Genomic DNA, 72,089 nt, shown 5'->3' with positions numbered 1-72,089 from the left:
ATAACGATAGACACCGAGAGATCATTCGACGCGTTGCTATGCAAATAGTACCGAGGAGTTACACATTTAATGGCGCAAGACAGACTGACTCTGCTTTTGTTTCGGATCGCGCAGATTCTTCCCTTCGTAGCCCATCGATATCCCTACTAGCGTGCATTCATTAGATGTGCCGCCAGTGCTGGCACGTGTATGCTCTTCCGAGAATTCGGCGCAAAGAGTGTGAAGATATCGATGGTACATTGGGCACGTCGGTGTTGCGCTTTGGCGGCGTCGCGCTTTGTATCCGGAGCCGTTGAAAAGTTCCGTGGCCCGTGCCGCCACACTATTATTACGTATCTTTTAAAGACCAGTCATTTTCACTGGTTTTCGTAGAAATAGCTTCGTGTTAACTATCGGTAGTTTTAGTATTAATCACAATAATCTCTTTATCAGTTCGTTCGAAAGCTTCTCTGTTCAGATTTCTTGGCCATTCTATCGCATTGTCAATGGATCAATTCGACCGCATACGTATCAGCTGTGACGTTAATTTCGTCATAAAAGAATCCATCGGTGCGACAAATCCCTGAATAATTTAGTCATAGATGTTCTGCTTACTCTTACAAAAAGAAAATTTGTCTTTTCTCACTATTCCATTCATAATACAGAATTTCCTGATTATCAGAGATTTTTTACTTTCCCTTCTGTAGACAGCCGAGTTATTTGATACACTTAAAACTTGAGAACAATACTCCGTAATCCGTTGATGTAGCAGCAAGTCAAGTAATTAAACATTTAATTTGGAAACTTCTTTCTCGTCGTCGTTAACACACAGGTAGAAAGTGCTCTTTCTAATTTTCTGCGGAATGGAGCATCGTGAATTCCAATTACAGCTGACATGCTCGTATCATTCAGTATCTCTATCCTTTTTTGGCGCTGGTCGTGAACACTCGTCTAACTGCGCATTACCGCGCTTTCCCTTTTTCCAGCAAGTTGAAAGCATTAGGCCATCTAATAATCAAATTCTATATTTCCCCTACAAAATTCAGCACAGCTAGTTCTTTTACTACTTTGACTTTTCTATAGATTTAAACAATGAAATTAGAAAACTCTGATTGACCGATCATTCCTGTCATGATTCACGTTTCTTATTACTAAATTATATCCGCATATTCGAGATACGTATTGAGATTTATCATATTCGCACAAATATGTGCTATAGTTTATACTGAATTTTGAGCTTTAATTATATTTGATATATTATTATACACATTATATTATTTTTTTTTTTTTTTGGAATGTAAGTATAGCAATTGATAATTTCTTGAGAATTTAACTATAATACTGTTACCATATCGTTTGTCAAATATTATTTAATGCGTTTGAAATTCAATAGCACGACTTTTGGACATTTCTAGCTACAAGAAGTTTCGTTAATTGTTTAACGCGTTCTCGTACGTATCTAACAGGTCAACCGTGAACATCAGGAAAACTAAATCCTTTCCATTTCACTTGAATTGTAAGCCATTCTTCTTTCATGTGTATACCGTGTAATCAAATACCGCGAAACATATTGTATTAATGCTCTGCATTACAAACAGTACATTACTATTCCGTATCTTCTCGTACAGTTTTCATTTTCTTTTCACCGGAAGGAAATTTACTTTTCTTTATTTAGTTCTCTGAAGGCAGGTTCGTTAATACCTGACTACGTAGTACAGAAGAATAATGGCTTGTGAGATGATATCGAACAGTGAAATCATTTTAACTCGACTCAAAATGTCTGCAATTATTTATTTAGGCCTTGAACACACGTTAACTTTAATCCCAAACCAACTTTACATTTCACAATTTCTTCTACTGATGCTTCTACTGAATGCTTCTACTGATCATAGCTAATTAGAACCGTTTCATAGAAGCCTTAAAATTTTATACCATTTCCATAATATCTAATCGCCATACTGATATTATCATTAGCACGATTTCTTTAGTTAATAAATTGACTAAAGATCGTTGCTACGTAATATTAAACTTCTTCTCTTATTATATTAACATTATTCGTTGCTAATATTAAATTTCTTGTTGCATAAACTTGAGTTCCGCATTATATTAATCATACGTAAATTCCATAAATCAATATATTTCTACACATACACGTACGTTTCTTCTGTATGACAAATAAGAATGATCCTTGAATCTCTCTCTCTCTCTCCATTCGTCTTTGTGCAGTCAATTATTCGCTGCATGGTGGAAAAATTCCTCGCAAGCTGAAAAGATCGAATGAGACGAAGCACTGGCCGGATAACAATCTACCTATGTTCATCATAAATTCAATTTGTTCGCTCGACGATGTTTGTATTCCCAGGGAATGGAGCCTACTGTGTTTAAAAATACATAGTACGCTGAATATTATTCCCATTTGTAATACCCAGCTGGCATCCGGCAACTTCCTCTTTTGTGCAGAGAATGTTTCCGACTCCTCCCAATGAAAGGTCTGACCATAAAGTATACCGCATAGTTTGGATTCCAATGTAGCAATAATGATCAAGCAGAATGGTCTCTGTGCGAACGTTGTACACACATTTAACGTCGCGATCCTCTCTTTTCCATTCTCCTTAATCTCGATTCGTCATTCGGTTTCTGTCTGGCTTTCGTTCGATCGTGACTCTCTTTTCCTTTCACCGTATTTATGCTCCGATGAACTGTGTCGCTCGTAAACAAGACTTCCTAGTCTCGAACCACATTAATTCGCTACTCATCGCAGCGAGTACCGTAGCCCGTTTTCCGTTAGCGCTTTAATAATTCGCGGATAACCGTGTACCGCCATTCTTCTATTCATTCGTACTGCTGCAAGTGGTTAATTGCTTGTCGTCCCGATAATAATGCTTCCCCCTTTGCCCGTTTAATCATTCAACCTCTGTTCCGTCCACCAAACAATACCGATCGATCGCATTTACCATTTTTCCACAGTAATCTGCCGTTAACGTACCATTGAGAAAATCATTAGCCGAAAGGAAAGCATTTGTTGGATTATTTACCGCGACGGAATTTCAATACGGAATATTGTTACTTGCACAGGATAAGAAGCTGCGATTAGACCGCGGATTTCTCCTCATTTATGGAGGATTTGAACGTGCAAAAATGCATCGAATGCATATAATGTTCAAAAGTATATATATAAATATCGAAAATATTTATTATAATACTTTGTAGATGAAAGAATCCCAATACTTTGTAGATGAAAGAATCATTTAGCATCTGCTTTGTCAGTTATGTGGATGAAAATATAAAACCACACACAAATGCACGATCTAGTTTTGATCAACGTGCTGTGTTTGCTCGTGCATGAAAGTACTCGTTTCCTTGCAAAACGTGCAGTTTTCCTCAGTTTTCTGTCTAACAGCCAATAAGCAATGCATTATTGATTCGAATGAAAGTTGTTGCTTCGGTTATAGCGATTATTCGGAATTATGGTCGTCGATAGATGTTGCAATTGGAAATTACGGTACATTGTTTGTAGGAGATATATAGTTTGGAATGTATGTGGGCAAAATTCTGTGCTTCGAATCTTCAACATATACCTGGCTGGTTGAAACATGTAAAAACGAGTGTTTAAACGTAATTTTCCTAAAACAATGTGTTTATTACCCAAATTTGTAAGCATCCATAGCGTTTTTGTTGTTACAGTCCGTGGTAGAATTAATGAAAAATTTGTTCTTTCCCAAGTTCTCAAAAAAAAAAAGCGCAGAAGATAGAAAGTCGGTGGTTAGACGTCAAAATTCTGCCACTTTTTAAATATAGCAAAGTCCAATTTAATACAGAATCTTTTTCATCCTTTCACTTCGGACGAAGAAAATGGCTGGAATCACAGAAGCGGGAATGTGTCTGAGAATATACGTTACTGTCAGTAATCGTCATTTCTCTTCAAAAAAATTCGATCAATTTTTATATCTATATTCATATTGTGATATTTGAATTCACGAATACTACACAATGATTCGCACGAGTACTTACAATGTAAGTGAACATTTACAATAGAAAACTTTCGTGAACACGTTATACAAAATTTCCTGAAACTCCATTAGCATTGTAATAAGACACGACTATCGTGATTAAAGTTGCTAAAGTTTGAAACAAATTCAAATATGTACATAAAAGTTACGAGACATTTGTTGCAAACATTCATTTCAAAGGCCAAAGTTACAAAACTTTAATATAACACGACTAGCCGTCTTATACATAATAATGTGAGCCAAAGGTAGTCTCACTAATGTTCAAACGAATTGAAACACATCTCCCTAACTCATACGAAATATATGTTTCTAACAAATACCCCACAACTTTTATGAACACTTTTGAATTTACTCCAAGCTCCAGCAAAAAAACCAATATTATATAATCGTGCTACTAATGAAATCTTGTAATATTTTGCATAATGCACCTATCCATAAGACGTTCAACTATTTCTGTAATTATTCACACACATACTTTCGTCGATCGCTGTATGTTAATTAATAGAAACAGAAATGTCGAATAAGGATTTACAGTAGGTTTATAACTTCTTGTAATATTTTGCATAATGCACCTATCCATAAGACGTTCAACTATTTCTCTAATTATTCACACAGATACTTTCGTCGATCACTGTATGTTAATTAATAGAAACAGAAATGTCGAATAGGGATTTACAGTAGGTTTATAACTTCTTGTAATATTTTGCATAATGCACCTATCCATAAGACGTTCAACTATTTCTGTAATTATTCACACACATACTTTCGTCGATCGCTGTATGTTAATTAATAGAAACAGAAATGTCGAATAAGGATTTACAGTAACTTATGAGAGCTGAATTCGCTAGAGATGGCCAAGAAGAAGCCGCTCATCGGACATTATTACACCTAAGTGATATCACCTGAACTCTGTACGTTCAGTATGTCGATTCGTTTGAAACGACATTTCTTCTTTGGAACTTTTAAACCGGACTACCAGTAACGTACGTATACAGTTTTTCCTACAAATAAACAGCATGTTCGGATCTGGCCAATTGCTCATTACGAGGCAGAAATACTATTCGACTCGACTTTATTCTCCAACGGGATAGAAGAGAATACGAAAAACGAGCAAGAGACTCGACATAGCGGCAAATCATAAAGTAATCGACCAAGCGGCGTATAACACATCAGGATCGCTAATGCTAGTCTGCTAAAGCATTATACATATTCTATTCGTCTTCCACTAAACGACGCCACTGTTCATTTGGCCATAAACGTTTATGGTTTCTCGTTTTCACGGACCTCTTACTCGTTCCCGGATCTCTCATCTCGCTTTGTCGGTGACTTCAGATAAAAATGAGGGAACAGCGAGTTGTTTATTTCAAGGAAAAACTGTACTTCGTATTACATAGTATAGTAGACTAACCTCGCATGGTATCAAAATTCTCGACCATCTCGTGTATTCATGTATTCGGCTGTCTCATGGGTACACTGGCAGCCGGGTAATTTTTGTATACTCAGTTGTCTCGCGGGTACTCGGGGATCTCAGATGTTCGGTTGAAATCGCTAGTAGCCTAATCTTGGACGATATCAAAAAACTCTCTCAACTATGTTTCATGTATTTGGATGTCCCGTGAGATACCCCGGTAACCGAGTAATTTTTGTATATCCGGTCGTCTCACGGGTATCTGAATATCTCCGAGGTTTAGTTGAAATCGCTAGCCCTAGTCTACAGCACATTTAGCACATTTCTGAAAAAAGAAAAAAAAAACAGTCTTTAAATTACAGCGTTCTGTAAATTTCAAAAGCCCAATGTGCTTTCTGCGTGCAACATTACATCGCCTTATGACTGACGAAATATCTGCAACGTGTGTGTACTTTGTACCAAGACAGAGATCGACAGAGATTTTACTGTCGATCCAACCTTCGTCAGATTATGCTACAGACTCTCGTCGGAAGCTTCCATACAGTCGCATAGATTCACTAAAAAAGCGTGCTCAGGATACTCAATCAAGAGTTACTTTCGCTCAAATGGAAACGATTGTCCAGTGGATAGGTCAGTTAACCGTAATACTAGTCAAAAACTAACGCTATCTAAGATGGATTGGATCGCGTGAGCGTGCAACGAGTTTTTCGCGTTGAATGAAGACTGTAGACGCGTATAAAAGCTGTGTCTTCCTGGATGGATTATTCCCCCTTACGCTGTGTATTTGTAACATTCAAGGTATCATTTGAGCGTACCTTGCGCAAGGCGGAAACGCACAAAGGAGAGTACTCGATAATTTATCTAAAAGCCGGAGGCGCGCAAGAAAAATTTGTCGATAAAGATTGAATTAGAAGCGGGAAAGTTTTTTCTCTGAATTCTCTCGCCTCGAAAGAGAAGATAATGGCACGGGATAATAACCTGGTTAGCAGCGTAGACCCTCGTGAATTAAACGTTCCACGCTTGTTTCTTTAGGCGTGGCAAATATTTTAAATGGACTTCTTTTCCACCGCAGATTGCATAAGTGCAATTATCTGGCCTAATTCGGATGGAAAAATATATTCCAGTAGCTCTGTCATTTTAAACGTTAAGATTTCGTTTCGCATTTTTCTTCGTTGATTTTATATAGTGTCATTATTGTCTATTACAATTACAATTCACTCATTTCCAATTATTTTTTCTTCGGTACTAAGCAACACACATAAGCAATGATTCATGCGAGACCTGCAAAATCTAAAGACTGCCAGCTGAACTGTAAAAGGAAGCAAATTTTTCCACTGCTAAATGATCGACCGATTAATTTCGAATTAATTTCTTGCGAAATTTATTTTCCTTAATTACCTCGCTTTTCTATCAAACCAACGATGTAATAATGTATCATAGCGAGAATGTTTGTAACATGAAGATCAGTCGCTGTCAATCAATCACCATGATTTATTGTGCGTTCTAACAGTTGATCAATATGTAACGAAATGGTTAATAAAAAAATGATAAGTAATCGTGAAAGCTTTATTGTTATGAAAGTCTAGATGAATTTCTAATTTCAAAATGCATAGTATCATGAATGATATATTGCATTAATCAGGCGTAGAATCATAAAATGACGTTAAATCTGGGAGAATTAATTCTCTGCCAAGGTACATACATTAAAGTAGAAAATCAAAGCACCAGATGATCTATGGTCATGTTAGCACTGCATATGCATGTTTCACATCTACGTAATCATATTGCAACTAATATTGATTTTACTTAACATTACACGTATTTGAAATAATTCAACATCAACGAACATAACTGATTATACAAGATAAAGCTGTTGCATACGCGTAACGTTCCTACATCAATCCTATTATTCGATAATTCTGTTTGATCTAATCTATCGCTCGCAACTGTTGAGAGATTGAAGTGGAAGCGTAGCAATGAAAATTGTAGATAATTCTGAATAGATAGATCGAGTATTTTTATGCATTTTTATATGCTTTGCCAACATAACGTAACAAAAGTGGAATGGAAATTTGTTTTATTTATTAAATATGGGAAAAATTCGAGAAATTTGACGATACAAACATAACTGAAATATAAAAGATACAGTAGCTTCTCGTTAGAATATTCAGTAGGTGAAATAAATCTTTGTTTAGCTTCCACTTTTTTCTATTTCTGTTCACGAAATATGAATTTGCATGAAAGTCCGCAGTCTAATTATAATAACTACTGTACTTTGAATATTTTACATGTTTTTGCATATTACGTGCACTGCGTGCATCTTTTCACATTCTAGTTTCCCATAAATGCATAAAAATTCGCATTCTAATAATGGTAAGCCTGGGGTTTTGCGTCATCCAAATTTAAAGGGACGACAATTTCCTACAAAACGTATCAGTTGTCTAAATGCACTTACGCTTTAGCTTAAAAAATACCTGTACACTTACCTATTCCCGATAGAATATAAATTAGTTGCAAGATTACAAGTAGAAAAACCGAGGTCGATTTTATGCTTTATTAGAGCTGTCGCGTAATATCATGGCACGATAAAATTTGTTTTTCAAAGCTAATATGCAATAAAGAGATTGGCATCTATAAACATCAAGCATTATGGAACGGTAAAATTTGTTTTCAAAAGTTAATATATGCAGTAAAAAGATTGGCGTCTATAAGCGTCAAGCATTATGAAGCAGCTTTTATATTTATGGAGATCAATATACTCAGCTCGTCTGCTTGTCAAGCTACAGATAAGATAGCGAAGGATTGACAGACTATCAGTAATACTCAAAACTGTTTGATACTTGGACAAATCGCGTTCATTTTAATGTACCGTAGATAAGGTCTTAAATAAACAATTTCAATTTTGTATAATATATAGCTCTTGATTCCACAATGACAAGATGCTGACAGTAATTACTGCTTTTGATTATTAACCTTTTCATTCGTTGATTCATTCCTTCGTCTATTCTCAATGACAGTCAGCTGTCGTTAATAATAATTATTAAAATATCTTTTTGGTTAATCTCAATTTTGTATAATATACAGCTCTTGATTCCACAATGAGAAGATGCTGACAGTAAATACTGCTTTTGATTCTTAACCTTTTCATTCGTTGATTCATTCCTTCGTCTATTCTCATTGACAATCAGCTGTCGTTAATAATAATTATTAAAATATCTTTTTGGTTAATCTCAATTTTGTATAATATACAGCTCTTGATTCCACAATGACAAGATGCTGACAGTAATTACTGCTTTTGATTATTAATCTTTTCATTCGTTCATCTATTCTCAATGACAATCAGCTGTCGTTAATAATAATTATTATAATTTTGGTTAACCGTTGTGAACGACAATGTACTGTCTACCTGTGTAATAGTCTATAATATAGTCTATAGTCTATATAGTCTGTGTAATAGCGTAATAGTCTGACAGTGTAATAGTCTACGTTTTGATGCCGCTACGAGCCCCGAATTTTAATAACTCAACGCTCTAACGAGAAAGAAACAAGAAAGATTCGTAGCGTTTTAAGGGAACGTCGAACATAAAATCGGGAGGAAAATTTACTCGAACATGAACTATCTTTTAACATTAGATACGAGAGTCAGGCTTAACGTTAATTGAGAATTGAATTCGACAAACAGCATGATTCGAAAATAGCAAGCTACAGCGGTGAATAGATGGCACAGGGTAGAAAAAAAGTAGGCTACCCTGAGAGCATTAGATCTGTTGGAGATTATCGATCGACGGTCTCGTGTTGCAGAAGATTGAAGGAAGGAAATTCCCAGTTGAAAGCGGAAACTGAACCGAGGAGTCTCGACCTAAGAGTTTTTCCGCGTCAAACACGACCCACGAGGATCGATCGAAACGAAGCGGACGATTCGAAAGCCTCGGCAATTGTCTTTCGAAGTCGTTTAACAAACTCGTCCTTACTTGTCGCCGAGTCCATCGGTACTCCACTTCTTTCTTCAATCGACTCGTCGACGGCGCGAGAAAAACTCGAACCTTCGTGGATTAGCTGAGTTGGTCCATAAAGGCGAGCAAGCTTCGAGTCAGCAGTTGCTGCCGGCGCTACGGTGACTCGGAACATCTTCAACTCGCAGCTGGATGACGTCGTTTTTTTTCCCCGGCCGTGAGAAAGAACCGCGATAGCTTGAATCTCGTTTCGCCACCTAACGACATTTCGAACGGATTAATTAATTTTCTAAATATGACTGCGATTTCCGCGTTTTAATTGGCCCAGTCGGTTATCAAAGCGAGGATCGAGAAATTGGTCTGCAGAAGAATGAAGTTACGCTAGACGATGGTTTGGCAATTCTTTAGGACTCGAAGGAGAACGCATTTGAAATTCATATGAAACGAGAGAATATTTACTGTGAAATTATTGCTCAAAATGGGAGTTTTTAATGGAATAAGTTGGGAAGAACAATGGAGATCTTTTTCTTTTTTGAAGATAAAACTGTAACATAAATTCGTCCTGTTCTTACCTTTATTTAGAAATAAAGAAAACGGCACAAATATATGTCACAATCTAACATTAGATTTAAAATAATTAAGTATTACGATAGTATATACACATATATGTATGTCAATGTACTCGGCTGACCTCATAAAATGTAACGATTAATCCAATTTATCAAAAGAGACGATTAATCGATTGTGTTTCTATAAAATCCTTAAATTCTATCTGCATCAAAATTGTAATTATAATTGTATAGCCACATTGTATATGAACAAAAATTTAATAATAACACGAATAATGATATGAATCAAAATCGATTAAAATTTGTCGATGCGAATATAAACAAAAGATATTGATCTTGTCTTATCAAATTGATAAGGTAATTAATATAATATCGGATGTATTCTTGCAATCTATTATTTGGAACTAAATAATTCTTCAAGAAGAAGATACTTTACTAACAGAAGAGTGTTAGAATATCTCCCAATTAGATATATCGTTTCAGTTTGATATAATCTTTCCAATCTTATATAATCTTTTGTTTCGATAAACGTATCAAGATTTATGAATTGCTATCGCTTAATAATAATTGTACTTGGTGTACAACGGACATTACAAGCGATTAAGTTCGATTGTTACAGAGAGCTGGTTGTCGAAGAACTGGGATTATTTGTAGCCCGTCTAGCAGTATATGTCGCAACTGTTAAAGAAGAAAAGAAACGGGTAACCGTAGCGGTGTTCGTGCAAAGAGAAAAATAGCCCTCTCGTGCAATTACTAATTAACCGTTTAGCGAGTGGCGAGCGTTGTGAGCGGAAGTGCACGAGATAGCAAACGGTGCAAGAGACTGAGGAAAGTAGAGGCAATAGCAACCCTGTAACGACCTTTTGTCTTAATGTTTCTCTACGATGTCAGCCGCTGCTTTCAACCAACTCGCTTCCTCCTCTTTCTTTCCTTTTCCATCGCTTCTCGCTTTCTTCGACTCTCAGCGACCGCATCCCTCCGCTCTTCGTCTTTCGTTCTACCCCGGTTACGCGGCCGATCTTCAGCTATCTCCGAGGAAACACCTCGCGGCCGAGAGATTTATGGCGGCCGCGGAAGAAATTCTATAGCGTTTACTTGTTCCTCGAATCTTATCGAGATTCGAGATTTCCGCGAGGCTCGTGCATCGCAGCAATAAACGTGTTGCCGATGGGAGTACGTATTAATTGCCGTCACTTTGCCCCGTTGGCAGAATCAACGGGCGACTCGTGAAACCAGAAATGTTGCGTTAGGTAATCTCGTATCGTAATTCATCGTGGAAAGTTCGATTCAGTTGGCAACTCGTGGCTTGCAACATGATTTTCCATCGCTGGTAAGATTGATTTCGCAAACCGCCGCAGACGCGTAACCACGTTTTTGAATACTTACGGTCATTTGATCTAACAAAATTTGATCCTCGTCGGGTGGAACTCGCTCTGAAATTGGATAATTTATCGCTAATTGGGCTGCAATTTAATATCTATGCAATTCGAGATCTTTTCTTTTCGTATAGTAGTGGAAGTTGGCAATTTCTAGCCGACGCCTCCTCGTTTCTGACATTTTCAGTTTCTTATCGCGCTTTTATTCTACCTCACGTATATCGTTTCATTAAATAGGAATAAACCTTACGTAACAATTATGAAATACAGAGTGTTCCAGATCTTTGCAAACCTTATCAGGGTATTCCGTGGATATAAACGAGGAACGAACGTTATAACTTGCTTGAAGCTTTACCAAACAGTTATGACGATGTTTTGCATTTCGATATCGCCTCTGATTTTACGCCATTCTCGCCTTTATGTACGAATAACTTGAAGTTTAGAGAAATGATATTCGATTCAAATTCAATTTCGTATCGCAATTAGTTTTATGTCGAGAAAAACGATGAACATTTTAAAACGGCTAATGACTTGATTTTTATCGTGAACCTGCTCTTGTCTTATAGCAGAGTAGCCGCACGTTTGTCATCATCGCCTTCGTATTTCGTGCGTTTGCTATAATTTTTTCATAGAACTTTAAACGATCTATATTTGTATAACATTTTTCTTTCATTTAAAATCGTAGAGTATTTTAACAAAGTTTGGCCAAAGGAACCTAGAACACCGTACGTGATATTCGATATCATACAAATAATCATAATGTAAACGTTAATCGTAATTGTAATAATTTAATGCAGGCAAATGTAATATTGGTCAACGGGAAACTACAATATAATCGTTACGTTCTAATTAATGTACGCAAATCGTGTTATATTTACACGATAAAATTATAATATTGTTATAGTAATTTTACTCATCGAACGTAGTTGTATTTTATATATCCTTTCCTAAAGCATTGTTTCTTTGTTAAGTGAGTGACTTGCTATGTCTCTTGTGAATTATTGTCTCATATTATTACGTCAGTGGAAGGATGAGGTCTAGAGACGTCGAAGAACTATAAATTTTGCCAAATGGAACAAGTTTTCATTGCGTAAGGATCTGGAATATTATTATTGCTCAAATAAATGCATCTCAATTGGCTGTTGAATGTCATAAAATATTCGGCTATTGAAATTTAAAATACACGATATTCCAACTTTTACCCTGCTGCGTTCTTTCGGCCATTTTTGACCCAATTACGTTTTCGTAATGTTAAGAAGTACCTTGAAGTAAGAAGTACAAATTGAAGGAAATATAAAAAAAATATTATATCTTAGATGATCAAAGATGTTAAAAAATGAGAAAAATCCTTCTTGTTTGCTAAAATTGGAGCGAGATTGGAACATAAAAATTCGAGAATCGTAGCTGAATCAAGAGGATTTTTTTACTGATCTACTTACTGGTAAAATATTACTCGAGATTCTTGGAATGTACGTATTATAATTTCCATTTATTCGTTCAGAGCAGGCGGATGCGAAGCGAAAAAGTCGATTTGCGGTTGTATCAACGACCGTTAACATTTTGTTTAGCGAGTTATTCCATTTTTCACATGAAGTTCTTGCGATAGAGATTCCGCTAATATCAATGCTTATTCGCTTTCGAGAACATCGCAATTTGTTCCACCGTAATCCTGGTATTAAGCAAATGGAGATTAAACGAGAGACGAGGTATATCTGTAGACTTTCCTTTGCGTTTGTTCCGTGTCAAAAGTCAATCATAAAAGATTTATGACAGCATAAGATTAAGATGTTAATGTCTATCTACATATTTTCTCATCTTATTAAAATATCGTTGCGCCTTTCTATTATAAGACAATTTATTTACATGTTAAATATAGCTACGTGTTTATTATATTATATGAGTTTGCACATCGCTTTTATGGAGATTTTAAGTATCAAACTAATGGCGACGTATCTTTCAAATATAAATTGTAGTTTTACTTTCTGCGTTACGATATTACTTACACAACAAATTGCAAATTACTCACAGACATTATACTATATTACATAGACATAAGTAGTAAGTGGAATAATCGTACGATGGATATGTAAAATATTTTTTTCATAAGTCACATATTGCCTCGATTTTTCACAATTTTCTTGGAACACTGTTCTTTTTTTTTTGCTACAAAATTATCGCATTTTGAAATGAATTTTACAAACTTTTTCGTGTGGTAGGCAAGATTTCTTTGAGGGAAGCCAGATAGAATTTAAAATTATAATCTGAATTCTTGAATACGTAGGTCTCAACCTTTCTCAGAAATGAACATTTAAACGAAAAATTGTAATCTGGATCCGCGTATTATTTATAACGACGAATGAAAGAAACTGATATATTAAGAATTTTAGTAACTTTTGTACTAAAAATTGTTTACCATATTGCCTATGTCATTTATTCTATGGTATATATTTATTTATTTATTATACGTATATATTTAGTTAATTCTTATCTTTTGGCTTTGAACGACTTCCAACCATCAGACTAGCGACCATAGTATAAAATCTTTACAATACAACAGGATTTTTCTTTAACGTTTTAACATTTATTTCTCTAGTTCTTATTATAATTAACTTAATCTACCTTACTCAAGCATATTCATTTCTTATGAAATGTAAATCCATTAAACGAGATTACGATGCCTTGGCATATTTCTTATTTAATAAACTTTCTTTTGTCCATCACTGTATCTCGCCTGTTCGTATTTCTGTAATTAACCAATCTTGCCGTATCCTCCGTGAGCCGAAGGTTAATTGGAACATTAGTTAATCGAGCAGCGTTTAGCAGTGTTATTTTTCGCTCCATCGCAACGCAACGATCAACTGCTGCAGTTAAAGGCGGCTTAGTACATCGTAAAGACTAACATGTTAATCAAGTTACATTTTTTGTTCGCGCCATAATGTAGCTTTGAGTATACGCTAGGTTATAAGTTCGTACTATGGAATTACGGTGGAAGACATGCACGGTAATAGTTTCAGGAAGCGGTGCTTGCGTGTCGGTTTGCTTCGATGCTGATGCCTCATCGTCTGTTGTATCATACGGTGCGTTTAATCCCGTGTATGATGCGCCTCTATTCCTAAGCATTCTACATAAGTACATTCTACATCGATTTCACATAGGATCTTAAACTTCTCGCATTGGTGTCGAAAAGTCGCGTTAGAAACTTCACAACATAAAATACACTCTGAAGATAAGTATTTTTTTTTTATTTAAATTCCTCGCTGGAATATTATTATCGAGTATAAACAGTATGTAGATTAATTACATCCGTAGACCGAGATCTTTTGCAACTGATATTGTTTAGATTAAGTTTCGAACGAATGAATTTTATTATACATAGTCTATAAATAATTTCCGCGTTATTATACAGGGTGGTTGGTAACTGGTGGTACAAGCGGAAAGGGGGTGATTCTAGGCGAAAAAATAAGTCGAAAATATAGAATAAAAATTGTTCGTTTGAGGCTTTGTTCTCGAGAAAATCGACTTTGAATTTTCGCTCGGTACGCGTGCACTTTATCACGTCTCGTTATAACGGATCTCACTGTAGATCGTTGTCTCTATTGACGTTATTTTTTTAATTTTTAAAATTTTTAAATTTTTAAATTTTTATTCTATATTTTCGACTTCTTTTTTCGCGTATAATCACCCCCTTTCCTCTTGTACCACCAGTTATCACCCACCCTGTATATAAATGTATTAAATATATTTATTATAATTACCAGATATAAAGATATTATCATAGCGCTACAAGTATTTCCACTTCTTTTAATTTTGTAACATCGTAGTATTTACGTGGAAGAAGAAACATTGACACAAAAGTTATTATGTCATACGTACGTTAACATATTATATTAATGTACATTTGCATTTTATGTTTTCAAGTGTGATTTCTTCTGAAGCAATTGCCCGCATGATTACTCGGCAGAGTATTTTTCGAATCTCATTGTACACTGTAATTAAAAGATTAATAAGTTTTTCTAGAACGAAATGTTTCATAAATTTCTTATCCGATGAATTAAAATAATCGCTGATTCTTCGAGTCCTTGTCGCTAACGTAGAACACAAATATTTTTGAGTGCAAAATTCATGTCTAATGACTTTCTAAACTCGATAAATTTATTTATAAGGTTCATCCAATACAAAAACCATACCAGTGACTATGGTTTTAAAAGCAGGAATTAGATTAAAGGACTAGAAGAATTAAATTAAGAACGTGAAAAAATTTCATCTGCATATAGAGGACGTTCCACCTAACTCTGTCAAATTTTAATATCACCTTTGGAGGGCTTTTTAATGCCATCGCAAGGCGAGTTTGGAGTTTGAAACATTTTTTCTATCACCACAAATAAGAGAGTAAACCACTATGATAGAGTTAGGTAGGACACCCTGTACATTTCTTCTATTATTTTCAAACAAATGATGAAAATCTGTACACATAAAATATCAAGACGACGTCATTCGATATATCTCGGAATTGTAAAAATACAATTTTCCTCCCACAGATTAATTGTAAAGTAAATTAAGCAAATCGACTGACAAGAAGTTGCAAACGAAGCGTTGTACTAATTCAACGGCGGTGCATAATCAAGAAGAAAGTGTGAAAATTGTAATGTCAAATTCTCGAATATTCTTAAAAATATTTCGCCATGTACCCGAGTAATCGATATTTGACTAACACCGAGTTCAGCTGAAGCTGATCCTCGGAATACCGAGTATATCCGTATCTGTTCTGTATGCGGAATTCCTCGCTGATCTTTCATGCGACATATCCGCTCCACGTCGTAAGACGATTTACGTTCGTACGGATAAACTCAAAGACTTTGTTCCAAAAGAGATGGTTGTGTTGGGCCATCCCGCTGCGGGCGCATCGCTTCGTACTTTTTCCTTTTTTAAACGAGAGATCGAGAAAGGATCCGGTTATATAATACTTCTTTTCCTTCCTTTGTGCGAGTTATGCTCCAGTTCAATCGATAGTACGTGTTTTGCAACTTTGATAGTGTCTCGTGCACGCTCGTCCAAGAATCTGATCTTCCAACGCAAACACCTGATCATAGACAGATTTTCTAAATATCTTGCGTTTGTTAGCTCCAATCTTTCATTATGCAAGCTATTTTAACGAGTTTTAATGCAGCAGATTTCTTTCTTGAGAATCTCATTTTCCATTCTTTACAGGGGAACTATTTTTAAATTCAATTAATCCCGTGTAAACCAAAATTGTCGTTTCATTTGATTTTCATCGAACATATTTGTAATTCTAAAAACATTGCTTGGCATAGTATCAAAAAGATTAGAGGATATCAAAATATTGCTTGCTTAACAGTTGTATCTTAGGCTTCACAAAATTTGTCAACTATGTTTTTGAACCTGACAGATTATTTCTACTTTTGGCTGTGTGCTTTATGTTGAAATATTTTTTTTTTTTTTTTTTTTAGTAGTAAAATGATATTGAAATAAAAAGATGAAGAAAAATATGCTTATTATGTTTCTTTCTGTAATCTTCGTATATCTGTAGAAACATGTATACAATATTATAGAAATATTATCAAATAGAATAAATTTACGATATCTATAATATCTATAGATATACACTAATATATGCAAATAAATTATTTCACGTGCTAGAACGAAATAATGAATTAAAAATGAAGCAACTATGAATAGCAATGGAAGAAAGTAATAAAGATAACGATAAGTACATATTATATGAATATGTATATTAGCCCTAATATTGTAGATTATAATGATAGCATTTCCTGTACAAGTACGGACATTTAAAGTACCTACTTTACCTTATCTCGAAAACTAACTTTTCTTAATAAGTCTATTTTTACATCTTCTTTAAACACTAACTCTACATGCTACGTAATATATTTTAATAATCAAGAGTAATTGATCAATGTTTGCTACATATTTGTAGTACATATACAGATATACGTAGATGTGATCGATTTATATAATGTATCTATCATACAATGTTATATAAAACATGTGAGATCGCGAACTCTGATTTTAGTAACGAAAAAGATTATTTACTTCCTTTAACAAAATGCTCAATACGAAAATGAGCGCATGCCAATAATGATCTTGTCATACTTTGCTCGAACTTGAGATACATTTTGATGTTAAGAAAATACAATAAAATTACGTCGAAGATGAAAACCTCAACCCTGCTATGATTCTCGAATTTCCATACTTTAATTCATTTCAGAAACAACAAATTTGCAATATCTTAAGAAAGCGTTTAATATGTAGAAAATTGAGCGAGGAATCGCGCATGCCAATAATGATCTTGTCATACTTTGCTCGAACTTGAGATACATTTTGACGTTAAGAAAATACAATAAAATTACGTCGAAGATGAAAAACTCAACCCTGCTATGATTCTCGAATTTCCATACTTTAATTCATTTCAGAAACAACAAATTTGCAATATCTTAAGAAAGCGTTTAATATCTAGAAAATTGAGCGAGGAATTATACATACGAATAACGACTTGCTCATATTTTGCTCAAACTCCAGATATCTTCTTACCATTAGAAATACACAATTGTATCGAAAACCACAAGAATAAGTCAGCTAACGGGTAGAATCAAATTTTCAAAGCACGAGTTTCAGATCGTCTCGATCATCGAAAACATTCGAGGAAAATGACGTGATTTCGCACTTGTCGGTTACATAACATCTATTAATTGACGTACTCGGAATTGTGAAAGAACGTTCAAGGGTACCTGTCGGCCAACTTACTGCACTGCACTGGGTTTACGGTAGTCGCATTCCGCCGCGTGTCTAATAATGTTCAGTGAAAGTTGCCAGTATGCATGGTCGCCCATGTTTACAAGAGTGCGCATGCAGACATGCTTGCAGTTGCGCTGCCGTTCTCTCGCTTGACGCTGCCTATACGCCGATATACTATTTTACGATTGGCACGAGGAACGCGGTGAATATTTGCTTTCGCGTTTTTGCTCGCGTTTCGTAAGTCTTTAATTTGCTGGCAGCCTGGTTCTCGCTGCTACACCGCTGAACGAAATTTATTTCCATTGCTAGAGGTGAATCGTGGGTTCTCTTTTAGTTGAGTTATTTACGAAGGAACAACCTCTGTTACGGTGTAATAGTGACATGTATCGTTTAAGGCGTTTTATTCGTTGTAGGGGCGAAATTGTTCAGGCGAAATGAAATTCCTCGCCCTTAAAATGAAATATCGGTGTTTTCGATAGTAAAGTGCTGTTTTTATATCGAACATCGAAGCCCATTCTCAAGGATAATTTGGCGGATGAAAAAAGCATTTGTTAAGATTTACCAAGAACACCGAGTTATTCAACAGGATAGCGTAGTACAAATTGTAAAGTATCACGCCGCACCTCCGTGGTATCATTAATAACCTCGTAGATGACGCGATATTGGAGCTTAACTTAAAAGAAATTGATCTACCAATAGGTTTGAGAATTTTATATTAACCTACCAGGCACCGAGCAATAATAATTTATCATGCCATTACAAACATATCAATTTCTTTAAATATTATAAAATCGTAGAATCTAAGTGGACGAAATAGTGACGAAAAAGAATCCTTGGAACCTTTCCATAGACACAGTAATAAGAGAACAGAATTCGATAATACAAATCGATTGAAAAATATTGCAAATTAAATGTTGCGTTATCTCAACGCCTTTGGCGGGTAAAAAACAATGAAATGTTATAAAGAATAATAGTAAATTATAAATATTTTATACTCGTGTTCCAACGTACTCGCGTATCCAATTAATTATTATATTATATAATATAATTAACTTATTTTATATAATAATTATATTTTAATTTATATATTAAAAATAATATTGGAAAATAATATGTTATGCAATAAATATTAATAAATATTATATTATATTACTATACTAATCGATTATCATATAATTTAATTCAACTTATGTATCTAAGTCACATAAATTTCAATCGATTTTGACACTGCCTACTATGAAGTCCAATATTCATAGCATCGCTTTACTCGCATTTAAGATACTATTATAAGTTGTTCAATGCAGTACGTTATTTAAAGCTAGTTATTAAACAATGAATCAATTATTATGTCTAGACCATGATCGTTTATGCGGATCCATATTTTTACGCAGACGAACAAAGGAACAGAACCTACGCGAAAATGTCCATCAGTTGCTAAACACCGTGTGACGGATGCTAATTACGTGCATACTGTATATTTTTGCTCTTTTAAATTTCCCACAAATACACAATAGTCCACAGTCCAATTATAACGATTATCACGACCAGTTACAAAAAAAAAGAAGAAAAAAAAACAGAAAAGAAACAAAAGAACGAGGGAATTTCAATGCCTCGAATAAACGTAACGATTTCATTAAATTCATCGGTGCTTATATCGTCGCTGGCGATTAAAGACTTAACAAACTGATCGGTCGCAAACGCGCAAATCGAATCGATTTAATTACGTAGGTACCGAACGAAGCAATTAACGCGCGAGTAATTTCAATAGCCAGGGTAATCAGCTTCTCTGAGCGCCGGCCACGTGCAAATGTTAGCGCCCACGTGACGCACGTTTATTATGCAATCATCCCCCTTGATATCTTGCACCTGTATTGCAGGACACGCGGAAACGAAAGTACGATATCGCATTCAGCTTTATCCGAGCCTGTTATCGATGGATTTTGCCTGAACGCTGTGCTTGAAAGATGAAAGTGTAACGATAATGTAACGCAAAGGCTGCTATCTGCCGTCGTTCCTGGTAACGTGAATTTTTGCGGTTGAACACAAGGTGCACCGCATAGCAGCGTATTGTTTCGAATGGTCATTGGTTAGTGGTTTCATCGATAGCTAACGTGACATATATCATCAGACTAAATCGAATAATATGATCTTCTGCGTGGATGGCTTGCGGTGAATGTGGCGAGTAACTTCGCTGAAAATCATGGGAACCGAGCATCGCGTCGTTTGCCTCTTCGATCGCTCCGTAAAACTGTACCGATGCGGTATAAATTATATCCTGTACATAAATTTACAAATTTTTCTTTCAACTCTTTACCATCTAACCATTTATCTTGCAAAGTTTCTTCCCGAGATGTCAATCGTCTTTTATCTTCTTTCGCCATTCACGAAGTATGTCTGAAACGTAATGAGACTGGTTACATGTCATTTAATGAAAAAATATACATGCTCTTCGTCAAAATATTGACTGTGCAAACGAATAATCGAAATTTCACGGTGAAACTCAAAGCTTGTTTAATCGCGTGATTATTATCGTGTGAGAAATTATTACCTCGTCGATTATTGTACCGCGATATCTCTGGGATCAAGATACATACGCAAAGATCGGAATCAGTGCTAGTTAACTCGTGATAAAACCTTTTTGTGGGTTTCCTTCTCCCGAGATAACTCGTTTGATTACTTCATTACCGCAGGGGATTAATGTCGATATTGTTTTCTATATTTTCTATGCGAATTATAATTCCCTGCAACTGCGTGAAATGTTCAACATGGAATATATTATCTACGAAAGTATTTGCAAAACGATATTGAACTACGTGTACAGATAGAAAAATAGTTACATTCGATATAAAATGACATAAATTATTATGGCTATATGCATGATTTTTTCACAAAGTATAGAACGTAAATACTAGAAACGAAATAATAATTAGAACATGTTATAGAATACATGTTCAAGCTTTTATATTCATTCTGTGGGATGAATTATGCGCGTAATTTAAAGCAATAAAAGTTCATTGTTTCATAAATTTCATGTTCCTAAAAGTCTTCAATGTACCATAAATTTCATGCAGTGTACATTTTAAATATATATGTGATATTTGTACCGTACCATTCTTCTACCGACTTTTCCTGGGTTCAACATTTATACAGATTTGAAACACATGTTTTCCTGCAATGTTTATTGTTGTAACATTTTTCATACTGTAGACAATCCCGTAAATACACATTTTTCTTCGTTTCATTTATATTAGTAGATTGGGTACAAAATATACGAGGAAGATTACATTTGACAAGTTTAATATCATTGTCATTTATCACATGACTATTGCAAATGGAGAACATTATGCTAAACAAAGTTTGATAGTTTTAGAAGTTTGACTCAAAGGGGTTCTTTAACATGGCTGAATGTTAAGTACTCACGAAGACATAAAAAATGTATGTAAATGTAAAAAATGAAATCGTCAAAAATCGTTTTCAACGTTTCTTATTCAATTATTCAATTTGTTTTGCTCTTTTGCCGTTTCATTGTACAATAGAAGTACAGTTCTCGTTTTTCTTTGATATAATAGATGAAAGTTTATAAGGAAGCTTTGGCACGTTATAAAATAATAAAAACCTTGCCGATATAAATCCGTTATTATTACTTATAAATATAAATTCGTACATACATATGCGATATTCGACAAAGATATTAACGATATTACGTAAAATAAGCATAAAGATCGTTGAAGGATAATACCGTGAAATTAATCTTACACAGTTTGTCTAATTTCCGTCTAACTTTGGAAAACATGTTAAATCAAGTCAAATAAGGAACATCGATTTACTTTGCCCGTCTTCAAAATAAACGAAAATTAAAAACGTCGACTCACGTGTTCCATCATCAAACGTCGATAATGGACTATTACAACTTTTTCCGTTTTTTTTTTTTTTATTTTTTTATTTGAAAGCAGTTTACGATCAATTCTGATTGAGAATTATAAATAAATTATTCTGGCGTGGTACTATAACGCGAGTAATAAATGACTATCTTATGTTTGATTCTAGCTGAATCTAATATTTAAATCTAGAGGGTAATGTCTTTTTAGCAAGTAATTGAGTAATTAGTGGGTTTTGGTGGTTGTTAATTCTTATGTTATATCTACTACTGAATTTGGATATTTCTTCTTTAACTGTGGGTATCTTAAGGTCGCGAATCTTGGATTTAAAGAAAGTTTGGAAATCTGTGCGGAAGAGTGACAACTCTACTATATTTCTTAAAAATATTTGAACGCTAGGACATGGACAGTAGTTGTATCAAAATGAGTTGACGAAATTATGACATCTTTAGGTTTTAACCATTGCTTATCAGTTTCCCCTGTAATATGTTGTGCTAGTGGAACGTGTATAAATGTTGTTCAAAATGTTGATTTCTACGTCGTATTTAAAAATAATCGAAATCGAGAACGCGTCAGCTTTCTAAATAATCAGCATATTTTCTTACAATCAATGATAAGATTACGTTTACAGCACTGTAGATACACACTGACTAAGATTTATCAGTAGTCACTTGAATTGAAGCGTAAAATTAATTTGGCGGAACAGAGGTGTACATTGTACGTGCACAGAGGCAATCGAACGTATCGATGTCATGTTTCAGCGTATCGCTGTTTGAACACTTCTAAACGCAACCGGAACGTGAATCATTTGTTTCTGAAAAGCGATAAGAATCATTTGCTTTGGATGGGCGTGCGATTAATCAAACGCCCGACATTGTCAGTAGTCGAAATGTCCGAAATGTTACACAGTTACACACATATATAGACACGTTCTATCAATTTAAGGCTTAGATTTTACAGCTCGTCGATCCAGCGAATTTCTCAGACTGTAATTTCAAGTGCACTTTGGCATTTCACAAGTCCATACAAGATACATACATAAAGACATCGTTATCAGCGTATAAAGCTGCGTCGTCAATACCATTGGCAGCGTGTATCAATCGCCGACTATTCTCGAATAGATTGCCAGACAGACCGATAACGACGATGGCCGCGTGAGCAGACCGATCGATAGCTTTGCTAACGAAGATGTATCTTTAATCGTTTCTCACGACCGTCTGCGTCCAGTTATTTTTTTTTTTTTTTTTTGATTAATTATGATCGGCGGAGAAGCGTGTCAAACCGATTTTTGCGCCGTGTCTTGCGAAAGTACGTTGCAATCGATACATTGAGCATTTAACACGGAAGTTATGCTTCCATAATCGATGAGTAAAATAAGGTAATCGAATAACGGGACTGTGTTTAATCGGCGGTAAATTAAATAGTTTTACGTCATTTTCATCTTTTATTCCTATTCGCGCGGCATGAAACATACATTTGTATGTGTATGCAGGGCCGGCGCAAGGTATAATAGGTTCAGCGCGTTCGCCGGAACCCGGCCCCGCGTTTCGAGAGGCCCCATGGTCTACGAAAATTATCTGCGATCATCGATAAGCCAATAGAAAGTGAAGTAACAAATTCAATCGATTTTGGTAATGTTATCAAATATTTGACGACGAAAAAAGCGAGAAAAATTATCTAATATTATTATTGGATTGTATTATTTAATATTCACCTTATAAAAAATATATAATATGTAACAGCATTTGTACATAAATAATTCCTCGTTGTAAAATTTAAGTGTAGAATTTGAATGTGTATCAGGCCCCGCAAAAAGTAACGGCGGCCCTGTGTATATGTATATAGGTATATATAAGTATATATTTTAGATATTAAGTTGTATAATGAAGAATTTAATTTCCGAAGTAAATCTTGTTACAATATAGCACAGGGAAGGGATCATGCTCGGTTTTAGTATATTTTAGTGCAGAAACACGAATATTGATTACGACATGGTATAGCCTTATTTTTATATTCTTTTGCACCTATTCACTGTTTAGTAACATCGTAATAGTAAAAATAAGATTAGGTATTTTTAACAAAAGAAGAAGAAGCGTGAGACACAGGGTATCTACGGTATTATTAGTACAGCAAGTTTTACAAAATAGATACAAAGTACGATGGATACGACAGAGAAATAACTGTATTTTAAAGTGATAAATTTCAATTTTATTTATTTAAACTATGCTATAAATTTATTATATTGTATACTATTACAAACTGTATATAATGAACGAATGCTGACGTACAGAAGATCGATTAAGTGCGAGAAATTATTTCAAACACTTGCGTTGGTTCTAGAAATTTATACAAATTCGCACAAGATTATAATATTACTTTTAACAAAAAGCTATATCTATTATACGTCGAATACGCTGTAGGAAACAGGAGCACGATGTTTCTTGTATAAAATGTATAAAAATGTCTTTCTTTCGCAAACGTGTCTTTTACAACAATGCACAATTCATACAAACGTGAAATCAAGTCTGTGAAATGTCGCGATGTTTATCTCAACAGAACAAAATGGATCGTACGTAATTCGACAAAATAATATAAAACAAAAAACGTTGTGCGTTTATTATTTCCTCATAAAACGAAAGAAACTTTTCGGAACTTAATATTAGGTTGTCCGGAAAGTGTCTTTCTTTTACAGACACGTGTTTTCGAGGACGCATCTTGATACAAACATGAAACCTAATCTGTCGTGACGTTGTAATCTTTATCTTGATAGAAGAAAATGGATCAGACATGATTCGATAAAATAATATAAAACGGAAAATGTGCATCCATTATTTCCTTATAAAATGAAAGAAACTTTTCAGACGACCTAATAGATTATAGATCATTATAGATTTTTTTTTTTGATTTAGTTGTTTATATTCACAATTTGTCCAATTTGGACATTTGGTAGAATTAATCACTATAGATGAGCTAATTGTCCCAAAATATATTCTTTCTATGCATTCGTTAGAATGTTTTTAAGTTCCTCTCAATAAATGGAACATCAATTTTTAACAATTAATAAACACGAACAAAATATAGATGAAATATATAGCTGTTTCAACTCAAATATTTTTCAATTTGTTTTGCTCTTTTGATGTTTCGCTGTATGATAGAAGTACAGTTCTCGTTTTTCTTTGATATAATAGATGAAAGTTCATAAGGAAGCTTTGGCACGTTATAAAATAATAAAATCCTTGCCGATGTAAATCCGTTATTATTACTTATAAATATAAATTCGTACATACATATGCGATATTCGACAAGGATATTAACGATATTACGTAAAATAAGCATAAAGATCGTTGAAGGGTAATGCCGTGAAATTAATCTTACACAGTTTGTCTAATTTCCGTCTAACTTTGGAAAACATGTTAAATCAAGTCAAATAAGGAACGCCGATTTACATTGCCCGTTTTCAAAATAAACGAAAATGAAAAACGTCGACTCACGTGTTCCATCAACAAACGTCGATAATGGACTATTACAACTTTTTCCGTTTTTCTTTCTTTTTTTATTTGGATGAATTTTATAATCAATTCTCATTGAGAATTACAAGTAAATTTTTCTAACGTGGTACTATGTCGTGTCTAATAAATAATAATGTTTAATATAAATATAAATAATAATGTGTAATATAAATAAATAATAAATGTTTATCGCGGTATTACAACTTGATGAGGTTGCCGCAAGTAGTAAATTTCGCATAGAAGTTGATTCGGTTTGAGAAAAATACGGCTGTCAATCCTTGTCAACCGAAGTATTGATTCATCAGGAAGAGATTTGATGAATTCACCTGCCGCGAGATCTCGTTCCAAATTTAGACGAAGAAGAACGAAATGTTCGCAGGTTCATTCTTAGCCGACATATTTTGAGTTAGATACTAATTACATAATTCATGGAATCGGAGGAACGCGGGGTATTTACGGAGTAACAACCGATGGAATTGCATAGCGATGCAAAGCAAGCCGGGCTATAGGAGAAACAGGAGATTCCAGAGAAGATCGTTTAAATAGCTCAAGGATCTGTCGTGAGAAATTATTATCATCACATTCGTTTTTAATTCTTTCGAACAAAGTAGTTACAAATGTATCCAGTGAATAATTGACAGGTATTTATAACGTGTGTAAGTAGCGTGAATAATACATTCGGTGTAAATAGCATAAATATTTCACATTTTCTCCAGTCATTACTTTACAATCCTTCCTGTTATTTGTCTATCTCTATTTGCTGGATTTTGATTGCTATATAATACATGGCAAACACCTTTTCGTTCCATTTTTAATATATTCTCCAAATGTTTAAAAAATATATGAAAAATCTTGTGTATATATTATTATTATTATTCATATTTTTCAGAGAAATTATTTGTAGTTTCCTACGTCGGTCTTATAATATATAATTATATATAACTTAAATATATAATAAGGAATGTAATAAAACAGGTGTAGAAGTAGCTTTTTATTTACCAAAGTTAGAAGGAAGTACCGAAGCACTTCCTTTTTTATACATTTTTTTATTTTATTTATTGTAAATATCCTGCATTCTTGTTTGTCGTAGCAGAAAACCTTTACATCTTTACATTTTAAAGACCTTTCTTTGTTATTTATTGATATTGATAATAGTTAATAATCCATACAAAAGCTTGCATTAATAATAAATACGCTTGCAATATGCACGCTATACGTGAATCGAATTCAACTGAATAAAAGGATCGGCCGAATGCCTAAAATGAAATATGATGCTATATCTTATTTTTTCTTCTCTGAAAGCACATGTAATTTGACTTTGCATTCTTACGCATTCGTGAGAAATTAAAGAATGCACGTACACTACAAAAATATAAAAGATGTTCAAAATGAAGCAATTGCTTCATTTGACGGGTGAAATAAATTTTCGTATTAAGACAAATAAATTCCCGGTCTACGTATATGGCTAATTTGTTACTCGCTCGCCTCAAATTATCGCCAGAAGAAGCGGACATAATATTTAAGACGCAGTTCGATCGACTGTATCGAGACCGGCGCGTATTATGTTACTTAATTGCATTAGTCAAGTCGAAATACTTGGAATTGCGATTGTACGGGGTGCTTACGGAAGGGAAACGTGCAACAAGTGTGACTGCTTCATCACTCTCAGCGTGCGTGGGTAGGCGTGAGAAACTGCGCGCAGCTCGATCGAGAAAGAGAGAAAACGCGAAGGAGAGAGAAGCTGAGAGCCGGAGCAAATGTTGGAAAGGTCGCATTTCTCAGATTTCCCCGAGTTCCCGGTGACCTGCAACCGAGAAGTTAGGCTCGCGCAAACAAAGGAAAGGGGAGAGTTACGCTCACGCAGCGCGCGACCGCGATTCTCCCTTGCCTCTACTTCGTATTAACTTTCCACCGGTTTAGAAACTTAGGCTCCACGAAAATATTCCAACACTCGCAGATATCTTTTATGAATTTATTATATGTGTTATTTCAACGCAAACATCGGCAACGTCGGTTCGACACTTAGCACCGCAGCTGGAAGAGATACACGTAAGCAAAAGGAAGTCAGATTGATCGGAGATTCGAAGACACAAACTGGCTGATAGATGGAACATCAAAATTATCGCTAGGAAACTAAATTCTTATGTACAGAATGATATTAATATGGACGTACAAATGGAACTTTGGGGATGTGCTAGTAAAGCCAGCATTGCAGTTTTATAGAGAGTCTGGTGAAAAATCCTCCGTTCAATGGCACAATGGTACGTATCGAATAAAACTCTCCTCCATGATGATCTGCACATGCTCTTCATAGCAAACGCTATACAAAAAGGAAGCATAAAGCGTAACAGCGAACTAGAAACGCGATTCAACCCTCTAGCGCAACCACAATAGCAAGACTTTCGAAGATTAAAGGACTCTGGCTACTTGACCTCAGACGAAGAAACACGAGTCTTTTCATTGGCAGAATCCTCATCACGTCATGTTAACTATACTTCGGCATATCTGTCAAAAGGCTTCTCTTCCTCATAGCTTATATTCTCGTTGCTGGATGCAAGAAGTAGCAATGTCATTTATCGTACTTATAAAGCTAAAGTATTGGTATTTCCTTTCCAAATAACATTGACACGAAAGTTCCAGCTGTTTGACATTTCTTTTCTGATGCAAAAAGAGAGAATTAATGCTCGTGCTATTTGTTCTTTTTAGCTTGACTTTGGTATCTTTCGCAGAAGGTTTATTTTATCAAAAATGTTGACATTGGCATGTACAAATGTCGTCATAGTCATTTCTAGATAGAATTGGAAATTGTCGTTTTTTATATGGAATATACAACTGTTTACAAAATCAATATCACCGGGTTTAACTTATTTTTGCAAAAATATAACATTGGTATCTTCTGCCTCAGCCATAGATATTTCTATATATAACAAAAATTGTACGTGTTATTCGAAACGTTTTGAAATTTCATTTGCATTGGTAGAAGTCTCTACCACTGTTATTATTCTGGCAAAATTCGAAACAAATCCGAATATATCTAAATCTGAGTCTCTCGTTGCTTTAAAGACGTCCATTTTCTCTTGCGCTTGATAATACAAGCGGAACATGATTTGCATAATTGTTCTAGTTTCTTATTTAATCATTGCTATTATTCTGATCTCGTGAACTATTTTATTAGAATCTGAATCATACGCGCTTGTCGATGTTGCGCAACGTATAAGAATATTATGCCTTCGCACTGAGTCATCATCAATTATTATTACGCAAAAGCTATTTCAGTACAATTTGTTCCGTGTCTATACAGCGGTTAAGTTTTAAAAATTAATTAGTATCATGTCCCAATATATTTGTTTCTTGGAAAACCGTATTATTAGCTGTCATTTGCATTTATTTTATAGGTCTCGATACATAGATGTTATTTGACCCGATTGCAATGCTATCGATTATCGTGTAACAATTCTGTGAAACGAGGGAGCTTCTATAAATACATTTATCGTAACGAATGAAAAAATAAATTAAAGAATCGATTCAGAAATGGATGTTATCCAATTAATATCGTTGAACACCATTGACTAGAAGAGATTGCGTTCACTCTATGTGTATACGTTCTTATTTTTCAATATGCTTTCATATTCCTTAATCACTTTGGTCGGAAATAAAATAGACAAACAAAAATGATTAAACTAAATAAAAGATCAAATAAAATCTTATTGTTCCAGGAAGATTTTCGAAGATGATAAAATTACTGAATTATAGAGTTATAATTATAGAAATAAAGCGAACAAAACTATTAGAGCACACAAGATAAATAAATAAAATAAAATTGTATTATTCCGGAAAGATTTTTGAATACGATAAGATCACTGAATTATAGAAGCTACGTTCGTCGATGATTTTAGCCAGAAATAAAATAAAAAAATGAACACTGTTAGGTTAAAGAAACGATAAAATAAAATTATATCGTTCTAGGAAGATTTTTGTACGTGATCAAATTATTGTATAAAATTAACCTTCTATCTGTAATTAGAGTAACGAGATGCTAGCTTCAAGTACTTCGGCACGACTGGTATAAATTAAGCTGTTCCACGATAGATGGTATTCGTGTTTACGAAGTGGTAGAAAATTTCATAGTTGATTTTTTTCACAGGCGTTAAGAAACTCCGGTTACTTTTATGTCCAAGATTACATCGACTCGCAAACTAAGGTGCGCCGGAACGAAATGATTATATCTTCTGTGACGTTTATGAGGATCACGAAACGGCTTTAAACGAACACGTAGCATGATGCATTGTCGTGTTAGCAATGCAGCTCTAACAGTAAGTCTCGACCTGGCAGATGTTTCTTCGGGTCATTGCATTATAATCTGATGTATCCAGTACAAAAGCGAATGGCGGGCCTTTTGACTTACGCGATCAACGCTCGACATTTTATTGCTTTGCGTCTGCACGATGTTTACGACGTTGTTTCTGTTAGCCGCGTCGTATAGTATTTCACACTTATTCCGCATAGTACGTACCATGCGAGTAGACTTTCGAGAAACTAAATGGAAATTAATTTCCATGCAAATGGATTGTTATCTTTGAATCATTCTCGTCGAGAATTCTGTCAAGAATTTCTCATGTTTATAATATGCTATACGAATATTCGATATATTTAGACAGATCGATCTTGGCCATGAAAATCAGGAACAAACGTTCCTCCGTCGTATCGTTCTGCTCATCATGAGAATCAGTTTCTGTTGGAAGCGACGAGCTGCGTCAATTAATTTAAAAAGACGTAGTCGACCTTCAATCTACAAAAAGAAAACTACTTCGCGTGTCTCGCTACGAAGAATCTAGTTTACGTCTGTTTTCAAGAACGATTTGTTTTCCTTTTTCTTAAGCGACGAGAATAAAAAGAAGAAGAAGAAGAAGAAAGGTCGTGATAAATGACTTTCAGATTAGCAAATTTTATTCGACAGCTCATTTTTCGTGTGTCTATGGCTACACATATTGAAACATAAATACTCTTCTTCATCAGTATATTCCAGCATCGTGGCTGTATTTGTGAAAATCACAAACAATAAGTATAAATACATAGCATATTTAACAAATTCGATATTTCTCTGTTTGATATGCGCTGAAACAAATGCACGGAAAATTCGATGCTGCGCAGGTAATTATAGAAATTAAGAATATAATGGATAAATTCAAAATAAAATGTTTTTAAATTAGGAATGAAATTAATTCTGTTCAATTCGTTATAAAATTTGTTACAAATTGGTCAAAAGAATAAATTAACTTGATCATAATTTAAAGAATAAATTTCTTACTGTTATATTGTTATCAAACTGTTCTAAATTGGATGACTGATAAAATTTCTGTAGCGGCATATGAGTTAGAGGACAATTCAACTCATATTGTTATTTTGTCTCGGGACATTGACATCGCCTTGACGCACGAAACATAACGATAAATAAACTCCGAGCAAAATAATGTCGCCGCTACGTGCGACCGTCGAACGAAGACGAATTTGAATTTTCCGACTGCTCCCCGACCAGTACAAACAAGCAGACGCGATCACAAGGAAAGAAGTTACAGTCAGTTGTCGATCAGTTATCAACGAATTATCAGCGATCTAATTAACGAGTCACTAGCGATCCTATTTTACGACTTATATTATTGAACGAACATCCCAGCGAATATTGTCCGTGCATTAATTTGTTTAATCATTTTAAATATATTCGACGGTTTCAATAACGAACAAGTTCTCGTTACCGTTTACACAATCCTTTACACAAGTCCTCAATAAATTGGACGTGAGTTGAACACGACTAAACAACCTCTACATTTCCAAGATGATATCTCTCCAGGGTTTCAACGAAGGATAATACTCTATAACTACAATTTTGTTTGAAAAAGAAGTAATTCCTGTTCTAAACAAGACATATAATAAAAAAACATCGTAGTTACTCCTCATTGTAGATGAAATAAGCCTCGTAGGAGGCTTCAGACGTTTAACAAGAATAAAGTTAAATTTCTATTGAATTCTTAGTCTTCTGCGTAAAGCAATTGTTTTTATCTGCAATGTAAAGGCAAATTCAAAGTGAATCAAGCCTATCTTTCGCAATTTTCAAGTTCCATTAAGCTTTAAAAAATTCAAACGTCCGCGATACGAGCCCTGCTAGCGTACGAAGCACACTGTCACTAGTGGCACTCCCGTGTAATCCGCTTCTGTCATATAGCCGCTATAACGATCGATGGAACCGCCTTGATTGACGTTCAAAATCTAATATCTGAAATGTGTCAGAGGGAAGAGGCCTAGAAGTGTATCAGCGATTGCCCTTGAGAGTTAGGAACTTTATATATGGCATGCTGGAACAGCGACAGACGCCCACGAGGTCAGTAATAATTGACTTTCGCGTCATTTTCTTCGTACGAAGCGATGATACGTGCTGCGGCCTTTGTCTTCGGCGAATTTCATCGAATACCACGTTAATTTGGTTTCCAGCGAAGTAGCTGATTTCTGATACTGTGTCAGATGTGATGTAACAGGTACGCTACTACGGTGTATAAGTATAGGGACACATCCAAAGGAGCATGTTAGAAAATGTCCATTCTTCAGATATTCTTGCAGCACGTTTAGGAGCATTCCTCAAGGAAGAGAAAGTATCACAGTGGCATTTACGCAAAATGGGATGGGAAAGTTGATAAAAATGGGCGCGAAGATGAGAAAGTCTTCGTCTTCTTCGGATACTGATCCGTCCACAAAATAATTCTCTGGAAGTTCTGCTGGTAACTCGATCGAAGAACGGTATTCTTGCGTTTATACTGTCTTCATCTTTCGTACGTAAATTTCATAAATTGAAGTTAAAATGTCTGATAAATTAATAGTTTCTCGACATAAATTGGTTAATACTTGATGCTTTTTTTTGGATTGACTAATGTATTCAAAAATACAGGATCTCGTTTCAAAAAGCATCGGTGACCACCGTATTAATAAAAATATCAAGTTATGTCCGTCTCGAAACCATTCAACTTCTGCTGAAACATTGTTCAATGTTATCAAAAAACAAGAGAGATAATCCAGGTGATAAAGTTAGGCGAAACATTCTGACGATACTTTTACTTTTACAACCTACATATTTTTCTGAGTTTCATAATTTCCATGATCTTCGTAAATAAGCGTAAATTGAAGACGGCTGAGCAACGTGTAACGATTTTGTTCCTCTATATTTCTACGCGTCAAGTGTTCCTTACTTCGTAATTATTTCGCGATTTATAATTATTCAAGCGCAGCAATTTCTATCGTACGCATAAAAAGATGCGACAGAAATTTATTTTATACGATCCCCAGCTGGCAATGTAAAAACTTACAAAACCTTTTCATTCTTCCTCCTGTACAATGCCGAAGTCGTTTTTAACTAATAAATCGAATGTCAAAGAGTATAGGGAGTACAATGGGAAATTTTTTGCTGTGTCCGAATCATCCTTAGCGATTAAAGCGAAACGATAGCAACTAGAGAGAAGGAGAGAGAGAAAGAGAGAGAGAGGGAGAGAGAGAGAGAAGTGTAAAGACGACGATTCACGATGAGTAGCATTAAAAGGAATCCCAGGGCAAAAGAGACCTCCTCTGTAAGGTCGTATCCCACGTAATCGACACGTTACCCTTCCGGCGATGTGCTTTTTCTCTTTTTTATAGCCAGCTTTCGCTCTTTTATACCTTAGCATGGCGGACCAGTCTTTCCATATGTGCCGCGGATCTACTTTAAATTCATCCGTTCGCCAACACATTCGAGATTCCTGGACATATGGTATGGACATATTGTACGCGTCTTTTCTTTTCCACCTGCCTTTCGGTGTACACGCTAAAAGCTATACGCTGGAAATCATATAGACATTTACTTCTTTTTAGCAAATGTAATTTAGTTACAAGAACACAGGCAAAAAGATTGAAGGCGATTTTATATTTTATTAGAGCTGGAACCACAGGGTGTTATGACACTATAAAACTTGTTTTTAGAAGTTAATATGCAGTAAAAAAAAAAAAAAGAAAAAATTGTGGTATCTGAGAATACCAGGCATTATGATATAGTTTTGTCATTTATGGACTTCGTTACCTTCAGCTTATCTACGTACTTGTTAACGTGCAGATAAGATAGAGAAGGTTCCTTGAAATGGAAAGATTATTCTGAGCAATAAACTCTAGCGATAAATATTTTAAACATCCTAACACAAGTCGTGTATTTAATTTTAATACATTGATAGTATTTAAAATAGATCATTCATATTTCATATGTTATGTATCTACTAATTTCAAAATAAGATCGTAAACATTACTTTCTATCCTTGGCTGGCTGTTCATTCATTTATTTTACTGATACTCATGCATCGTTTATACAAATTGAGCAAGGTGTATAGCTATGAGCAATAGATGAAAAACTATGTAGTAATCTTCAAGCGACCACTGTATTCCTTAATTTTTCTAGTTCTAGTAGTTTTCAAGTCTATATACCTTACGTTTCTTTAAACGAACGTTTACCTTTCTGCTGTTAGTTATTTTTCTTCTTTTCTCCAAGGATATTTCAGATTGTTTGCTTTGAAAATAACTATAGCGACGCTTCTGAAAATCGAAAATCCACATGATACATATAGTTGATTCAGTAGTAATTTAAATGTGTGTATAGTAAAAATTACATTAAATTAATGTACATGAAATATCCCTTGGAGTAACAAAATTTTTATACATTTGTATTTTTTAAAACGCTATGTATTGAGTTAAAACAACTTCTACATAATATTACGCATTCTTTACTTCAACAAATTTTTCTTATTACACATTTGTCAATTCTATACATACCGAGATCTACACAAATGTGTTGTTATTTCTATACTCAGAGGTAAGATCAGGATAGTTATTATTTTATTGAATGAATAAATCTATCACACCGTTCTGAGCCAAAAAAAATCTTTATTGCACGCGCTTACAAAATCTAGGTATAAAAACAAAAAGGCATCTTCAGCCTATCGATTAAATCTACCGATTGTAGCTAGGATCATCCTCTAGTTACTATTTCTTATAACTAACGCATCTGTATATGCGATGGCGAGCACGAACTCACGTTGTCATTTGCAACAAAATGTTAATTTTATAGCTTTTCTAATTTCCTATTCCATCTACGTGCGTTGGAAAAAGTGATCGACAAGTCTAAAAGCGAAGAAATGCAAGGATGATAAAATTTAATATTCTAATCGATTTTGTCTATTTAGTTGAAGTAACGGGTGGTTATTTTTATTCTTCGAAACTGCATATTTCTTAATTTATATAAAATCAAATAGCTGCCCATTTACCTCTATTTATATTAAATAACGAATACTGATAGGTCGATGTAGCTTCAATTCGAATGTGATCGTATTTCCTTTACTGTTTGGCAAAGACTATTTTCGATCACAATTTTGATATGGCATTTCCCTGACTTGATTTATTCGCATCCCATGTGCACGTACATTTTCCGAAATGCTAAGTGCTTTATGCTCGCAACAGCTTCGAATTTTCGAAATTTAATCCCGTAAAAACGTGGCACAAATATCTCGATTATTCAGGATCGTTAAATAATAAATTTTTGACAGTTTTATTCCAACGCTTCTTTTTTACATTCAACGCGTATTATCGCGAGTTTTCCAAAATGTGTTGAAGCAAAATTGGATAGCATTCGTTTACTAATTTCAAATTTTGGAACGACAACGTTCGTACGGATACGATATTGTAGCGATATATAAAATATAATATTAGAAAGTTGCAAAATATGGAAAATTGCATCACGGGACTTTTCATTTCGCATAAATTATGCAACAGGTTGTCCATTCTATTCCGGTATTTGAGAAATGTACAAATGTACGATGAAATATAAGCTTTGGACAAGTATAAGCTTGCTCAAATATAGGCTTTGAAATATGTTTCCTATTATTTCATGTAGCGCAAAATGCCAAACACGTAAACATTCCATTTTCGAGAATTATTGCGCAGTTATTTTATCCGATTTATTTCTTGTTCTTTCGCCGAAGTATTTTTCATTATTCAATACTCTCCACAACTAGGAATGACTGTTACATCAATATCACTTCATCTTTTCCTTTTCATGTCGCAAATTTGTAATACGCGATTCGATCAATATATTGCACGTTTAGCCAATATATTTTGTTTGATCGATTTATCGCGCGATTCAAACATTTGTTCTATAAAATGTACATGTTCTCTGCAAACTTTCACGTGGAATAATACTTTTAGCAGTATTTTATCCTTCGTTATGTTCCTACAGATTCTATCTCACCTTCTACCTTTTTAATTCTCCATTAGTTAATCAGTTTCCATTTTTCTTTTTATCAAAGTATCGAATTAGTAATATCGCAGTTTGTAATAGTCACCTTTTCTCGAAATTGGAAGTTGTTTACCTGTTCGTCTAGTCTTTAGTTTCATTTGTAAAAAGCAAGACACATTTACAAATTAAATTATTACATTCGACCATAGGGAAATTTATCGAGTACTATGAAACTTGATCGTCCTTTAATTCTTTGAATTAATATTTTACAAGTGACGTGTACGGTTTAATAATCCTACGTTATGCGCGGTAATTGTGCAAAAGTGAATACATTAAACGAACTCATCAATAATGCAGAACTCAGTTCAGATGTATAATCAGATGAGATAGATAGCGGTAATAAGCTCTGTAGGCATAAAGAACAACTCCAATAGTATTGAATATTACCTTGAGTCTTTGAGTAGCTTTTATTCACATATAATTGACAGTTATCATATATTTGCTTAAACTCGGACAGATTGCAGAAACGCGTTAATTAGAAAAATTTACATCACATTTATATTAATTTTCGTTCGAAGTATTTCTTTGTTTAAACTATTACAACCAGGCGAAATATCGTGGCGAACGATTTGTACCGCACACATATCCCGCATAATATCGCAGGGATTTCCAACATAAGTGGGATTGCATTATATTATCCAAACACACACGTACACGCGCAAAAATGTTAGATTTAAATGAGAAGATTTCTAAATAAACTAAGAAACTTTTTAACACCGAAATAATTTGTCGAGCAAAGCTTCTATCGTTGTTCATTCCACGCGGGTAAAATACTTCGTATAATAAATCCTGAAAAAAGAATAAAAAGATATTAGTAAGAATTCGTAGAATTTGATCAAATTCTTTTGAATCGAAGCAAAGGAAGATAAGCAGTGTCAGTGTTTTCCTTTCGCTTCTTACGGCTGAGAAATTCGATCGAAGGAAAAGAAATGTAATTTCGCTTTTGTTTGTACTAGATTTTCAAAAATTTCTACTTCCAACACCGTAGTCGAGCGGAATACAAATCGAGGTAAAAGGGATTTCGAACGAGTCGAATAAATTTTCGGGCCGCCTACTGTCCTGGGAGAAGGGTGGAACTTGATTGGAAGCCGATTAGGATTTATAAGGTTGCTCGAAGAAGTACGTTAGCTTTGCTCCTCTAAAACGATGTAGGTAGATCGAAAGGGGAAGGAAAATGGGATCAGCCGGAAGTAAGCACGAGAAGCTGGAATAAACGATGAAAGGACAAGTGAACAGCCGAAAGAAGAGATGTACAGTGGTGGATGAAAGAACATTTATAAAATAAATGTGAAGATAAGGAATACGAAAAGACAGTATAATTTTACAAAATCCATTTATGTTCAATAGGAGCAATGGGTAAATGTATGTAATATACAGGGTGGTTGGTAACTGGTAGTACAAGCGCAAAGGGGGTGATTCTACGCGAAAAAAGAAGTCGAAAATATAGAATAAAAATTGTTCGTTTGAGGCTTTGTTTTCGAGAAAATCGACTTTGAATTTTCGCTCGGTACGCGTGCACTTTATCACATCTCGTTATAACGGACCTCACTGTAGATCGTTGTCTCGATGGAAAAATTTAAAAAAGAATTAAACAAAAATTTTATACCACAGAATAGACGACTGTTATCAACATGGTATTCTTTGTACAAAATCAAAATTCTTATTTCAATAAAATGCATCAATTTTAAACTGATTTTTATTCGCCACTGTAAATTGTATTGAGAAAGTGAAAAGTACGTTCAAAGTGCGAAAGTTTAACGCTCGAGTATTAATTAGCTGTGAATTTATAGCACGTTTAAAAAATCGATTCGACGCTGATTCGTCTTCAGTCGGTTTTCTTTACTTTGCTCAAATTATCGGAAAGGACAGATGTTTTATTATTCGAGCAACCTCATCGATTCTCTTGCAGTGAGATTCTTTTAAATACGTTATTTTATCTTGCATCGATTCAGGAGAAAGCCAGGAAGGTCGTGAAGAAAGTTACAGAAACAACAAATTTGCGTGTGTCTCGCGGCACTCGTTTAGGTATCGCGTCTTGCAAAATGCTATGCATCAGCACGCGAGATCGTCGAGATAACGTTGATGTTGACGAAATCAAGGATGTCGAGCCGTGTTTCCCGATGTTCGAACGAATGGATTACACCACGAAACAGATTCTGGTTGTAAATGTCAGACGTTTCACGCTCGATAATCCTCAAATATTTTATTTATCATTTATTTAAGTTATACTAAACTTAGTTGCTTCTATCTTTGCAATAAAAATATTAATTTTCTATGAAAAGATTCACTGTATTGTCTATGTAGATTATTTTTATTTAAACCTATGGTTCCCAGCATGATAGCTTTATTGTATAATATGTAGTTCAAGGTAGGACGATGATTTTATAATATAAATATCAACTGCGTACATCGAATCGCGAGAGACCATTAAAAAACACGTTCTTAACGTCCATTGGAATGTTAGATGTTGCATAAACTATCCTCGGCTGCTTTCTCAAAATAAACTTGTTAGTGGCAGGGGTGGGTGTTTCTGTCCTGTGTTCCAATGTTGGCGGGTGACATATTTAGTGCCTATACCACCGTGATTTATTCGAAGGATAAAGGAACGACGCCACGCTTTCTACAATAGAATGGAACCGAAAAGGAAAACGAGCGAGTAAAATTAATAAAAGAACAGAAAATTCTATTTCGAATTTCAGAAAGAGACTACCTTGGTTAAGTGCTTCGCTTAAATTTTATGAATTTTTAAGGTGAATTATTAACAGTTCTATTTATAAAGCTTCCACAAGATCACAGGTTAGCTTGACAAATAGAGATCGCTGATGCGAATAAAAATATGTTCAACGAAACGGTTCAAAAGGAAGTTAATTTAGCTTTCATTAGATGCGTATAAAATATAAATTCACGGTGGCTATAAAAATGTATAAATTATAGAACATGCTGGCATTTTTTAATATTTGTGTGTAACACTGTTAAAATCAAGTTGGAACTCGAGTTGGAAAATTCAGTTGCAGCAAAATCTGAACGTCTAAATATTTTCTTTGCTTTTGTGATACTAGCGAATGTTTCATTTAGAATGACATCGAGAAAAGTTTTTCATTGTTATTTGTATAGTTTTTAATAGTCATAGCGTAAGATAATTTAATGTGATGGCACTTGGAGCAAAATCAAAACATCGTCGTTTGCATTTATATAAAGCAAGAAGATACATAATTTATAAATCCATAAATCATCTGCTACTTACCATTTAATAGTGAGCGTTTACATATTTAGATGATTAATTTAAAGCTTCCGAAATACACACTGGCAACATTCACTTATCACGCCCTTCCTTTATAAGCTCGATTCATAAATACCTGTATACAGGGTGTTCACGGGTTTACTGGCCGCTGTTTTTCTCGTAGACGATATGTACGAGGAAAAAGCGAGAGAGAAAATAGATGGTTCAAAGTGAACTACTAATGTCTTTCACAAGCGCAAGAGTAGACGTGTATTTTGCAATTGCGCTATTTTTTTAAACAGAAACCCTCCTCCTTTTTCACGTACATCTCTACCTCTAGTCACTCTACATAAAAGGTGTTAGGGTAACATAATCGAAAAGCGATTAGTTTGAAGGATAGCTGAACTTTAATTTCGTAGAATATCGCACGAAAAACAAAGAAGGGCGTAACGCGGTTCCTTTCGTATTTATATTTTCTTTGTTTCACGTACAATATGCTTTCTGGCCTAGTAAATTCTTGCTGGATTTCAATATTTTTTCAATTTCATTCCTATTACCGCACCTATATTCCTATATTCGAGTAAAAAGTCGGGATCGCAGACAGCTTGACAGCTTTGTACGTATTTTTGTGAATTGTTTTATTGTTTAAAGAAATATCGTACAGATCGATCCCGTACGATTGTTCCGCCTTTGAATTCCGTTTTCGATGAGAAGCCACTCCGGCTAAAAATTGGAAAGCCTTATCTGACGAACATACTGCACAGTGCTTAAATGACATGTTGCGAAATTGTCACGTATGAAACGAGCAACGCTGAATTATTTAAAGAATTCTCTAAACGTTATCCTGTCTTCTGCCATAAATCCTTTTATCGGCATCAATTTATGCTACCGGCCAACGTGTATTGCGACACCTCGTTATCCGATGATATAAAGGCGAGGCTGATATCTGGATAAAATCTCTGGTAAAAGCAAGCCAGCAAAGCGAATAGAGTATATAGCATGCGGTGTATATTTCCAGATGTGGAAGGAGGTCGACCGTGCGGTAGCCGATTAGGATTTATAATGTGGCTCGTGCGGACATACTTAGCCTCGTGTATTCTCAAGGCCTGATAGGTGGCACGGAGGGATTTGTAATTCCCATAAAGGTGTACCGTGTAAAACGGGCCTATGATGCAACGCCCTTGCTACCCAACCTGCGATCTACTTCGCTACTTCAGTAGCGTATCGGTTACCTATTGCACCCTTCGTTGCAACTTAATAGCGCGAATATGTTCCCACAGCGTGTTGCCTTCCGAATAATTAATTGCCGATCCTGGGTCTTGCTAAGAAACCAAGTTGCCTGCTCTCGGTTCCAATTGGATTTTTTAAAGGTCAACCTTTGCCTGTTCGCGGCGAATCCTATTTCGTTTCCGACATCGAGTTTCGACAGGGAAAGAACAGTTGATATTTTAGTAATTACACAGGTTGTTTCTTCGTTGTTTTCAGAAGGTACAAAAAGATGTAGGAGGAGCAAGTTGTTTGTTTAGAAGGACGAGTGTCGCGATTCGTTTTTGTTGCCTTCATAAGCAACTACTCGACGTATAGTTTCGGAGCACGTTTATTCGAATGAAACGAAAGATTGTTTCGTTTGGTAGCTAAACGATGAAATTGCTGGAAGAAAAATTAGTCGCTCTATGGGAGTAAATTAAAGCGTGATTAATGTATCTTTTACACAATCGCTTTTCATATTTGAATAGCGCTCGAGCTGCTCATCTTTCTAAAACGAAGAAGTAAGTCTAAATTGTTTAAGACGAGATCCGAAGCTCCTTATCTTTTCAAATACGCTGTGAGGGAAGAACTAATCCTAAATTGACGTCATACAGTTTAGAACCAGATCTTCAGCTTCTTATCTTCTCTAAGCTCTACGTATATGCTGAAAACGCTATTTAGATTCTTAAAGCCCGTAGAGTGCAACATCTGACCGATTTTATAACCTCATTATATGTATCTACGGCGAGATAGTAAATTCACGTAAACGACGCTTACAGCCAGTTATAGAACGTTAAAATAACCGTGGAAACGCGGGACCAGTCGGCGGGGTGTTAATATTCATCACGACATCGCACCCAGCTGCGTATATCGCGTTCACAATCAGAAGCTACAGTGGCGCGAGCGCGATTAAAGCAAATTTGTAATTCGCATTTCAAATTAACGATACGGAGTTAATTAAAATATAGAGCAGCCGTGCGTGTTCCATATCATTTGTACATTCGCGAGATCGTCACTCTGAAAGAAACGCGCATAATTCGGCCCCCGTACAACCACGTTCATAACTTTATAAACGTTAGCACATCTCGCGATTTCGTACAAAACGCGATAATTGCTTCGAAGCAACTATTCGGTTACTCGAATATATGCTAATTCAACTACAACTTTGCATTTATATAAGATGAAGATCCAGGAGTTTCTGAAGATTATTCATAAGAGCTACAAAAGACACGACACGTGCAGAATAATAGTAGACGTTGGAAAAACGGAACAAAGTGGTCGAATCTTTTCAAATTCTAGCGTCAAAGCAATTTGATCGACGTTTATCTTACAGCAATATATTTATTAATTACATAGCCGGTCAGCCTCAAGATGGACTTGGCTACTTTGTAGCTTTTTATTTCACTCACGTCTAACACATTCTTCCAGCGTACGATCTGTCTTATCGTCTTTCTTATCGCTAATTCTTACTGCACTGTATTTGCTGATCTCTTCGTTTCCTGTAGCTTTCGCCCTTGTTACGATGGCTTCTCTATCGCACTATATTGCATTTCGTTGCCTCCAGCTTTTGGCTCTTTCCGGTTCCAGCTTCATCCATCTATTGCCTACTTGCTTTCTCAGTCTTTCTATTTCTCTTATCCATTTTATTATGTTTATCTTTTGTAATTTCATCCATCTTCTCTACTTTATGATCTCTATGATCTTTTAACGTCATTGAACAAATGTTGAACAACTTGGATAAATGCCAACAAATATGTAACAGGGAAATTAGTATGTCATAGAAATGTTAGGATTGGAAGCAGCGACCGAGGGACGCGGAGGATGTAAATACTTACGATGTTAATAGAACCAGTAATACTTAAATAGTAAATGGATATAGTAACATACAGGGTGTACGATAAGATGCAGAAACCAATTCAGGAATGAGCAGGAGACACTAAAACGATAGAAAGGATTCATATGAACACGTGTCCTATCACACCTTGCTTTATAGTCTTTTTTCTGTTTCGATAATCCACAACCACTTAATTTTATAGAAGGTGCTCGGAATCGATCTGTATGCAAGCTGTATGTTAGCAGTCGTCGTGTCGAAGAATTTTGCAATCTTTCAGCAATTTCAGGTGTATGTCGAATAACACAGACCGAGGCTAGTCATTTCAAGGACTTTCCACGAAGGTAAGCAGTTGCGGATTATTGGAACACTAAAACAGCTATGAAACAAGGTCAGATGGAAACAAGGTCAGACAGAAACAAGGCCAGTTCACACGAACTTTTTTCATTGTTTTTCTGCCTCCTGTCCACTCTCCTCAAGTGGGTCTCACGTGTTTTTCCATACATTTTGTATATCGTCAATACTTCAAGCTTCTCAACTAAAAGGATCAATATGTATTGTTAATGCAACATTGTCAATATTTATTAACGATGTCACATAGGACACACGTTCGCACGAACTTGTCTTACTCTTTTTTTTTTTATTCTTCTTGTCCACTGCTCAAGTGGATCTCACATGCTATGATACACCCTGTATAAGCAGCAGTGTACACATGGTAATAGCTGTGGCCATTGTTGGTGGACGGCTCGTGTGAATTTAATGTATGTACGTCTACGTCACTGTTGGCTTAACTCTAGCGTATCTACATGTCTGCTGCGTAGCCTCGACAAGTGGCATACGGTGTACGCACGTTTACGGCAGTAGAATTGGTTGGCTAACGTAAGATCCGTAACTCGTCAGCAGATAACGTAACATGTTACCTAATCGCACTCACGCCGCTTGCGCTAAAAACACTTCCGAGGGTCGGCTTTATCATACGAACGCCATCGCCGAGTTACTTTTAATTTCATTCTTTAAATAGTGGAATACATATTCTATAAATGAACGTTTCCCACAGATGTGCTAATTGCCACAGTCATAAATATTATGCGAGCATGTTGGTTCGAGTATCGTAGATTACGCAAGAAAAATATGGCAAGTCCACGTCCGTTGATTTTCTTACGTTTATGTCATCTTATAACCAGAGAAAAGTATTTTAATATGATGCGGTTGGAAAAGGATAAAGAATAATTCAGTAAATTCAAAGATACTAAGATATCGAAGACAGACAATAAACTACCATGTAAAAAAAAACGAATATCATTAATTATGTAATGTTAGCTTAACTTGATGAATGTTAATCATTGTTTTAATACTCGTTCAGTCGTTTAAATGAAAAAGCTCAAACGAGCAAATAATTTTCATGCGCAACTGGTTGACGACATATTGAATTTTACAATTGTTAGAATGCAACTTTGTCGTGTCTTCGAGTATCAATTACATGTTTCATACGCAATACACTGCTGGCTATTAGGATACATAGAGAACACTCTAACGATTTTCCTTAAGGGGGTATTCTGGTCTAGAAATTTCAAAAAATCAAACAATTTTTTTCATATTTCCAAAGTTTAGACATTCCAGAATGTGCCCTTAAAAGGATTTTTCAAAATTTCAATTATTTTATGTGTTACAGCCACTTTTATGACGTGGCATCTGCTCTGGTCTGACCGAAACAAATGAATAGTAGACGGTAGACGTTGTCCGAGTAAACTTGTCTCAAAACTTTAAACGCGTTTTTCTCGAAACTACCTTTTTCGAGTTGGCGTGCACGATATCTCAAGTTCTAATGAACCGATCTATTTTAAATTTGGTCTGAATATTCCTTATATACTCCTCTATCGTCCGGATCACGCTCAGCTCAAAATCTTTAATATTACTATTTTTTTAAACGTTCGGAATTGTCAAAAAAACGTGCGAAATAAGAAATTTTTTTCAAACGGCCGTCATTTTGTGAAAAAATGTTGTATTGACTTTTCCAAGGTACAGACGATAGCGGCATCCATACTAATTAAGAATCCGTTCACATTTTTGTCTCAGATGACCAGAAGGGTTGATGTCATGCACGCCACGACACCCCATTTTTGTGGCAGCACCCACTTTGCCAGCTCGTAACTTTTTAAATATTGAGTTTTTTTTCAGTAAATTTTTTACGTAATCTCGAAATATCAATAAGCAAATGCTAAAAAGAAGGATAGCAAAAATATCTTTTGTTTCGCTCGTACAGAGCTTCAAAAATCGCCCGAAATTCATGCGTCTAGACCAGAATACCCCCTTAAATTGAAATGTAACCGTGGCCTTTTTCATTAAAGAAAAAAATTATGCCACGTATATCGATCGATTTGCTAGCGATCTAAAAATTAACACGAGAGTACAGATAATGGAACATGTGTATAATGGAATGTGTTCGCGTAGAAGTTAATGATGAGACTCGAAAGGATTTTTCTCGCCGCGGTCTGGTTCACTCTGTCACAGTATTTCAGTTTCTCTAACGATGATTCATATTAATTGGCAGGTGTCGGAAGCGTTCAGTGTACGTTACTCATTTCAACATGAAATATACGGCAGACATTCGCTATTACTTTGAAGCGAAAGCCTCGTTTCCCTTTCCACACCGCGCCGTGTCGTTAGAAACCGCAAAATACGATAATAAGTTACCGTCGTCGGGTTGACCAGCTGACGGAAAATGAATATTATGCCAGCGCAGGTGCCGTTGACATTCGCGTCAGCCAATGAGAAAATTTCTGACATATAAACGATGTAATTTTAATCCTGGCATAATACTTCTGATTGTTCCACGTGCGTCACCAACTTTTCAACTTTCGAGGCCAGAACAAAACGTGCCGAGAGGAGGGAATTTTTGTCGATTCGATGGCACGTCACAGATTTTTATAAATTGATTTTGGTTTTTTAGAATGTCGCTTATAGGTCGAACGTTTTATACGTTTCTTGTATTAACGCGAAGTATTGAATTTAGACGTCTGATTAATTTATCGTGTAAGTTCGCATACAGATCCTGCTATTTTACAATCAATTAGCCGGAATTTCGCGAGTAAAAGGAATCGCCAGAAGTTTTGTATTCAAAATGCGACGAAAACCGACGAAAAGTATCTGCCGTTTTAAAAGTCAAATCGATTATCGTCACAGGCATTGCATGTTCTTCTTTAACAGACAGTCAACTCTGAATAAAAATTATACGAAAGTTACGCAGGTTGCCAAGAATCATTTGAAATTCAAATATCGTGTCACAGGATGAAAGTAGGAAAATTTATGATTTCACTTGGCACGTATGGCCGCTACTTCGAGATAGCGGAACTCGGGAAATTCTTACAGCGTTCAACAACGGTTAATTCTTCTCGGCGTAAATCACAATCGGGCCGAGTTATACAGAAAGCTGACAACCCTCAATGATCTCCAATCCAGTGAATTTGATTTAAAAGATCTTAATTTTTAAAAGAAAGTAGTTTTGCCTCTATCGAGTATATTTCGATTTCTTCTTGTCACTTCACGATATTATTTAATGGCTTGTATAACAGTAAATAGTATAATTAACATGTGATTTGGAAATTTTCTGCAAAATAATTGCAAGCAGGCTTGGTAATTTTAATAATTGTATAATGTAAGAGTTGTTCTACGAGTTGGTAATTTTTTGCAAAATAAACATTACGAAATCATGCTATGTTTAACTAATTTTTTGTCATTTCGAGGGTCGCTAGGTTTCTGCATAATTCGGTCCAATTAACGCGAAATGTGACGCGTTATGGAGCGTAGCCGCAGAAACAATATTTCGTAATACCAATGTCACTCGCAGTTTCGCTATTGATCGAACGCGTGGCTTCGATAATCAGATACGATTCAGATTTAAACAGGTTGCCAAGATGCTCGATGACTAGTCCAGTCATTTACAGTCGACGAACCACCTGTTGTAATGTATGCGTGTTTAGTCTAAAAGCAAGGAGTTGTCCAGACGCGTGCACAGAATGCGTTACGCAAGTTCGATATGAGTTAGGCTTATTTCATTGGCCTTTGCTGTGTCAGTTAGTGAGAGACAAGATGCGATCTTGTACCTAGAATATTGCGAGACCTGTTACATGGAGTTCGCCTTTCTCATTTGAAAGTCGATCTAGGGGCAAGACACAAGCAAGACTTCTTTTCTTATTTATTTATTTTACTACGCGTCAGCCACAGAGTCGGGTTATTCGCGACCCAGACTATAGAACGACATTTACAGATTTGTAGAAGGTTGATATTTTTTGTAGAAATATCACTGGCAAATAAGAAATTGTTTGTTTTGTGTACTGAAACCATAGATTTGAGAATAATTTAATTTGTACGATCAAATAATTCAAATATAATTAAATATGATAAGAATCTAGAACGGAGGTAATTCAATTTTGCCAAATTTCCCGTTCTTTGATGAAACACGTTGTAAAAACGATATAACCTTGTCATTGAAATTATATCAATATTATATATATTAATATATTAGCGTAGTTATTTTACACAACATTCGTTTACGTTTTACGTTTTCACAGATGCTGATTGTTGGCATAAAATTATCTTTTCTCCATCTACGATTGGTCACAACTTTGTAATATTCGATAAATGTAATAGATCGGGTTTTATTCTAGGACAGTACAATGATTGGGCTTCGAAAATTTACGAAAATTCATATCTTCATGAAGATAATTAAAAATATAGCATTTAGGTAGAGAATTTTTTACTTATCGATATAATACTTATTATTTACTTATTTAACAAGTACTATACTTAGATATTTTATATGTTTTTGATATATGAAGGTCTGCAGGTTAATACATACTCGTGGCATTATGATATGTTCATAGAAACAGTAAGCAATCTTATTGAAGTGTGCCATACCCTTGGCAACATAGCACAGTTATTATTCAGAACAGGAATGCTCGAGGGAATCATTTTACTTGGAAGTTGAATCGAGAATGAACAACGGTAGACACCATTTATGTGTGATAATGATATAGGAATTTCGCAGAAGAACAAGTATGATAATATCGTTGTATTGATCCTAATCTGTGTAACATGACTTGTTAAATGCGAATATTTATCGATTTGATTGATTTAGATAATCAAACATAATATTATATATTTTTTGCATCTACAGATTTACGATTAGCCTAAGAGAAAGAAATCAGATAATATTAATACTAATTGTACGTGTGCTATTTTAAAATGAATATTATATTTTCTGCTCTTGTCTTAATGATGAAACTCTGTAGCGGAAGGAAACCAGTTTTAACGTATTATTATGTTTAACAAGTCATCGACCATGAAAGGATAAGCAATTAAGTAAATTAGGTCCATTATACTCGTTCAATGTGGAAATTTAAATATTTTGATTGAGAACGTCGTAGAAATTCTGTCTCTCAATTTATCAGAATATTACGTTTCTGAGAAATAGTGAATTATTCGCGTATAATTTGAAAACTAATCTATTAGGTTGTCCGAGAACTGTCTTTCTTTTACAGACACGTCTTTTACAACGATGCATCTTTATATAAACACGAAACCTAATCTGTCGAACGTTGTGATCATACAAAAATGGATCATACGTAATTCGATAAAATAATATGAAACGGAAAATGTTGTGCATCCATTATTTCCTTAGAAAACGAAAGAAACTTTTCGGACGACCTAATACAATTTAATGCCATTTGTGTAAAAATCTCTTACAATTGCTTGACAATACTTGATAATAAAAGAATCAGCATTATCAAATATTTCCAATGCTAATGTTTGAATAATTTTATTTCATGTAAGCGTAAATTATATATTTCTATATATATTTCGTATATAAATATTCCATTTACTAAATATTATTAATTTTATTATTAATTTATATTATTATATTAATATTAGATATCATTACTTAAACGTATAGAAATATTATATATTTCTTATCTTTTTTATCTATTATATATTTCTATACGTTTAATTAATACTATTTAATATTAATATAATCATATTATATATTTCTATACGTTTAAGCGATTAAATAGGTTCTCGAGTACTTTCTGAATGCCAAAAACCCCCTTTACATCGGCATTATCACATTGAAATATATTTTACAAAAATAGCCCAAGGATATTCATTAATCTTGCGATTATTAATTCACTGTGGCTGTATTGATTCATAATCTTCCTCGGAATAATACGATATCGCCATTGTGACCGGCATAATATCGAAAACTGTGTTGAGCTGGCTTGTCGAAACGTCGATCGGCTGAGCTACGGCGATTGTGCGTGACAGCACGGCGCATGTATCCGAAGGTACATCGTTATGGGAGAAGGTAGCCGTTGTTGTTGGCCAGGATAAATTGGCGGACGTCTCCTTTGAAACAACTCTCGTGGGTCCACGCTGTGGTGTGTTATTTCTTGGCAAAGGTGATACCAGACCGTATTCACTTCCGGTGCAAGAACCGTTGTTAAAGCACAACCGACAACTACATCCGTTGGCAAAACGAAATACCCAGGCCCATCGTTCTTTATTTCCTGTCTTTCCCCTCGTTAGAGTTTTCGTTTCGTCTCCCATTTCTCCTTTCTGCCTGGCCGTTTTATACCGAAGCTTCTTCGCTTTCTGCATATTTACTTTTTACCCTTTTACTATCGTCCCAACCTTACCTCGGTTGTTTGTGGCTGCGCAGTTTTCCATGCTCCGAGCTTCTCTTATCCGGCGAGCTTGAATTTCCTTTGCTTCTTCTTCGCTGATATGATTTTTCCACCCTCCGAACCGACTTTCTTTATGTTTATTTTCATTTACTCCTACACGTGTCGTTCTGCGCGTTTTCCTCGGTTGAAGTAAGGTAACGGGGATTTCGTACTCGAGCATCGTGGTCTGCTTTCTCGTTTTTCCAAGCTCGGTCCACTTTTGAGACCGAGACTGCGAAAGGAAGCAGACGCTGTTTATTTGCGGAGCTAGCAGCCCATATTAAATAAGCAATGCAGTTGTGATTAAATTACCCTCGGTTTTGCGTAACTTGCACTTATGATATTTCAATTTTCAAGATGCATTGCACTTTCCGTCTTTCTGTCTGTACCTTTTTCCTCGAAAATGCTTGTGCCACGGCTGTATAATCATTGGAGAGGACTATTTTTGAAAAATTATCCTAACAAGTCTGTTCACGATGTATTCTGTCGTTTTAATACGTCAGTGTGTTGCAAGTTATTCCCAACACATTCATACGTCAAGCTTTTAGCGTTCGTTGCTTGTTTGGACGTAGATAGAAATTTACGTTTTCACAAATTCTGATTGTTGGCATAAGATTATCTTTTCTCCAACTACGATTAGTCACAACTTTGTAATATTCGATGAATGTAACAGATCGGGTTTTATTCTAGGACAGTATAATGATTAGGCTGCGAATATTTACGAAACGAATTAACTGATAACAGCATGAGGAAGGCAACATAAAAGAAACATGTTAATTCGTCGTACGGATGAGTTAACTTACAAAGACACGAGAAAGTCGGTATAAGAAAATGTTATTACCGAATTTACAGTATTTAAAAAGGTATGGATGAAAATTTGGCAGCATTTAAGTCTGAAGGATACGTAGACACCCGTTGAAGAGAAAGTTTACTTAATCTTTCGAATTTTTGATGAACCAGCTGTTGGTTTTCTTCGTCGTTAATCTTTCAGCAATGAGTGACCTACTTCCGTAGTGTGTAGCCTGATTTCTTCACGTGTCGTCTTACATAAGTACACGGTACGTGTCATGTTACGCTGATACTTTTAGAACTATTTTTGTAAGTAATTGTTCAACAATCGTAAGATATTCGTGATGCTACTTTAAATTAAACCATAATTACGAGATTACTTTAACTTCTTAATAATGTACTTTTATTCCGATTAAGTATCATTCTTCGAAAAACCTAAGTATTGGAAATTTGAAATAATTGACTTTTTGTTAAAAAAACGACTATCAAATTTTTCGATTCTTTCAATAAAAGTGCAGTCTATAGTAGTTACAGGCGAGAAATCAATATCATCGAAAATTATCTTCACAAATTCTTACGGAATAAAAATTGATAAACTTTACGGCAATGAACTTTGTTAAAATTGTTTTTTACCAGAGTTGTTTTTACAAAATGGGTAAATCCATTTTTGCTCGTGTTTGATAACAATACATAATAAAAAAGTAGCAAAATAAAATTATTGACACTTTTATAGCGGCTGTAAAAAGTATTTATACGTCATTTTATTTATTATAGAATTTACACATACTAACTAATTAGGTGCAAGTGTATTAAATTTAATAACACAATGCTGCAATGAAATAATTAGAAATAAAACCTGGAACAATTGTATGATGCGATGAATGTTTCGTTTAAACAAGTTGAAGTTGATATTGAACCAAAAATTAAGAAGTGTTTGCTTTCCTAGAAAGTAAGAAAAATGAATAAAGGTCATTTGTTGATCTCGATTGATTTGTCGAACTCTAAAATGTTTATTTCTAAGACTCTTCTGCCATCTGCATTAAGAAGTTAATAATGACACGAGGAAGAACGAAATAAATTTTAGAGTTGCTTTATTTCAATACGAAACTAGTCATTCATCCTCGTCACGCTTACGACACACTTCTTCCTTTCCCCCATTTCAATCTTCATTTTTTCCTCATTCAAACGCGCTTTCTTCCCTCGCTTTTTCATCTTCTTCGAATCGTTACTCTTCTACAGTCGCTCAGAAAAGTTTATACACACCCCTTACATACGAAATGTTATAGTAAAGACGTCAGCTCTACGAATTTTTTTCATACATTAAGGCAGACATTGTTAAAATGTAACATAATACATTCATTTTGATCCTCACTGAGGAAGATGAGAAGTAGAAGAATATAAAATATAATGTTACAAAAATAGAACACGCCTATTATAATTTCATGAAATCATAACAACAGTAGGTTTAATATTGCGTTAATATCTTTCAGGTATATCTAAGTATAAGTAAATTCGGGACACTGTTCATTTTTAGTATGTTTGCAAACAAAACTCACCAAGTACCTAGGTACTTCTACTGCCTTCCACTTATTTCTGTTTAGATTGTACATGAATAATAATTGTATCGATATACGGGCATAAATGATTGCATGACAAAGTTCATTTTCTATTTCTTCGGTAAATCAGGTACACGATATTCACTAAGTGCCTATCTACATCCATTACCTTCCACTTATTTCTGTTCCCAACTACGCATGATTAATAATTGCACTAATATGTAAGTATAAGTAATTTCATGAACGAGTTCACTTTAGTACCTTTGATAAATCAGGTACACAAAATTCCCCAAGTGGCTACGTATTTGCATTACCTTCCACTTATTTCTGTTTAGACTGTACATGAATAATAATTGTATCGACATACGAGCATAAATGATTGCATGACAAAGTTCATTTTCTATTTCATCGGTAAATCAGGTACAAGATATTCACTAAGTGCCTATCTACATCCTCTACCTTCCACTTATTTCTGTTCCCGGCTGTGCATGAATAATAATTGCACTAATATGTAAGTATAAGTAATTTCATGAACGAGTTCACTTTAGTACCTTTGATAAATCAGGTACACAAAATTCCCCAAGTAGCTACGTATTTGCATTACCTTCCACTTATTTCTGTTTAGACTGTACATGAATAATAATTGTATCGACATACGAGCATAAATGATTGCATGACAAAGTTCATTTTCTATTTCTTCGGTAAATCAGGTACACGATATTCACTAAGTGCCTATCTACATCCACTACCTTCCACTTATTTCTATTCCCAACTACGCATGATTAATAATTGCATTAATATGTAAGTATAAGTAATTTCATGAACGAGTTCACTTTAGTACCTTTGATAAATCAGGTACACAAAATTCCCCAAGTGGCTACGTATTTGCATTACCTTCCACTCATTTCTGTTTAGATTGTACATGAATAATAATTGTATCGATATACGGGCATAAATGATTGCATGACAAAGTTCATTTTCTATTTCTTCGGTAAATCAGGTACAAGATATTCACTAAGTGCCTATCTACATCCTCTACCTTCCACTTATTTCTGTTCCCGACTGTGCATGAATAATAATTGCACTAATATATAAGTATAAGTAATTTCATGAACGAGTTCACTTTAGTACCTTTGATAAATCAGGTACACAAAATTCCCCAAGTGGCTACGTACTTGCATTACCTTCCACTTATTTCTGTCTCGATTATACACGAATGATAATTCTATTGATATGGAAGTATAAATAATTCCGCCACAAAGCTTGTTTTTAGTTTCTTTGATGAATCAGGTACACAGAACCCACTAAGTACCTACTTTCTTCCACTACCTTCCACTCCAGTTATTTCTGTCTCCGACTGTACATGTACAATACTAATCGTACTAACGTGTGAGTCTAAATAATGTCACGGCAAAGTTCATTTTCAGTTTCTCTGTTAGTCAGGTACACAAGATTCGCCAAGTGCACGAAGACTTTTCTCGCTGACTGTATGTGCCCATACACGCGTCCGCGTCTTCAGCTTCCTCTCGCGTCTCGCTTCACTTCGGGCCAGGTCCGTATATTCCTGTCGTATCTTCAGCTTTCTCTGCGCACCCCAGGAGAAATCAGGCTCGCCCACGGGCCATTTCCACGGGTGTGAGCGTTCGCGGACGATCTCGGCTCCTTGACTTCCTTTGACACTGCACTGCGTCATCCGAGCTGGCCGTGCTTCGTTCCTGTATATTACGCTCCGCAGCTTGTAACGGATGACACCGGTAAATATTCTAATCGGAGCGCCGCGTCAACGGTATCTCCATCGCGTTCACCTCGATTCATCTCTCCTTTCGTCCGCCGCCAACAATAATCCATCTCCCACGGCTCGGTCTCTTGTTACTCGGTTGATTGTCGTTTCCTTTCCGCCAGCTTCCAGCTTTCTCCTGCCAGCGTGCACGGAAACGACGCGATACCGTAATCCACTGATTAATTTCGAACCTTAACGTACAAAGATCACAGGAAGCAAGGTGATACGCTTTTGCTGGTTTGTCGATTTTAAGATACTAATTCGCAATGACGGTCAAGAGATCAGATCATGGTCAATGAAAATGTAGGATTTTACCAGGCGTTCACACTGAAGCTTGATTCAAACTACTGATCGCGTGAAATCAAGCACCGATTAAGAGATTTAATTTAAATTGAATTTTGTGTATTTTAATTGAATGAGATTTTAATTGAATTATGTGTAAGGACTGATTTACGCTAGCGGTGAAAGGTACTGTCAGATTACTATTTCATCTTTTATATATATTTATATTTATATTAAACGTAAGATTTTATCGAAACATTCGCATTAGACGATCAGAAACGATCAATTGCTGTCGCAGTGTCTTTCGTTTTTATTTTTTCACTGGAAGAACAATACCGTTTTCCGAATATACTTTAATGGAAATTTAGTTAATTTTGGATGAGGATTTACATTATTACATTAGACGCTGCAGAATCGCCAGAAATGAGAATTTTTTATTTCGTACTGTCATCCGGTTGATGATGATTTAAAACGTCGTAGCAAATACAATAAAACCGCTTACCTTTTCGAAATTTCTTCCCCATTTCGATCCACAACTTCATTTCGCCACGTACGTCCGATATTCGTTGTGCTGAAATCATGTAGCTCGCTGTAATTTCCTACGAATTCAATTAAACGTTCGTCCCCTATATTCCTTTTCCACTGTTCACTACGGTCTTGATCGCTAGCAAACCGACGCGCCACGGTCAACAGATTTTCATTTGACTTGTCCAAACCGCCTACCGTGAATGCTATCATTGGATTACGCGTAAGCGATTTTCACCGGCTGACTTGGCGCAATCTGACTGTACCGTGATCGCTAGTGTGAATCAAGCTTTAATATGATTTTATGATTCAGAAGAAATATTTTACACTAGCGAATGAAGAAAAGTTTAAATGTAGGTAATGCAAAAGTACCGTAATTTTCCATAATTTTATAAAACAGAATTGCATTTGATAAGGACAGTGAGTAAATATTATATATATTATATATTTATTTATTATGTATTATATATAAATATACCTTGGATTAGGTGCAAAATGTCCAATACAAAAATTGATATATCGATGTACACAAATAAATTACTTGGCAACTTTAAACTTTCTTTTGTCCTTTGATGTAATTAGAAATGGCTCGATATTTATTTTTTAGGTGTTCGTAAGAAACGCAAATAAGAAACTGCGGGAAGTTTCGAAAATCTAGAAATTCGGAATATTTATTACTTATTTTTTCTCTGTTTCTTATTTATTTTTCTTATTTTGTTTAATACATTCCTTTCAGAAAATCAGTTTACTCTTTCTCAATACAAACGATCACGATAAATCGATAAACATAATAAGGTATTTTAGTCTAGTTATACGTACTTTAAAATATAAAAACAAACTTTGTTGGATCATTATCAATAAAACAAAAATAAATTCACATGTTCACAATATTCTCGTAAATTGTTTAAACATACAGATATATATTGTATAAACATACAGATTACTATTTATCTAAGTTTTAAGAATTATTAAGTGACAAAAAATGTCAAGTTTTGAGAGATTTCAGGAACCGAATGAACCTGTTAGATCCGACCAAAGATATATAATTGTTAAAACAAAGAATTTCGTTGTTGTAGAATTTCAATATACCGAAATGCTTCGGTATTGTGATATTCCGACAAGCAATATCTTTAATGCTTTTTATTTACCTTACTTTTCTATTTGTCTGTGTGTCTGGGTTAGGTATGATGTATTTTGCACGCGAAATTTGTTAAATTAAAGAGAAGACGAATAAACGTCTGTTTACTCTCGAAATCAAGTAAAAGAATAATTCCGATAACAGCGGATAATAAATATAGAAGACGTTGCTCTGCATAGCGGCAGTTATCGACTGAAGAATTATATCCCTTGCTCGAGTTTATTTCCATTCTTCCGAGAACTTTGAAAGTACGTCACTCTATTTCGTAGCTACTTTCGCGCAGCGTTCATCAACAATAAATTACTCGGCGTGCTGTGATAAATTATCAACGCAATTTGAAGATGTATTAGAAACTGCTCGTTTTGCGTTTTCCGCTTCCCGGAAACAGTTTCAAACTACTTTAATAAATCACGGCTAATCGTTCCTTATTACCTCGAATTAATAAGTAATAATTTCTGCAGATCGTAAGATGAAGAATTCCAACGGTTTTACGTACGCAAATAAATATACCTCACGGCTATTTAACGTTTTATGTTGTATTTGTTGGCGAATAAGCGTACGCGTCATCTTCTAAACGATTTATCAGCCGAATGATATTGCGTGATTGTACTGTCATCGTGCCGTACGGACACTTCGGAATGAGTGTCTCATTCACAGAAGGAGAATGCAAACACGAGTATACTTTTTCCTCGACGTGTACGTAAATGTCATTGTGAACGATGTCTATATATCAGAGTTATTGTTCGCGAGATACTCAAAGAGAAGATTGTCGGAAAGCAGAAATCAGATACAGAAACGACAAAAGAAAAGGAAATGGCACTCTTTGTTGGCGTAACACTGCCTGTCCTTGTTCCGCCACGTGGTCCTGACACTTTGCAAATACAGTTCCATGCCAATAAAAAGACGGCCGGATCTTTTTTATTGCGACTACACACGGTTCGCGTTATTGATCGTACACTTCTGAAAAGTATCTGCTGATTCGGCGATCGTTCCGTGAAACGTTAAAATTCCCGCTGAAAGTCTTTTCGTCTTGCGTTAAATCGATCGTGTCTTCTGTTTCGTTTATAACGTGATCAACTAACGTGAAGACTGTAAAAGTTGTTCGCGAACGATTGTTTCATTTAGAGAAGAAAATTCAGAGTTGGGTTTTGAAATTTTACTTCGTTTTGATTTCATCGAAGGGAAACATAATAAATTGTAAGATATTTGGGTAGCGGAGATCGTATTTTACGTTTTGTATTTCAGTGTTTTGTCATATTAGTAACAAAGAAGAGAATTTAGAAGCAGAGATTGACAAGAGATCTATTTTCATCTTTTTACATGAATATTACTGTTGATTAAATTTTACAAACAAAGGGATTCTTCGAGAAATATTAGATTCTAATTTTAACGAAATTTCCTCGCAACGAGCATGTATTTAAATAAGTTTGTGAGATTGAAACTTATAAAACGATTAAGAAGATTAAAAGATTATACAAGTTATCGAAATATCTGAATATTTAGCACAAGACCATGTAAAACGCAGCAAAGATTCTACGAAGTTTTACTATAAATCCAGAAATCCTGTTTTAAAAGTTTGATAGCTCGGAACGAGAGATAAACTAATTTGCATACTCGATAGTAAAAGCCGGGGATAGGAGGGAGCAAATAGAAGAAAGAAAAAATAATCGAGCATTGATGAAAGTATGTATACGTATAGTTATGGATATAGTTTAAAGGGCAAAGAAAAAAAAAACACCATAATTTTATAAAATTGTTGTTGTTATTTAACATTGTTAAAAATGTTATTTATTGTTGTAATTTTGCATTGTTATAATTGTTAAAAATGTTGTTATTTATGTAAATTCATATTTCTATGAACGCAATTTCAAAAATGGTACTTGGACAGAAATTTGTTTTACTAACAGATATAACAATGAATATTATTTATATTTTGCATATTTCATGTATTTTTCGGGTATTCTGTGCACTCTGTATATTCTCGAAACTTCAAATTTCCTATAAATGTATAAAAATCCACAGTACAATATAAATAAACGTAACATAAACTTTTATTGTTGGGATCTAAAAATTATTGCCCCTTTTTTGCAATCTTGTACCTCTCGACGTGTAAAATTCGAGAATGGAAGTTTTGAGACAAGGAATCCGCTGCTTCGAAAGTTATGGCTTCATAAAAGTGAGCATTTTTAGCTCTAAATACCTAAAGTTCAAAAGTTACGACTATTTAAAACTGAGCGTCTTTAGCTCTGAATTCTAAGAACGATGAACTACAAGAACTCTAAAAATGCTCGGCTTCTGCCGTAACTTTTGAACTAGCGGATGCCTCGCCTCAAAATTAATATTTTCGGATTCTATACGTGAAAAACTACAAAATTGCAAAGGGAAAAGTTGATCCCCTAAAGTAAAGTTTAGCCATCAACGTAATAAGAAATGTCTAATACAAGAATTACGTGAGCTTTACCTCTGGGACGCCAATCTTTTTGGTCGAAACCCATATTTATTGAAAGTGCTTATCGAATAAAGTTCAACGATACCAATTTTAAGTTTAGGAATTTTCTCGACCAAAAGTTATTGCGCTAAAAAGGCTGAAAAATCCTGTTATGGCTTTCTTCGTCTTATACGCGCCAGATAGACCGTTTCTCTTTGTCCGTACTATGAGCTATCTGTGTAATGTCTCGTAGAGATAGAAGAATATGAGTAATATTAGCTAAGTTATATATTTTTTTTTTATAACATTTATGAAGAACTTTACGCGCAATATATGTCGAAATAAATAACAGAACTTGTCGTCTAAATAATTATCACCTTGAAGTAAGGCATACAGTACGCGAAGAGTACGAAACATAAAAAGCGCATAAAAGTTTCCTCCAAAAATTACCAACACTCACATACACAAGTAACAATTTTAAACCTTCTTTGTACCTGTATGTAAATCGTAGATGTATAATATGCCAAGAGCAGCGCATTTAAAAACGCGTAACTTTGGAATAGATGGATAAACTTGAACGAGTAACCTGCGAAAGTTATTCTAAAAATTAGTAACAGTCGCATACACAAGTATACCAATTTCAAACTTTCTTCCCCGCTCACTGTATCTACAGTACATTACAGTCTATGTACAGTATGTCAAGAGCACCAAATGTAAAAAACGCATAACTCTAGAATCAGCGAATTGCCAAGCCCAAACCCGTTACACTATGTCTCTATTCATCAAGTACTATCATCCAATTGAACGAACGTCTAAGAAGGAACAGTTCCCAGAGGTCTAGAGAGAAAAGTCTACCCCGAAAATTAGTCACAGAGACGCATATACAATGACATATTAATTCCTAACTTTCATGTTCAGTGCGCCAAGAGCGCCAAATTTAAAAGACGCGTAACCTTGGAACCGATGGGTTGCCAAAGCCAAACCCCTTACACTTGGTGCCCATTCATCGACTACTATGAGAAAATGCAAAAATGTTTAAAAAGGAATGGTTTCCAGAGGAAAAGTGTACCCCCGAAATTAGTAACAGTGGCAAAACACATAGCAATTTTAAACTTCCTTTTTCGCACTGCTCTACATAGATTACGTTTCCTGTTGGAAGCTTGAATTTCTATCGTGTAGTTATGCGACAAGTAAACGTCGATTAGTTGGCGGAGGTTGGCCGCGTCTTTCACGAGCCGCTTTCCCACGAGAACGAAAGAGCTGCTTTTGGAATGCTTTCGGCCACCGAGAAGGAAGAAGGCAGCGTGCGCGCCCCAACGTCAGCCGAGTTTCGCTATTGTCAGCGAGATCGCGATTGGCGGTGTCGATGGCAGGTTGCAAGGAACGAACCACGATATCATCAGAAGAGACAAGGTGCGCATATACACAGTTAGCTGCGCAACACGGCGCAGCATGTCGCGCCAAGGTAAAGAGAAGTGACAGAAAACAAAGCAAAGACGGTTTCCTTTTCTCCTTCACTGATCTCTCTCTCTCTCTTTCTCTCTCTTCCTCTTTTTCTCTTTCTTTATCCTTCTATCCCTCCTCCGCGTCATTATCATTTTTCTCTGGGCATTTCTTGGCCGACCGCCGCGGCATTTCTCGCTTGGTGGATTTTCGCACGACTGATGAGCTTTCGTCACGATTCTGCGGTCACAGTCTCTGAGTAGTCTGCTGCACGATGGAATGCTGGCAGCCTCCTACTGTGCTCGACCTATTCACAGCCTACACCCACAGTCTTGGCGGGCCAGCGTGAGAGAAACCAGGGAAAAACTGTGAACGCTTTGATGGGCCGCTGGTGGTAGTAATAATGGGACGAGCGGAACACAGAGCTTTGCGATTCTTCGACTTTGAAAAACTGCTCTTGTAATGGAACACCTGTCTTGCCGCCAGTGAAATTGAAAATTTCAGCCGCTACAAACCGGTATTTCGCAGCTTTGATTCTTTCGCTCGGTTAATGTACCACAGGATATGATGAACCAACATGTTATGAATTGGAGATACGCACAGATATGTACAAGTATGCGAAGACGTACATTTATGCTTTATTGGCGTCTTAATTGATTTCTTAACGAATGCTGCGTTTAGAGCTGTACGAGGCGAAGAAAATCTTATGGAAGCGCTGCAGGAGTAAACTTTGATGAAAATTACTTAGTAGGAAGCTGACTGGGTTATTTATCTTGATTGTGATAGAAAGAGACGATGACGATAAAATTCAGAGAAGCATAAATAATTCGTGTAATATTTAATCTTAAATAATCCTCGTTTTGTGAGAATGAAAATTAAGATAATTACAGAATTATGAACATAATTAGAAAGTTTCTTAATCGGTTAATAAAAATATGACATTGCATTTAGCTTTTACTAATTTCTTAAGTGAAAACATCAAATTAGCAAGTTTAGAAACTGCGAGATATACATTTTTCGCAACGTGGCATCACTTCCGAAAATGGGACGTCTCTCACCAAAGAATACGCTTTTTAATTTCAATTTTTGAAACTAATTAATCTATATGATTATATGAGCAAGAGATTCCATTAAAAATATCTATTCTTGGACGAATTTTCTCACGATAATTCTCTTTGCTTATCCTAAATCCGAAAAGGGAATCCAGTATTTTAGGTATTGCAATAACGAAATTTAATTTACTTAATTTATTTAATTAAATACTTTGCAGGAACGAAGAGAAATTTAAATAATTTCAGTGTCAATAAATTCGATTATGATACCACTCCTTCACATATTCTTTCTATCACTCAAAGATCTTTTCTTAAGTGCTTTACGACATCATAGATTGCATATTCAATTAAATGACAGTTAACTTTTTTCAGGACTCGGTATCTTTCAGTCTATGAGAAAACTTGTTTCCTTAGTAATTATTAATAATAGGAACCGATTTTTTATAGTTTCGTAAAGCGGACGAAAAAATTCTAAAATTTGAAAGCCGTTTTTACGAAAGAGAGTTACATTTATCATTTAACTGATTAACAAGTTTTAAAAGGGCAATAGGCAACGTCGAGCGCGATGAGGGAAAATTGTAACGAACTGGTGTATCACCTATATTTATTACTTACTAGATTGTTTATTTATATCTTGTTTCTCAATTTATTTCATGCCGGTATAATAAAACTTAGAAATTGATTAGTTTCAAAAAATATAGTCCTTTTTGCTGTGGCAGCCTATACTACATGACGCGTCATAATCGAAGTAGTTAATTCAGTGGCGTTTAAATTATAAGAACATGTAAGAAGTTTTTGCTACAGTTCACTGAAATTGCATTCGTGTTTTATAGCGGGATATTTTTTACTCGTTTTTCGTACATAGTTCGACGTGCATATAGGTATATGAATAAATATTTCGTTGGAACGTAAACAACGTTGTGACGCTCGAAACGATATACCCAGTATGCTTGCCAATTTTATTCACGTTCGTGCTTCATTGCTTTAAATTTGCTTATTTAGATATAATAGCAAACGTAATAAATCTACCATACGAAATGCAATATTATACAATTTTAATGTAGCATAAAAGTCAAGTGGCAGACAATCTTCACGTATTGTCGTGAATAAATTTCGCGAATAAATTTCACAAATTTATTTGTCTAGATCGTATATATAGATACATTATTTTGTAACTATTATTTACATTCAAATGTATTTTATTTATACAGCTTACGAAATAATGTTGCTATTAAATGATACTTCAACTTTGGAATGCAAATGCAGGAATATTTTTTCATCAGTTGCACAGGCCTTGATTTTTTGACGTAGAAACGTCAGTTAAGGCGATCCTTATTAAATTTCTTCCCATTACAGTATCATTCGTATTTCCTCTGGTGTGCTCAGCTTCCAGCAAGTTAATACAGAGAAAGATGCAGAAACCGAGGAGAAAGAAGCTCCGTTTCTACTTTCGTCGCTGTTCATTATCACCGTATAATGTTAGCCAGCTGTGCAAGCAGAATTTTCACGCGACGTTGACAATTTTACGAAACCTCGGAACAAACGTTTCGGGAGAACAGTTTGTTGCGTGATACACGAGATGCGATACGCTAATGGCGCATCGTCTAATTTAACGAATATTTCGAAAGTTTTCACGTTACATGTGCGCTATACATTATTGCAAATGTTTGTAAATTTTTGTAAATTCGCGCGTGTATTTCTAAACGTTAAATTAACAGCGCGTAGCATTACGTCGTAGGCTGTAAAAAAAGGTCGAGCTTGATAAAAATAAGATGCAGCACCTTAAACAATAATTTATAATAACGTAGTATATAGGATAAGCTACGACAGAATATCAGTTTTGCATCTAGAGATATTTTCGATATGATCACAGACGATTGTGCCTTTCAGATATAAACTTGCCTCGTAAATCAATCGCGATAGCTTTATAAATTCTGTGCAAAATAATTCTATATAGAAAATTGTAGTATCCTAACAATCTTCGCAATATCGTACATAAACTTATATTTTTGCTATGCTAACTATGCTAACCATAAGGATTCCATATTTCATCGGTATAGTTTAATTTTTCGTGAACACGAAAGAATCTGTTAGCTTAGTCTTACTAAGTAAATAAAGTTTATTTAAACTATTCGGCAAACATTCGGTAGTGCATGATTCTCTATATAAATACTAGTAATTTCTCATTTTGTAAATGTAGACAGGTCAGGCCGTGTGAAAGATTTCATTTTTTTTTTCTGTTCTTTAGCAAATTACCTTTTAGAATAATAGCGGCGTTCAAGCGGCGATTCAATTTACGCGTTTGGTATTAAATATTTTTACGCTGTCCCTGGATTCCGCGGGGCAATGTTTTCTTGAAATACGGAGCAGAGGAATGTAAATAACGTTTCTGGAAAGTATTCGCAAACACAATTAAGTTCCCCCAAGAAAAATATTGGATCTCGTTTCTTTCTCCTTTTTTTTAAGCATCTCCGAGGGTGTCTGCCGAAAAGTGCCTTGATTATCTCAGCGTATGTATATTGATTTAGCGGTTACGTAAAAGACAGTTATCAACGTAAAAATCTGTTGATGCCGTTGCTTCGAATATATCGCTCGTTTAAAATTTAAATATCCCGATTCCACTCGTAAGTTATAGGGTTATGAATATACGTCAGTCAACGCGTCTAACGAACAGATATTTTGCATCTACTTGAAATATCGCTGTGTATTAGATTTTCGTTGGACGTTGCGCAAACGGATAACCGGCGAACGATGCATCTTATCCGGCGAGGTAAAACGGCATGCAGAATAATTCGCGAGTACGCACGTGCGCTTACTTTATACGCGGAAATTCATATTTGATACTAATTACGGTGTGCCAGGGTTTTCATCGTACCGCTCGAAGCTACTAAAACTTTTCAAACAGCAGTTCATTTTCACTGGCAATAGCCAAGAACAGATTTATGGCTCGTCACACTGCCTGTTAACAGATTAATGCGTCCTTACTTGCCTCATAAGCCGTCTCGTAATAGTAAAAAAAAAATTGTTCCCTCGAACAGCTTGGTCGTTGGTGAAAATTTGCCTCGTTAAATCGCCAATCTGAGACACGATCCCGTACGATTTTGCGTCCGCGTTTTCGGCCGAGAATTATTCCGCTTACACCCGTGGAACGTGTCACGACTGTAAATCTCGGCCGAGATAGTTTCGGCGGCCGCCGTCTACCGTTTAAACAGCCCGCCGAAATCGATAATATTCAATTTCCAAGTTTCTGCAGTTATGGCTCGCTATTGTTAGTCTGGTTAGCGGCGAGGCGAACTTTTAATGGTTTTGCATGATGACAAGTTCTATTTGTGCAGTTAAATTTCGTTTCGGCTTTTCATTTCGCCGGAAGGACATAATTCCGGCAGATGGAACAGAAGTTAAGAATACGAGTTGCTACTGTTGGAAAATTGCGGCATAGTAAATATAAACTTTATGCCAGTGACATGATAGTATGCTACAGGGTGTCTCGAAATATAGGAATCAAACGACGATGGTGCCACGTGTTAGTGTTCGTCATATTTCTTTTTATCTTAAGAACTTTATACAGGGTGGCTGGTAACTGGTGGTACAAGCGGAAAGGGGGTGATTCTACGCGAAAAAAGAAGTCGAAAATATAGAATAAAAATTTGTCGTTTGAGGCTTTGTTTTCGAGAAAATCGACTTTGAATTTTGGCTCGGTACGCGTGCGGTACATTATAACGGATCTCACTATAGATCGTTGTCTCGATGGAAAAATTAAAAAAAAATTTTTATCCTATATTTTCGACTTCTTTTTTCGCGTAGAATCACCCCCTTTCCGCTTATACCACCAGTTACCAACCACCCTGTATATCGGTATCGTGTTAGTTCAAAAGAACATACGTATCATTCGCCAAAGAAATTGACGACACTGGTGAATTGATTTATGCTAATTTTGGCAATACGGCGATAACAGCGGTTTGTTAGAAACGAGAAGTATACAGCAGAAACGTGAACGTGTGCGAATGCGTGGCTCTTCTCGCAGTTAATGTTAATGCTCTGAAGAATCCTTGAACAGCACACGTATTTCCTAAGTATCTTGTAAAAATAAATCGAGTCAAGAGCAATCATGTCCAATGATCGTATAATGTCTGAATGGCCATGGTCAGTGGCATTCATCGCTTGACCAAGTTTATACGCAACGTATTTAAGAAATTTAGTTCACTTGCCTCGATGCGACAAACCCGAAGTGTGCAGTAAAAATAGAGAGAAAAGTTTGCCGAGAGATTTATTGACCTACACGGTACTCTAACATGAAATTAAATTGTTTACAACTTGGAAAGATAAATCTCTATTTTGTATTTTCATGTATGAATCTTCTTCATTATTCTGATATCCAAAATATCATTTTAATAAATCTTTTTAATAAATACTTTTGGGACACTCTATAGAGAATCTCTCGTTTTTCTTCGGTCTTCTTATTTTTATATAATTACCAATGAAAATTGTATATATTTAACAATGACAAGACATTGAAGTCAGAATTGAAAGAAAATTTAGTTTTCTACAAGCAATTCTGTTTCAAATATTTCAATACCAATCGCATCCTGTGTAAAATTATTTCGATCCATCCCTTGCGTTATATTTAACAAAATATCATAGAATTTATATATTTCTATTAATTAAATTAGCTTGCAGCGTTAATTGGAAACGATGAAGTTAATAATAAAAAAAAATCGAGTAATGTACGCAGGAAATTCCGCAGGATATTCGAGGCCATCGAATCTCTGAAGAAGATATTTCTATGTTTTTAGTATGCTATTACATAGATACATATTTCTTCTTTTATATACGACCTTTTCTGACATAAGCTTTGAAAAGCACTTTTGGCAGTTTATTATTCCAGTGAAGTTTTGGGAAATTTATTTAAAACAGGATCTATTTCCATCCATTCCCGGATAAATATGGCCATAAAGATTCTGTAGTATGAGGGCACTGAATCAGCCATAGTAAAGTAAAATAAATTCTTATAGTTTTTCGTTTTTACTATATGTTTTTATTATACCTTCATATACTTGGTACTTTTTATAAATGTTTTAATAAATACTCAATTGCTCTACTTCTTTTTTTATGTTTGGCATTATTCCCCAATGTATCTACTGTCTAAAAATTGTACACGTTTTATTATTCCTTGTTCGTTACACGTGAAATATTATCTTCTCCGAATGTAGTACATCATAAAAAAAGATAACAGAATTATGATATATTATGCTGCCAAGCATAAATTGTAATTGTATAAAATAAAAAAATGTGTAAGCACTAAACAAGCAAAATCTTTATTCGAACGTATTACTTTATGCATGTATTTGTTATACATTGTATACAGTTTATTGTATACATTATGCATTTTAATAAAACATAAACTTGGAAAGTTTTATTTTATTCCAAAACATGATGTTTTCTATATTATTCGAAATCTAAAATAATCGTAATTCACTGTATCAAATTATTACATATAGCGTTGCTATCTTTGCAAAACATGATGTTTTCTATATTATTCAAAATCTAAAATAATCGTAATTCACTGTATCAAATTATTACATATAGCGTTACTATCTTTACGAAACATGATGTTTCCTATATTATTCAAAATCTAAAATAATCGTAGTTCACTGTATCAAATTGTTACATACAGTGTTATGCTGTCTTTCATAATTCCAATATAGTCCAGATTTACAAACTGGTTAACAACTTTCGGAGTAGTGTGATGTATCTCAATAAATCATACTAATTACGCAAGAAACTTTAATCTGAAAGAAGCGTTTCCTTAACCGGCTATGTCGAAATACGATATTTCGTCATGTCAATCTAGCTATCCCAATATATGTAGGAAGATATTCACCGGTTAACAAAAGCTTAAAAGGTAACGAAATAAAAGAGGATATTTCTTCCATGACAGTACAATAACCTTTTTATATTTTTACTGGCCTTCGGATTTTCAACCGCTTTACAGCTGAAAACATTCTCAGCCGTGTTACACTTTAATGAGATGTCTCGTCATTTACATACATGAAACAACACGTGGCGCTGCGTCGAAGAAAATAAGCTGTTCCATACGAACGGAAATAAAGAGCCGCGTAATTAAATCACTGAGCATTGCGTAAACGTGAGTGAAACGAAGCAAAGTTACGAGAGCTTCTTTCTCTCTCTATCGTTACTTTAATACCTGTATCCGTATTTGCAGTATGTGCTCGTGTAATCAGGATGCCATTATCCACTCGCTATCTGGTGCCCTAAGGCATTCAAGAAATTTGCCAAAGTTGCACCGTTAGAAGCATAGATCACCTTCTGTTCAGTTTTCGTTCGCCTAGTCTTTCTTGCTTCCGCTTAGCTTTTTTGTTCTTCCTTCTGCATTCTGTTACGCCCTCCTTTCCGGTGCATTCTTCGTCAGAGGAAGAAATCAATATAGCGTTTCCACGAACATGACGTTAGCATACTTGGCAAATCGTGGAAATTGCCATATCAAGGACTCTTCGCGTTTTATAGCTCTCTTCTTGCTGCACACTGCACGTTTTTTTGGATGCGTCTTACATATGGAGCAACCGTGCAGCCTTCTCTGGGTCACTTTTGACCGAATTGTATGTCTCTGTCGCCAGAAAATTTCTCAAATTTCAGCAAACTGAGAATCTTTGCACCAACCATTTATTCTCTTGGACTTAATAGTTTCTGTTAGTTTGAATTTATCAGCTAGAAGATATATTATCATGCAATATAAATTGGGTCACTTTTGACCGAATTGTATTCCTCTATCGTCAGAAGATGTCTCAATCTTGGGGAAGATAAGATTCTCTGCACCAAAGATTTTCCTAGAATTAATAGCTTAGATTCTGTTTCTTTGAATTTTCGAGCATAAAGATATAATATCGCGTAATATAAATTGGGTCACTTTTGACCGAATTGTATCTCTCTGTCGTCAGAAAGTTTCTCAAGTTAGAGGAAAATAAGAATCTCTGTATTAACCATTTTCTTCGAACGAATAGTTCGGATTGTGTTTGTTTGAATCTACGAGTATACAGATATAACATCATGTGATAAAAATAATATCAATATATGATATTTAAGCAATCTAATTATAATAACAATGAGGCGAGTGTATAGTAGGAACAAGCTACAAGGCAAGGATTATGTATAAATAAATAATAAATGATAATAATACTAGAAATTTTCTGAAGACGTCACAAGCTCTCTCTATTCGATTAAAACGAAGGCAAAATTAAAATATAAAATATTCAAGAAGCGCAGCAGAGTTAACTTGGCGCTTGCTTGTTCGACTAAATGAAGCCTGTTGCGTTTCATTCTTTGTAATTTGTTGTATAATTATATTACATCTTGCTTGGACACACCTACATCTATATGTAAATAAATACCTCTATACGTAATACTTATTAGGATAAAATTATTGTTAGACAAATTGGCAAAATTCTTTTTTATCAAAGTAGTCAGGATCTTCACGAAGCAATTATTTTGCAGTATATTGTACATTGTTCGTTAGAAGACAAAGTACGAGTTACAAATACATTATTTTCTTAAATTGATAAATCACTCTCTTACATTGTTAGTTGATTGTTTGATAAAAAATAATAAACAAAGTTACAAATAGCTGTATTCAAAGCAAAACACTATATGTTAACTAAAAAAAAAAAAAAAAGTAAACTCACTTTTCGCAGTTTAATTAATCTAGTTTTCCACGCTTTTCGAACACACGTCATGGTTACAGATTGATAACTAAATTGATTTTGTTACAGTGTAAGAGAAAAATAAAAGGTTTTATGTAAAAGAATGTCTAAGCCTATAAAGTTATTTATATTTTATTTTCATCTGTTACATTTTATTATATACATTGGTAAATTTAAAGACGTATAAGATTGTTTCATTAAATCGTGTATTAACTTTGTGTTTGAAATTAAAATTTCGACAAATGAAAGTAAGAATTGACTGCTCTACATTAATACATACGTAGAATCACTATGCAAAATGATTTACATTGCAATTACACCGCTTTTATATCGAAGCGAGAAAATGGTTAATGAAATGGTGAAATTTAAAGACGTAAATTGTATGCAAATACCGAAAACTTCTTCGAATTTTCAAGAAGACTTGCCGTAAGAACTTCGATAATAATATTAACAGTTTCAAAGAATTCTTTTGATCACGGAATTCTGTACATTTTCCACTTGAAACTGGAATATAATTAAGCTTTGCTAACGAATTTACTCACAAAGCGCTTCTGCTCGTTACACTAAGTTAAGGAATTTTAGTTTGCAAAGTAGCGGTGAAAGAAACAACGATTTAGTCATTTTTCTCAGATGCTGGAAGTTTCACGAGAAATTGGCAAGCATCTTAAGCGATGCTTGCTATTAACTTGTAACCCCCGTTCTATATTGTCCCTCTACTATACAAGCTATTTTGTGCTTTTTAAGAAGTTCGTTATCCTTGTCCTTTCAAAATATAATGTAATTCAAGACGCTTTTAACGTGAAACGATGGCTATACGCTACGTCTCATGACTATAAAACCATTCTAAAAATTTCAATTTTTATGTAAGTACCTGGTACAAGATACGTTATGACAAAGTCTGCTTGCAAGTATCCAACATCGGACAATAAAACTTACAAAGGTTATTATTACAATTTTATTTTATTGTACCTTGAGTACAATTTTTAGAATAAAATATTGTATTATTCTGGTTTCGTAGTTATGAAACAAGAATAGACTACTTTTCTATTCTTCCTCTTTTCTTCCAATGAATTTAATGTATCGTTGTACAAGAAGAACAGGATAAATTGTTTTCATAAACATGGATTAAATTCAAGAGTACAATAAGTTTTACAAGATTAAAGTTAAATATCCTTTAAACTAATCATTTTTCAACGCAAGTATCTGAATACTTTTTTCTAAAGAATTAAAAAATGCACCAAATAGTTTACAAAAAAATATATATATATGAAATTAAGTTCTATTACAAAAACAGAACAAAGATATTTGAAATCTCGAAGCACGTCCACCTAAATAAGATTTGCAATCACCAGAAGATTTATTGGAAACACTTCTTCGAATAATCCACAGTTTAGAAGATATTTCTCGCGGATCGATTAAAACGAAACACCCTGTGTATAACGCATGTGTGTAACATATCACGATGCAACGTTAATAGCACGTGTACATTAGAAGCTTTTACAATGGAATGCTAATACGTGGATAGCGGTGGGTGAAAAAATTCAATTCTTCGAAGCGACGCTGTACTCTCGTTCAAACTCTTTATTCTATCGTGAAACGGCGTTCCCTTAAATATAATCGCATATTTCGAATTCATCGAATGTAAAGCGAAGGCTGGGTTTCGCCGACAGGCAAAGTTTGACTGCGAAGGCAATTAGCGATGGCATAAATTGAGATAGACGCGGACGTTGGGAAGCACGTTGGGAAGCACGTTGAGCAGCTGTACGAGACTCGTGGCTCATGAATATGAAACGAATATGACTGTAAGCCCTTTTGTTCGATGGCCTCTCGATCTGTCATATCGACTCGTTTCCCTCCTATCGTTACGTGTTTTACTACGTCTCGTAAATCTAACATTTGCCTAATCTCGATCCTCTATGGCGAATAGATCCGCCTGGTACACCCGCGTGACAGATATCACGATTCCTTTTAACGCGATTACGTTTCCTGTTGATTCAATTGTACATTTTTCTTACTAGACCACGCCATTTATTCGCGTTAGGCACGTAAAACTTTCATTGAAGGAGAAGAGTTGTGAATGAAAAAAATGTGTAATATTAGCTTTTTGAGGAGAGTAATCGAAAATTATTTTACTTTCTTATTTAATCAGTTTCGTAATGTTATTTAATATCGTATTACAGTAATACGAAGACGTTTAACGAGTCTCGCTGTAAATACATTGAACATTATGAAAAGAGAACGCGATAAGAGCGAAATCTGACTTGTACCAGATGAAGATGCTTACTTTTGTTGGAAATAAAAATGAATTCACTGGACAAAGTTACCTTAAAATAATTAAGAAATTGCAAACTTTTCTGCTAGAAAATGTGAAATAAAGAGAAATAATATCGAGAGCAAGAATTCAAGAAGAATCTTTCAGTTTGCTGTAATTAGACGATTAATGCAATCTCAGGAATTAATTCTGCCTTAATGAACTAAAATTCAGTAATTCATTTTAATTACGTAAAATTAAATCGGAGCTGGAATTGACGCATATTATTCACCAGGTAGAGAGAGAGAGAGAGATTTTTTGACACGGCAATGTACAGGATGTAACAGAATACATGGCGCCCTCCTAGGATGTCGATTGTACACCTAATGTGTGTCCTAATTGTAAAAATAATGACAAAAAGTTCATGTACACATATGCTGTATCTGTCTTCGTTTAGGAGATGTGACGAATTTTCTGTGTACGCAACACCAATTGGAAATGTTGAAATACTATGGTTGTAGAATAGAATAAACTTTTCAACAAATTCGGAGTACACCAAGAAGGTATCAGAGTGCAATCGGATCCATGACGTCTACTCTAACTATTTTCTAAATATTTTCTGTAAAAGTAATTAGTAAATTGTTTAGATGTTTGTGCAAATTCATATTTTTATTAAGTTGATTAAAAAAATGAAAGCTGAACAAACATTTGTCTTACCTGCTAGATATTGCAACGTGTGTTTTACTTTTCATATCTGATACATCTTATCATATTACATGCATTCTGTGAATTTTTCCATCTCGAAATTTTTTATACACGCATAAATATTCGCAGCCTAGTAATTAGACAGCACAAAATTAAAACGAAAAGTTCGCCATCTCATAAACAAACACAGAGAGACGATGTGTTCGTATGAACCTTTTTCATTGTTTTTAGGTGTACAATCAGCTTCCGAAGTGAGTTTCACATGTTCTGTTGCACTCTGTATAAAATATTAGATAATTCTTACTTTACTATGGCATTTGTTATATTACAGACTATACACAGGTCTAAATTAAATTACAAGTTGAAGCCCGTAGCTACATCTTTTTACTTTTTTTTTATATATAGGGTGGTTGGTAACTGGTGGTACAAGCGGAAAGGGGGCGATTCTACGCGTAAAAAGAAGTCGAAAATATAGAATAACAATTTTTCGTTTGAGGCTTTGTTTTCGAGAAAATCGACTTTGAATTTTGGCTCGGTACGCGTGCACTTTGTCACGTCTCGTTATAACGGATCTCACTGTAGATCGTTGTCTCGATGGAAAAATTAAAAAAAATTTTTTTTATTCTATAATTTCGACTTCTTTTTCCGCGTAGAATCACCCCCTTTCCGCTTGTACCACCAGTTACCAACCACCCTGTATATACAGATTTAACGTCGCATTAACTGCGAAGTCATTAGCAACAGAGGCAAGTACGCTCAGAGTATCGTGTCAATTGTTTTGATTTCTTTATCGAATTTTAGCAGATGGTGAATTTTGTCCCTGTTGACATTGGCATTAATACACTGTTTCAATTACGATGTCAATTATTTCGGTTTCTTCAACGAATTCTAGCAGATGATGGATTTTGTCCCTGTTGACATTGTCCTTACTACATGACGTGTGTTATATTACGTTGTCCGAAAAGTTTCTTTCCTTTCATAAGGTGATAATAGCTGAACAACAATTTCTGTTTTATATTATTTTATTGAATCAGGTATGGTCCATTTCGTTCTTTTTCTATTATTATGTTCGTGCATAATTCACTAAACTAATATAAAACAAAAAACATTGCGCGTCTATTATTTCCTTATAAAACGAAAGAAACTTTTCGGGCATCCTAATACTTTGGGCCACATCTACATTCTTTGTCTCATTTTGTAAAATAAATGTTCCAACTCTTGCTATTTAAAAATCAACTGATGAATAGTCGAACAGACATGTTTAAATTGAACTGCGCGCAAGCTTGATACATTCGATTCGGCAGCGCTATTATAGAAAGATTTACTCGATCTACCGTACAATCGTCGTCGCAGCGGATATCTCCACAAGAGTAGGTACCACGTATCTATCCGCTCGATCCAATACGAATGACTTAACGTGGCGAATATATACGTCTATATATCTGCTGGTCTGGTTTAAGGGGTAGAGTACTCGTGTAATTCCTGGGAAATTTAAGTTGTCTTACGCGTACTCTCTCTCTCTCTCTCTCTCTCTCTCTCTCTCCCAAGGAGATAAAGGAGCAGTTAATTCCTTGCTTACAATTAGGATTTATTAAAATCT

The 72,089-nt window shown here is 35.0% G+C and overlaps 1 long non-coding RNA gene across 1 annotated transcript; it reads left to right on the top strand.

Annotated features, from left to right (window-relative positions):
• The first annotated feature begins 29,265 nt into the window (after positions 1–29,265).
• Positions 29,266–44,158, top strand: LOC117207534. The gene is made up of 3 exons (XR_004487541.1): positions 29,266–29,275; positions 42,530–42,533; positions 43,852–44,158. It is a non-coding gene; the product is annotated as an uncharacterized LOC117207534 (long non-coding RNA).
• Positions 44,159–72,089: the final 27,931 nt, after the last annotated feature.

The sequence above is a fragment of the Bombus bifarius genome, unplaced genomic scaffold, assembly GCF_011952205.1.
Source record: "Bombus bifarius isolate JDL3187 unplaced genomic scaffold, Bbif_JDL3187 scf7180000008035, whole genome shotgun sequence".
Lineage (NCBI taxonomy): Eukaryota > Metazoa > Arthropoda > Insecta > Hymenoptera > Apidae > Bombus > Bombus bifarius.
This window is presented reverse-complemented; position numbering and strand designations above follow the sequence as displayed.